The sequence below is a fragment of the Miscanthus floridulus genome, chromosome 2, assembly GCF_019320115.1.
Source record: "Miscanthus floridulus cultivar M001 chromosome 2, ASM1932011v1, whole genome shotgun sequence".
In the NCBI taxonomy this organism is placed as follows: domain Eukaryota; kingdom Viridiplantae; phylum Streptophyta; class Magnoliopsida; order Poales; family Poaceae; genus Miscanthus; species Miscanthus floridulus.
In genome coordinates, this window is record NC_089581.1 from 46,129,073 (window position 1) to 46,200,845 (window position 71,773).

Below are 71,773 nucleotides of genomic sequence, written 5' to 3' on the forward strand. Positions count from 1 at the left end.
TTGTAGATTTTTAAATAGGCTATTCACCCCCCTCTAGCCATATTAGGACCTTTCACAGGTGTAACTGCTCGTGTTTGTTTTCCATGTATGAAACGAGATGGGCTGAATCGAGATCATGTTTGTTTGCTTTTATAGATGTTTATGACTACACTGCATCAGCCAATCTAGTAACCTTACCACCCCACCTTCTTCTTCCTCACCTCTTTGGCATTTCATTAAGCACCTCACTGGCTTTCAGGTGCCATGGAGCAGCAGCACAATGCGCATCTCCTCCACCTCGACCTCCAGGCTCTGCGTGCTCCGCAGCACCCCCATGCCACCATCCGTTCGGCACATCTGCCTCCACTAACAATGACGACACATCCTTGAGCTTCGCCGCACGTCGCATCCCTCACCCGCTCATGGTGGCTTACGTAGCGGTGGCGCCTGCGCCCACGACCTATGTGGCTGCATCTGTGGCGATCGAGGGCTAGCCGAGCGGCTGTCGAGTGCTGCTGCCGCTCGGTTCTTGTTGGGGGAGAGGCACGTGCGGCGAGCGGTGGGTCACCGACTCCGAGCAACATGGCCTTGAAGGAGCTCCATCCGGAAGCAGCGTCGGGGGTTGCCCATGGCGAGGTGGAGAGATGGATCCACCATCGGCAAGCTGGTACATGATGGCGGTGCTGCTCATGGCGAGGTGGGGAGGACCGAAGGGGGTGACACGGGATTCTTCGGAGAGAGGCAAGATTATGAACTGGAGGTGACGGCAACGCCCACCTGTGGCTACAGCAAGCCTAGCCCTGGAGGAACAGAAGTTTTTTTGTTTCTCCAGGTTCAGCATCTTCGCTGTATTAACGTGCGTGCGGGGTGAGCTGGTGGGCTAGGTCATGCAAACAAACAACCAGAGTTGTAGCTGGCGGGGCTGACCGACCATTTGGGCTAGGGGAACAAAGGCGCCCTAAATAAGCCCACAGTAGTAGGGTAAAATTTATCAGGTTTTGGCTCTGGTACCCATTGCCATTCCTACATGCGAGTGTGGGAAAGTTGAAGAAGCTTCTCTTCATGGGCTTCCTCCAAGAGCCCACCTAGTTTATTTCCTAACACTGGAAAAAATAGAAAAAAGTCTATTTTATCTCCTTGATCTATCGTCAAAGTCTAGTTTTTCTCTCTATACTCCAAACCCAGGTAAACCACCCCCCTCAATTTTTAAAACTGTTTATTTTACCTCCCTGACTTGGTTATAGGTGGTTTTCAAAGACGGTTTTGTTTTTTTTCTTTTTTATTTACCTTGACAAAACTTTTGAAAAATCATAGTAAATCATAGAAATATCATAAAATAGAAAATTCAATTTTCTTGCACTCCACATGAGTAGATCTACACAGTGAATATATAATATGGTATGCTTTAGTATAAAGTTTTTACTATAGTTTTAGATCTATGCTTTTCTATAATTAATTCAAAGTTGCAGTTTCTATGGTCCAATTGTGGTGAATTTTTATGTTGGGCTAATTACTATATGATTTAAATCTAGTAAAAATTTTATGCTCATTGGATCATGTATAACTAAGTTATAGATTTATTTAGTTTTATGCTTGTTAAATAGTTAAAAGTGTATAAAAATAGAAACGAGTATGAAATTTTTATTACAGTTAAATCATACAATAATTAGACCACCATAAACATTTTACCACAATTGGATCATAAAAACTACAACTATGAATTAATTACAGAAAAGCATATATCTAAAACTATAACAAAAAAATTGTACTAAAACATACCATATTATATGTTTCCTGTGTAGATATACTCATGTGGAGTCCAACAAAAATGGATTTTCTATTTTATGATTTTCCTGTGATTTACTATAATTTTTTAAATATTCAGCCAAAATAAATAATAAATAAAAAAATAAAACCGTCTTTGAAAACCACCTATAACCGGGTCAGGGAGGTAAAATAAATAGTTTTATAAGTTAAAGGAGGTGGTTTATCCGGTTTTCGAATTTAGGGAGGAAAACTAAATTTCGAGCATATTTCAGAGGTAAAATGGACTTTTTTATAAAAAAAGTTAGTGGAGAAGGTAGGCGTTTGGTCGTGCGCGATGCCTAATCCTGGCCGCTGGGACATGGTGAGTGGCAACATATCATGTGCAAATCAACTAACTTATGTAAACTTGGAAACTATCAATCAGGACCACTGGATGCTGATCCAATGGATAGGGTGAGGGGGCTTAAGCATAATAAAAAGGTGGCGGGTGAGGGGCTTAAACGCAAAAAAATCCCACCTCTCACTCCATTCATTGGATCAGCATTTAATGGTCCTGATTGATAGTTTTTAAGTTTACACAGGTTAATTGGTTTGTACCTGATACGTTGCCGTTGTGAGTTGGGGCCTGCCCCTCGGCTGTCCTACCAACTGTGACTTACAAGGGCTACCCGCGCTGACTGAAGAAAGGCCGCTGCTACTACCGTCGTAATTAGAGTAGTCATGGTCCATCTCGAACTTAGCTTTTAAGTTAGAAAAAAATCCACGTTATCTCTTTCAACTTTCGCGAAAGTTCGCTTTTTCTTCAACTCTAAAACTAGGCAAAATACTTTCCTCAACTTTTAAAACCATTCATCTTACCTCACTGGCCCTATTATACGCAGTTTTAAAGTCAGTTTTGTCTTTTTCTTTTTTATTTATTTCGCCTAAATCTTTAAAAAATCATAGTAAATCCTAGAAAATTCATAAAATGGAAAATCCAATTTTTATGGTGGGCTAATTATGGTATAATTGAATTGTAGTAAAAAATTTATACTCATTGGATCATGTATATCTTAGTTATAGATTTATTTATATTTAACAAGCATAAACCTAAATAAAATATATAACTAAGTTATACAAGATCCAATGAGTATGAAATTTTTACTATAGTTTAATCATACAATAATTATCCCACCATAAAATTTTTACCATAATTGGACCATAGAAACTACAGCTATGAATTATTCTATTTAATTACAGAAAAGTATAGATCTAAAGCTATAATAAAAACTTTGTACTAAAGCATACTATCGGTATTTTCAAACCACCGATGAGTAAATTTGTATTTGCGCGTCTAGCTCGGATGATGTGCTCGGAGGACACAATGATTTATACTAGTTTAGGCGAAACATCTCTACATCTAGTTTGTTGCTGCTCGGGTTACCGGTATTTGGTTTGCAGTAGGGGTTACAAACAGGCGAGAGAGGGAGATGATCCCAAGTCTCTAGTGGAAGGAGTGAACAGGTGCTAAGAGCTCGCTTGTTACTCAGCCGTGTGCTCGTGTCATGCTTTTGTGTCCAGATCCCCTTTTTTATGGGGCGCCACGCTTCCCCTTTTATAGGCGAAGGGGAAGCGTGGGTTAAAGAGGAGAAAAATGAAAAGAACGAGAGAGAAGAAGGCTTCTAGAGTTGCCGAGTCCTTCTTCTTCTTCATGCGGGTCCCGTCGATCCTGTAGATGTCAATAGAGATAGCTCCATGTTGTGACCCTATTCGTCACTGGCGCTATGCGCTGGCGTTATCTGCCGGTCATGGTGTTCCACTCCGCCCCGGCGGACGTCGTGGTGAACTGACGCTGCTGTCAGCGTCCGTACGAGGATTAGGCAGAACAGCACTGGCACCCCCGACACTGTTCTTAATATGAATCCCCAGGTATGGCCCGTCATGGCTACAGGTTACATCGATATGTGCCAGCCTCTTATCTGGCGTCAGAGTTTTGACTCAGGCCCATACGCTTGGACCCGGAGTGGTTGGCGGCGATATGGGTCCCCGTCGGACGAGACGAAACCCGCGTCCTCGTGGTCAGGCGAGATGGAGCCCACGACCTTGGGCGAGACGGAAACCGTATCCCTGGGGTCGGGCGAGACGGAGCCCGCACCCAAGGGATCGGGCGCGACGAAGCCCGCGGCCTCGAGGTCGGGCAAGACGGAGCCCATGGCCTCAAGGTCGGGCGAGACGGAACCCGCGGGCTTGGGCGAGATGGAACCCACGTCCTTGGGGTCGGGCGAGATGGTGGAGCCCGCGGCCTCGAGGTCGGGCGAGATGGAGCCCGCGGCCTTAGGGTCGGGCGAGACCTTTTAATACGTCTCGAGCCATCCGGAGTAGTCAGCGTGGGCACTAACTTCCTTGCTTTGGGTATCCCTAATATCGATATCCGACACATACCATATTATATGTTCATTGGATTTTCTATTTTATGATTTTTCTGCGAGTTACTTTAATTTTTTAAAGATTCAGTCGAAATAAATAAAAAAGAAAAGGACAAAACCGACTTCAAAACCGCTTATAACCGGATCAGGGAGGTAAGATGAATAGCTTTAAAAGTTAAGGGAGTTGTTTTGCCCGGTTTTGGAGTTCAGGGAGGAAAAGCAGACTTTCGCGAAAGTTGAAGAGGTAACGTGGACTTTTTTCTTTAATTTAAACAGCCCAATAAACCATTTTAAACAGGGTCGAAGCCCAATGAAGCAGCTGGCCCAAAACCTGACCCGATTCTCTTCAAATTCTAAGGGGTGTTTGGTTCCCATGGACTAAAGCATTTTGAACTAAAATCTGTACTTTAGTTGGACTAAACAGCTAAACACTTGGACTAAAAGTAGACTAAAGTCCTTTAGTCCTTTAGTTCACAAAACTGGACTAAAATGGACTAAAAGGTGTTGGGGACACCCATGCCCAGCATTTATTGCCCTCTCTCTCCCGCCCGGCTCCCCGCCTTCGTCCCGCCCATCGGTCGTGCCCGCCGCCGCCCTACCACCCGGCTCCCTTCGCCGCCGCCCTCCCGCCCAGCCCTCGCTGCCCCACCCCTGCAACCCCCGCCGCCCTCCCGCCCGGCCGCGTGATGGAGGTGCTGGCCGCGGTGCTCCACCTCTCCACCGCCAAGGAGCCTCGCCCCACGGCCGTCGTCGCCAGCTTGTCGGCGCGTGTGCGGGGATGAGACTAGGATCTGGACCTCCACCTCCTCGAAGCGCTGGGCATCTCCTCAAAGCATAGCTACACGAGCTCGTTGGTGACCTTATGGAAGTCGGCCTTCTCCTTGAGGGCGGCGGTGACCATGTGCTGGACGTCATCGCGCTTGCTCTTGAGCTCACTCATCTCGTCGACCAACAGGTCGATGTAGTCAACGCAGGACATGGTGTAGCTGACGGTCCGCGTGACTTAGTCCTTGAGTGGCCGGAACACCGTGTCGATGATGGACGCCAGGAACTCCATCTCCGCTAGCCCAAAGCCGGGATCTTCACCAAGAAAGCGCTAATCTCTAGATCCGTGGACATTTTGGAAGGATTGGGATGAAGAGGAAGAAAGATGGGGAGGGGAACAGAGTGGTGCCAGAAACATGAACAGAGGTAGCAGCCTGATGGGGAGAAGGGTAGAAGGGTGTGTAAAAGGGTCTTTCTTCCACATCATTTAATGACTTTAGTCCATTTTAGTTTAAGAAACTAAACACCAATTTAATCCATATAAAATTCATAGACTAAAGTTGTGGCAGAACCGCCTAATCTAATGCCTCACAAGAGTGCTTGTCTTCCATCAGACACTAAGCACTCGAGGAAGAACACTAAATTACTCGGTTCCATCGGGCACACCCCAAGAGAGAACCCAAAAATCCATATTTTTGCCATCAGGATCACAAATGAGAGAATAAAGCTTACATTATTCGTAACCATTTCTTACATCATTTTTAATACAATATCAGAGTATAATATTTATTAATATAACAGCGGAATGAAATCATATTATCAGAGTTATAAACAATTTAATTGAACAGTGGGATAGAAACATGTGAACAGAGTTATAGCAGAAATAAACATCTATTACTGACATGATGCAGTATTGATATATATAGACTATGGCAACAGGTTATGAAACTTTCATTTATAAAAGTATTTGGTGAGAGTTATAAATAGCAACTACGATCGTAGCGTAAAGGAAATCCTCTCTGAGCCCACCAGGAGGAATCCACACACAAAGGTCAGCTTTGGCATCCACCTGTCACCTGCAACAGGGGGAATAAAACCCTAATTACTCAATTGTACTCAGCAAGACTTACCCGACAGGAGGAAAGAAAAGACTCCAAGGATATGCAAGGCTATCTGGCTTGTGGGTTTATTGCCTTTGCAGGAAGCATGACTAAGCGTGCGTCCTTATATTCGATTTTTATTAAAGCCGCATTGGTTCATTAACTAACCATTCTATGTAAGCACCTGTGCTACTTTCAAAGCAGGTGGTAAGCAATCAGATTTCATTTGTCCATCTTTCATCTTTCATCTTTCAGTTCTTACTACGATGCTAAACCGCAGACAAGCTGTACCGGATAGCCCGGCGATTCGCGAATCAATGCTCCCAGCTGGGTACAACGAAAACACACGCCCCGCTTGTACCCTAGGCACAAGCAGGACCAACCCATCACTCTCCTGTCCTGGGTGTCCAGGTCCCCGTCCAAACTGGGACTCCAAGCCCCCGCCCCTGAGTCTCGGACTTAGTGCGGTGCAAGGACCTCCTCCACCAAAAATAAACCCTAACAGTCGGTCCGGAAAGAGCTGGATCCGCGACAAGAGAGCAACAAGTCTTCCAAGCGCCCATACACAAGTATGTGCTCGGGATAATAAGTCTGTGACCTGCCTAGAGTCATATGCAACGATCGGTCCTTAATCGACCAGACAGGGAACAACGGTGTAACCAAGCTATGACCCGCCTCCGCGGTGACACAACTTCTTACACCCACCAATACCCAAACCATATCCCTGCCCAGTCACCATTTTTCATTTCCCCCATTTATATTTTCCAAGTGATAGTAATATATTTCCTATCTCTCGCGAGTGACAGGCAATCACTCGACTTCTACCGGAGTCCTGTAGCAAAGCATTCTACACGATCCTATCATACTAGTAAGACTCATAGAAATAAAGATATATATGCAAGTGGGTTTTATCCAACTCCTTAAAACTTAATGCACAAATATAATTTAAACTGCAGAAAAGTAGGGGTTATGCACCGGGGCTTACCTGGGTAAAATATAATCAGAAGTTAGCTTTCCATCATGGCGATATGATCTCCAAAAGCACCATTTCTCCAGCAACTCCCGATGACTCCGTGATCCATCGACGTCCCTATCATGATATGCAATGTAATGAAATACAAGGGTATGATCAACTGACTGCAATCGTGACTCGTATAAATACGCTCTACGTCTCTCAAGTGAACGAGCTAGTTCTAACGACGACCGTACTTAGCCTACATATCCATGTTGTCGCATAAGATGTTATTTCTCAACAATTCTTTTAGTTATATAAACCAACGGTGTTTCTTTATTTGCAATAAGACATTATTATTTATCTAGCAACTAATTATTCTAGAGTTACAAAATTTATGGTGAGTAACTAATATTGCTAGGGATCTACTGTAGAAATTTCAGATCCAACGCTATTACCAATTTACCACGGAAAATCCCTACAAGTTTATATTTTACAACATTAAGTGTCCCATTTGAATTATATAGATCCTAAAAACATCATCAAACTATGTGAACGAATTACACTACTAGGTAGGTTATGATTTTAGGGACTCAACAAAAACTGGTTTCACTATTTTTGGACGCTTACAAAATTTTATCTCGATTTTACAAGTTAACTAGAAACATATATTATCAAAATAGTAGAAACTAGAAGGTCGTCGGCCATGTTCTATCAGCCCAGCAGCGCAAGAGCAGCCCAGGCGCTGCAGTCCTCGGTAGGTCGGCCCAACGCGCGTACCGCAGCAAGCCATCCCAGCGCAGGCGGCCCAGTAAGCCTACACCAGCGGCGCCAGCGGCCCAGCAGCGACGGCCACCGGCCGGCCCAGGCGTGGGACAGCACACACGGCCCAGCAGCGCGAGCAGGCCCAAGGCGGGCGATCGGCCCACAGACCGGTCTGGCGATTTATGCGAAAACGACCCTGCTCTATTCGCTAATCAACCCGAGGTCCAAACCACTATTTATATGAGTCTCATAATTTACACCTAGACCCTCGAACAATCTCGTATTTGCATTCCTACGTCCTCACCTTCTCACCTTCACAAGAACAGAGCACTGCCGGAGATCCGGTCGGTTACCAAATCCGCCGTGAGACCGTCGACGGCGATGAGGAGGAGGCATCGCGGCATGACCGCTGCCGGGCGTATCCACAGGCGGGCACAACATGGCTGGAGGCAGAGCGTGGAGCTCCGGCCATGTGCGTCAGCGCTCGTGACCGGCGGCGCTGACTGAGGGCGTGCGCGCGCACGGGAAACCGGAAGAGGCAGCGATGGGCGTTGCAGCGGGACGACACGGGTCCCGGTGGGGCAGCAGGTACCGCGGCAGCTCCACGGCACCGGCAGTGGAGCACGGGCGCGCAGTGGGGCAGCGCCCAGGCTCCGGTCCAGCGCGGCGAAGGAGCGCGGGTGCGCTCGCTCGCGGGAACGGCCAGCACCGGCGGGGTGAGGCGGCTCGGACCAGCGCGGGCGGCGGGTCACCGTGGAGCAGCAGCGTGTGGAGGTGGCTTGGGGTTGCGGTGGTGTGGAGATGGAGTGGCGCGTCTAGGCGTGCGGAAAGGCAACGGTGCTAGCAGGGCGGCTGCGGCGATGGCCGAGCACGGCGCGGACAAGCCGATGAGGCGCTGAGGCGCAGCCGGGTGCTGTGCCGGGGTGCTGAGCGGGTCATGGGGGCAGCGTGGTGCGAACACCGGGCAGAGCTCGGCTGGCTCGGCCAAGAGCAACGGACCCAGCGCGGCAGGGCACGGTGGCCGCGGCCATGGCGACCACGCGCGTGCCACGGAGATGGGCCTGTGGCGCGGGCCAGAGCGGGCGCTGTGTGGGGTCAGCAGCGGAAAGGGAAGGGCAGCACGGCACGGGAGCGCGCGCGAGCAGCGCGAGAAGAGAAAGGGAGAAGGGGCGTGGACGCATGGAAGGGAGCCGAGTGCGGTGGGGAAAAAGGAGGAGCGGCGTTCACGGCCCGGAAGGCAAGGAGGTACCGCGGTAGAATGAGAGCATGGACGCGTCGGTGATTGCTGCGGCTGTGGCCCGAGACAGCGGAGCGGAGAAAAGGAGGAGGCGCGGTGAGTAAGCCAAAGCGACTGGGACGCTGTCGGCACAGAGACAGCCCAGACAAGCGAGCACAGAGACAGCAGTGGCAGGGAGACGCAATCAAGCCAGAGAAACAGACACGACAGTGGCAGGCAGGACGCCCTGGCCAAACGTGGCCGGCAGGGAGAAGTCAACGTCTACAGTTGCGGCTGCGGCGCATAGCAGAACAGTGACAAAGACCGAGGGACAGCAGAGGCAGGCGGCGCTACCACGACAAGGCATTAATCTTGACGTGACCAAGGAGGCAGGCGGGTGTTCGACAATGCAGTGCGTGTGTGCATATATATATATATATACACACACATATGTGTGTGCAGGGCCGTGCAATCGTACAGGGCCTCCGATTGTTTAGTGCCTCAAATTTACCGTCCATCAGTGAAATTGCTGTGGCACTACATCGGTAGGATGATAGACGTCTACACGATCTACATTGTGCTGTCACTCCGTCGTATTAATCTCCCAGTCTCCGCTAGGCTTGAAAATCTCAAGTCTGCATGTAAAAGATGCGGGCTGCCCGTCCGTAGTGCCCTAAACTGCCCGGTATTGTCTTATATAGTTTGAAAAAAAATGGTATTTTAACCCTAAGCGCAATATTTAAAATTTCAACATTCGAGAAACTCGTTTCGGTAATTTTTCTTAGACCTAAATTATAGTGCTAAACGAGATCGTAACACCAGAATGTTACAAAAATGGACTAAAACTTTAGTGTATGAACTAGAGAACCGGAGAGGGCCTAATTTCTAGCGTTGGAATTGGAGTTGGGCGGCGATATCTGGTTCAGAGTGGGCGTCGATTCGTGGAGGGGGCCCATTCGCGCAGTTGGCTCGGCTTGGCCGCTGCTGCCTGCTGCCCGTGCGCGCACCGGCCACCCCACCTCCATCTTCCCATGGTGGTGGTATCATCCCCTTCCTCTTCCTCCTCCCCTCGTGCAACCACCTACCCGCTCTCCCACCCTCCTCGCATAACCCCGCCGCCACTCCGTCCTTCGACGAGCGCCATGCCTGCTGCGCCGTACACTTCCGCGACCTCGCTGCTGCTGGGCAGCGGCAGGCTCCCGCGGTTCCAGTTCCAGTCCCTCCGCGCCCCCGCCAAGCCCCCCTTCCACCGCGCGGCCTCGTCCCCGTCCACACCGCTCTCCCGATGCCGCGCCAGCGCGAGCCCCCGCCCTCTGGCCCCCGTCTCCGCCTCCCCCCTCGCGCTGCCCGTGTCGATGACGGCTGCTCCCCCACCGCAGGTGGAGGATGATGGCTGGGTGGGAGGGGCGGCCGCAGCCGTGAGGAGAGTAGCTGTGACGGTGGCGTGCGGGGCACTCGCGGCGGCGTGGTGCCGCCGGGCGATGGCTGTGGGGGCGGCCGCGGCCGCGGGGGCGGGGGCCGGGGCGCCGGGGGCGGTGGAGGCTGCCGCGGGGATTGGAGGGATGGCGCTGCGCGGGGGCTGGCCCAGGGTGCTGCAGGTTCTGCAGCTGCTCAGGGAGCAGGGACTGGTTCTGGCCGTGCTGCTCGGCCTCTCTGCCTTCTTCTCCATGGCAGAAACTTCTATCACGACGCTTTGGCCTTGGAAGGTGCGTGCAGCAAGTCTCCGGAGACCCATTTTCTTACACTCCTGTTGTTGCCATAGTAATTGCTGTGCAGACACGAAATGAACCACGCTGCCAGTTTTGCAATCAGTTTGGTTCACTGAGCTACGAGGTAGGATATTGGGAGATTTTGGATACTTAGATGAGCAGATTGGTATTGGTGTAGTGTTGCTGCTAAGAGGGGATGCTGCAACCAATAGAGATGGGGTGAGTGTCTTATGGGTACCTTGTATCAACTACTATACCCATTCTAAATGGGTGATTATGCAATCCAGTTAGGATAATGAGTATTTGTAGGAACAAAGCAAACGGATACGCACTAGCTTAGGCTGTTGGGTTGGGTGGTGGCATGTGTGGGTCGAGGATGTGGTGGTTGTCAAGCGCATCCTGCTTCAGCAGTGATGTGATAATTTTGTCTCGCTTGGTGATGACGTAATCCACAGCACAAGTTTGTATTTGAGAAGCGATGTCACTGCTGGGAGTTGTGCTGAAAGACATGGGGAAAGCATTATTGCTCCTTCCTTTTTTTTTTAGGATAGAGGGCTGAGTAGCAGGCATCACTGATTGACAAGCTGACAACAGCGAGGGGCTTCAGATATAATGATCAGTGTGCACATGCGCTTTAGTGACATGCTGTGCTAGTGATCTGTAGGAGAAGTAGGCAGGGAATCTATGCAAGGAAAGTGTTTATTATTTTGAAACTGGAACTAATGACACTGGTATTGGATTATCGGTCTTACTGACTTTATATATAATCTCCCTTCACACCTAATCTCATCAACTGGATAGGTATTTCTGGTTCAGAATATTTATAGCTTTGAACAGGATCCCAACATTGGTGCTCTTGTAACTATCATTAAAGGAGTCCTGCCTCCTTGTTCATGTTTATCAACATTTAAATTCAATTCTAATTCTTCAAAGACTACAACAAGGTGATCAATGTAAATTGATGGCTGGATTCGGTTATTCACATGTTGAACTTGCATTTTATTTTTAGTAGAGGTTTATTTGCAAGCACAGGAATAATGAAGCCCTAGGTTTAGTGCATTTTTTCCTCCAGAATTGAGCCTAAGGATTCAAGTTCACGGACACTTATCATTGTGGGTTCAAGCATTTGCACACATATTAGCATATTGAAATGGCTAAAGTATTAGAGGTTGGTGCCAGAGTCTTTCCATAACAGCACACATGGGATTGAAGTTTGATTCATGGGAAAATTTTCAATTGAATCATGCTTAATGTTCAAAAACTAGCAAGAATCATAGAAATAGCAACATTGTATTGTGTAATAGGTTGCATACCTTTTCCCCCTTTGCATTTGTTTATTTTTCTAACATTGTTTGGAAATTGCCACATCAAGGCCTAATTTTCTAGTGATCTGCCTAGCGCCCAATAGCTAGCTAGCCTCTCTATTCAGGCATTGAGGCATCACCCCCTTCTACCCACCTAGGGCATTTTTAGATCAGTGTTTTGAAATCTTGGTTCATAGTGGTACCCTTTTCTTATAGTAACTGACTGTATGCTGAGAGCGAATATCTATATGCTGAGACTTTGCTGTTTTCTTTTTTTCCTTTGCATTAGGTTCGTGAACTAGCTGAGAAGGAACCTGAGAATGGTGTTTTCAAAATGCTCCGAAATGACGTCACTCGTTTCCTGACAACTATTCTCATTGGCACAACGTAATCCATGGCATTTCTAAGTTGTGCATCACTTATTGCAATTTTGGGTTACTAACCCTAAACCCTAATCTCGGGCATAATTTGTATGAAATAGTGTAGTCAACATTGGCGCAACAGCAATTGTTACTGAGGCAGCAACAGCAATGTTTGGTGAAGCAGGTGTTAGTGCAGCAACAGGTGTCATGACAGTATGTCTCCTGTCTCATACTGGCCTTCTGCTCTTGTGAAAGTGTTCTTGAATCTAACTATGGAGCACCATTTTTTAGGTCGCCATCTTACTTCTTACAGAAATCACTCCCAAAAGTGTTGCAGTCCATAATGCCACCGAGGTCGCTAGGTTTGTGGTAAGGTGAGAGATATCAAGTATAACTTAGTTTCAAACACGTTTATTTTGAGTACTGAACACTGCATTTGTTGCGATATATCAGACCGGTCGCATGGCTTTCGCTGATCCTCTATCCAGTTGGGCGGATTGTTACTTTTCTGTCTATGGGAATGCTAAAGATTCTAGGCCTGAAAGGGAGAAGGTAAGACTGTGAGAGTTTGCATAATACTCTAGTTCTTGATGAACTAAAAGATAAATTGCTTCGAAAATATTCCAACTCAATAAGCTCATGTTAGTCATAGATTATATCCCCCATTAGTTATGATATGCTTTCAAGAAGGATACACAAACAATAAATTAATTCGAGCTACAAGAACCACACAAAACCCTTTTTTTAAGAGCATATGGCTTGCTCTACGTAGTGGATATAACAAGGGAAGCACAAGGATTGAGTTTCTAGGTGTGCGTGGGTTCTGCTCCGGTGGGCAACTCTAGCTTCGTCTGTCTGTATCTTTTTCTTGATGAAATGGTATGCAGCTCTCTTGCGTCATTCGAGAAAGAAAATAACCAGGGAAGCACACTGATTGATTTTCTGCCAAATAAAATATTCACCTGTTTTCTTTTTAAAAAATGGATTAAACTTGTATAGTACTAGAATTCAAGTACAAATGAGATGGTACAACATGGACTAGATTAGATTACTTTTTTGTATGTGTTGAGTCTAGTTTATTGGGTGCTAGTTATACTTTCTAAAATTTCTATAATTAGTAAAATAGTGTAGTGACTACATTTTTAATCAATAGATGACCATATGACACTATTCCAAGAATTGCGTATCATCTGTTATTGTTCATGAAGGATCTAATTCTAGTTTGAATTTGCTAGAAACTTATTGATTGCTTTCTGTATAATTTAGTTTACAAATTGAATTTAGTATCTAATATTGTAATCCAATACACATTTGTATGTTATTTTTTACAAAATCCAGTACGCAAGTACATTGATTTGCTATGTCTGTTAGTTTACTACATTTGTATATGTTTAACCAATATACAATTGAGATTCCTGTGTAGATAAGATTTAGTTTTTCTTTTTCATATTTAAAGTCTTGACAAAATCTCAATACGTGACGATGGTCGGTTTACATTTCTGGAGATCCACTTCTGAATCTTGTGCATCATATACACTTCTTTCTTCAGTGAACCATATGTTACTGAAGATGAACTGAAGTTAATGTTACGAGGAGCAGAGTTGAGTGGTGCAATTGCAGAAGATGAACAGGTTAGACAATCTAGTATATGGAGATGCCCATATATTGTGCTGCACATTTCCTTCTTTATTCTTTATGTTTCTGTGTACCTCACAGCAAGATTTTGTTATCCTGTGCAATCTACGCAAGCCTTTACTTACAATTTTTATATCATATCGAAAGCTGAATACTTCCATAAATAAAGAGTGAACTAACGAAATTTCAGGAAAATAGTAACTAACATTTTTGCATGATTTTAACTGCTAATTTAATGTTTGTACAAGCGGTAGAGTCTTACCGTCTGTGACCGGAAGGTCCCGGGTTCAAGTCGCGGTCTCCTCGCATTGCACAGGCGAGGGTAAGGCTTGCCACTAACACCCTTCCCCAGACCCCGCGCAGAGCGGGAGCTCTCTGCACTGAGTACGCCCCAGACCACAGGCGAGAGTACGCCCTTTTTAATTGCTAATTTAATGTTTGTACACCATCTCATCACATATATCCAGAATTTGACAAGCAGTGTGGCCCCAAAGGTTTGAGTTAGATTATACTGTTGCAGACTAGGATTTTGCCTCTTGATAGTTTATTAGCACACTTTGGCTACTGTTATCCTTTAGGTATTTTGCAGAACCTTTCCATAGCAATCCCATTGATCTTTAGGAAGCGATCCCATTTGTTGCCCCTGCAGGCAACTTTCGAATTCATTATTCTCGATCACAGGTATTCATTCTGCATAGTTTTCCCTCAGAATCATCGTAAGAATTGGGTTGAGTGGATAGGTCAGACTGTAACATGGAAATACATAAGTACTGATAGATTGTTGAAACTATCTAAAACTACAGATTTATCATGTCAATTTGTCACAAATTACAGATTTTAGCTGATGAAATCAGTACTTTCGCAATGCATAGAAATACGAAATGTGTAGTTTTAGTTTTTCAAAAACAAGGACACACTAAATCTATAATTCTGTGATAAAACTTCTTAAATCTGTAGTTTTGTGATAGCATAGCCCACTCACACGTATACAAAAGAAAACGAAAAAGAAAGAAAAAGAACCATATAGTTATTTATGTGCCTAGATTCTAGGCCCTAGAACCTATAGCTGTGTTACACTATTATGAATTCCTAGTCCGTGCCTGCTTGTGCAGGACACTTTTCTACTTGATCAGCTAAAGTCAACACCTGAGTCTTTTAACAGGATATGATCGAGAATGTCCTGGAAATTAAAGATACACAGGTGAGGGAAGTAATGACGCCTTTGGTGGACGTAGTTGCAATTGATGCTATTGCAACACTTATTGATTTCAAAAAGTTGTGGGAAACTCATCAGTACTCTAGGTATTGTCAACTATTATTGTCGCGTGTATTTTCAAGTCTTATCGCTGACATCTGCTGCTGTTTATTATTTCCAGAGTTCCTGTATTTGAGGAGCGTATAGATAATATTGTTGGAATTGCATATGCAATGGACATGCTTGAATATGTTGAAGAGGTATGTCTCTTGTTTACCATTTAATGTAAAACTTAATCACAGTGAGTCTTATTTGCTCTACATGATGCTTCTCTAATGGGAAAGTAAAAGGCGTATTTTTCATTTGAAGGTTGAGAAGTTGAATGAAATCACTGTTAAGAAAATCGCACATATGCCTACATACTTTGTTCCAGGTAATTTTTAGTAACATTGTTGGATACAAGTATCATGATGAACTAAAAGAAGGCATCTGTCAGTAGTTATAGGGTTGGATGTTTTTCCACAACAATTAATCATTTCTGCCACATGTTTTCTCCCATCTATGCATCATGGATGTAATATATGATATGATCTGTTTCATCTGGCAGATTCAATGTCTGTTTGGAACCTATTAAGAGAGTTCCGGATCAGGCAGGTTCATATGGCAGTGGTCCTCAATGAATATGGTGGAACTATTGGTGTATGTCCGTATGAAACCCATTTTTTATACTTAATGATTCTAGTTATGCATTTCATCCAAGGCTAGTTGCTTGATTGAGACCATTTTGACTTATGGCACACAATGAGGTTCAACATTGTTTGCTCCAATCAATTTTTAGCTGTAACTTCCAAGCATGCTAGTTAGTTTGGCTAATCATTGATGAATGCTAGTCAGTACATGGTGACATTTTGATGGCCATTTATTGGCATCACTACTGGCTTTTGTTCCACAATGGTCATGTTTTTAGCACAAGCATGTGATGTGATGCTTCAAGTGATCTTGCTGCGCAGCTTACGTAACTGCAGCAATGGGGCACTTTTCATCTGTTGCAGTACCAGTCCCTGTTGTTCATGGTTTGTTTCCTTTTAAGACATACCCCATACATAGAGATTAGTTATGCTCCATGCAGCAGAGATTATTACTTTCCACGAGTTTAGAGATTGTTTCTTAGGAAGTAGTTATGCTCACAGTTTGTTCAACAGTTTCTGTTTTCAGAAGTAGTTGATGAGCAATGAATTGATTATGTTTGCTGCCGAAAGGATAATTCTTTAAGCTGTTTTTCTCATTACTGATGCTGTTGTGGACTCCTTTATAGGACACCACTATAGGCGCAGGATGAGGAGGGCCACGGCCAGCAGTGGCTAAGGCCTTTTCAGTTTTAGTAAGAGAATAATCAGGGAGGATTTTTAGGATCTAGACCATTGTTTGTTAGGAAGGAAATGCACCTGGACTATAAAGGATGCACTTAGGAATGTAATCAATCTTATCGAAGAAGAATAGAACCTCCCAGGCGGGTGGGGTTCCTCTTCGACGGTGGCTGCGCGCGGTTCTGCCGCTGCCGCCGGCGATCTTCCCACCGCGCCATTGCCCCGCTATCCTCTCCGTTCCAATCTCCAGTCCCAGCTCCTTCTCCGTTCTCCCCTGCATACTCCACGACGGCAACGCCGTATCAATTTGGTATCAGAGACCATCTCTGGTGCATCGACTTCCATGTCCGGCACCATTCTTGATCCTGCGGCCATGGACGCAAAGCTCGATCGCATCTTGGGCCAACTCACCACCATCAACAACCGTCTCAATTCCCACGACTCTCGTCTAGCGCGCGTGGAGACCGGCAAGACCAACGATGACAAGGGCGCCGGCGGGAACGACGACCACAGTGGTGATGACGAGGTGGAGGACGACGCGCACGACATCGAGCGCAACCGCGCCTGGGCCTCGTTTCGCGACCGCGCCCTTCGCGACCGGGACCGCTTCGCCGGCGGCGCATTCGATCGCGACTTCTCCAGCCGCGGCTACGACGATCGTGGCGGCCGCGGCCACGATGATCGCGGTGGGCGGGGTTACGACAACCGCGGTGAGCGCTGCTACGAAGACCGGGGCGGCCGCGGCTACACCGACCGCGGCTTCGACGACTACGACGCCCGCGACTTCCGCCGGGGCACCCGCGACTACGGACGAGCAGGCCGCGACCGTGACCAGGATCGCGACTACGACCGCGGTGGAGGCCGTTTCCACGATCGACGTCACCCAAAATTCCGTTTCCCACCTTCAATGGGGAGTCGGATCCGTTGACCTGGCTCAATAAATGCGACAATTTCTTCCGCGGCCATCGTGTTCCAGAAGATGAGAAGGTGTGGATGGCCTCCCTACACCTCGACGGTACCGCGGCGGAGTGGTACTACCAGATGGAGCGCGACTTCGGCATGGTTCCGTGGCCGTGTTTTGTGGACTTCGTCAACCTCCGCTTCGGGCCGCTGATCTGCACCAACTCGATCGCGGAGATCAAGGCATTGATCCGCACAGGCACCGTGGAGGACTATTCGCGGCGCTTCCTGGCCCTGCTTGCGCGCTGCGACGACCTCGCCACGCGGACGGTGATTGACCTCTACACGGGAGGTTTGGGTCAGCCACTGGCCCACGACGTCGAGATGCAGCACCCCGCCAATCTTCAGAAGGCCATGAGCCTTGCGCGGGCGTTTGAGCAGCGCCAAGCGGAGTCCTCTGTTGTCAACAGTTCGGCGGCGCCTAAGGGCTCTAGCCGTCGGGCAATTGCGTCGGCCACCACTGCTGCCCGTGGCGCCATGGTGCAGGATGGCAAGACGGAGGGGCTGCGGCCACGCTTTCGCCGCCTCACACCGGCGGAGATGCAGGAGAAACGCCAAAGTGGGCAGTGCTATTTCTGCCCGGAGCCGTACAACAAGGATCATAAGTGCGCCGCCAAGGGCGTCTTCCTCATGGACTTGGCGGACGGCGAGGACGACCCCCTCAGCGAGATCAACGACTTGGAGATATCCCTCTCCGCGCTGACTGGCCTCAACTCCGCTGATTCTATGCTGCTGCAGGTCACAGTGAGCGGCGTCCAACTGCGGGCGTTGGTGGACACGGGCTCCACCCACACGTTCATCCACTCCACGCTCGCGGAGCGCCTGGGTCTCACCGTCCGCCGCGCGCCGGCCTCAACGTCATGGTGGCCAACGGCGACCGAGTGCGCAGCCCGGGCGTCTGCCTCGCTACTCCGGTCACCATTGGTGGGGAGGCCTTCTCCATCGACTGTTTCGCACTTGACTTGGGCGGCTTCGATCTGGTCCTTGGCGTCCAGTGGCTTCGGACGCTGGGGCCCATCGTCTGGGACTTCGGCGCCCTGGCGATGTCTTTCTGGTACAACGGCCGCTCCCATCACTGGACCGGCGTGCACAACCGGGGCGTGGCCGCCCGCGTCATCGCCGACCCCCGTGCGGTGCTAGAGGAGCTGCTGCAGTCGTACCACGACATCTTCGAGGAGCCCCGTGGGCTGCCGCCACCACGCCGCCACGACCACAGGATCCACCTCCTGCCGAGCACCCCACCTGCGGCGGTGCGGCCGTACCGGTACCCGCAGCTCCTCAAGGACGAAATCGAGCGGCAGTGCGAGGACATGCTCGGCCAAGGGATCATCCGGGAGTCGACCTCACCACTTTCCTCCCCGGTGCTCCTCGTCCGCAAGCACGACGACAGTTGGCGCTTCTGTGTCGACTACCGCGCCCTCAACGACGCCACCGTGAAAGACAAGTTCCCGATCCCGGTGGTCAACGAGCTCCTGGACGAGCTGAAAGGTGCCCGCTTCTTCACCAAGATCGACTTACGCAGCGGGTACCACCAGGTGCGCATGCATCCGGACGACGTCGACAAGACTGCCTTCCGGACCCACCGCGGGCAATTCGAGTTCCTCGTCATGCCCTTTGGCCTCACCAATGCACCGGCGACATTTCAGGCGCTCATGAACGATGTGCTCAAACCATTCATCCGCCTCTTTGTTCTGGTTTTTTTTATGATATTCTAATCTACAGCCACTCGTGGGCTGAGCACTTACAACATGTCAAGGCTGTGCTGCAGCAGATGCGCGACCATCATCTCTTCGCCAAGCGCTCCAAATGTTCCTTCGGCGAGCCATCTGTGGCCTACCTCGGTCACATTATCACAGCCGAGGGGGTCACCATGGATCCTGACAAGGTCGCTGCGGTGGAGGCGTGGCCACAGCCCCGCTCGGTCCGGGCGCTGCGCGGATTCCTCGGCCTCACCGGTTATTACCGAAAGTTTATCGTCGGGTACGGTGGTGTCGCAGCGCCACTTACTGCTCTCCTCAAGCAGGAGGCCTTCACCTGGACAGCGGAGGCCGAAGCGGCTTTGCTCGCCCTCAAGACTGCGCTGATCACTGCGCCTCTCCAGCTTCCAGACTTCACCAAGCGGTTCGTGGTGGACTGCGATGCGTTTGGCGCGGGGTTTGGCGCTGTGCTGCACCAGGGTGACGGCGCCATTGCCTTCTTCAGCCGGCCAGTTGCTCCTCACCATGCCAAGCTGCCAGCTTATGAGTGCGAGCTCATTGGGCTGGTCAAGGCTGTCCGTCATTGGCGCCCTTACCTCTGGGGTCGGGCGTTCACCATCCGAACCGACCACTGGAGCCTCAAGTTCCTCCTCGACCAGCGCCTGACGACGATCCCTCAGCACACGTGGGTGTCCAAGCTGTTCGGCTATGACCTCACAGTTGAGTACCGCGCTGGGAAGCTCAACACCGTCGCGGACGTGCTGTCTCGCCGTGACGAGGTGGCGGCGGTCCTGGCTCTCTCCGGGCCCCTCTTCACCGACTTTGATACCCTGCGTGCTGAGCTGCAGGATGACGTAGCGGCCTGGAACCTTCGCCACCAGCTTGCTGCAGGAACAGCGCCGGACGGCTGGCAGCTCGTCGACGGCTTGCTGCTCTACAAGGGCCGTGTCTTAGTTCCAGAGACCTCCAGCTTGTGGCCGCAGCTGCTCCGAGATGCTCATGAGGCCGGCCATGAGGGTGTCCAGAAAACTCTCCATCGGCTGCGGGCTTCCTTCTACAACAGCCGTGCCCATCGGCTGGTCCGCGACTTCGTTCGGGGGTGCGCCGTCTGTCAGCGCAACAAGACGGACCATCTCCACCCGGCTGGTCTGCTACAGCCCCTGCCGGTGCCGACCCATGTCTGGAGCGACATTGCCATGGATTTCGTCAAAGGCTTTCCACGGGGCGCCGGGAAGTCGGTCATCTTGACCATCGTCGACCGCTTCTCCAAGATGGCTCATTTTGTGGCTTTGAGCCATCCCTACTCCGCGCAGTCCGTCGCTCGGCCCTTCTTCGACAACATCGTCCGGCTACACGGCTTTCCGTGCTCGATTGTCAGTGATCGCGACACGGTCTTCACCAGCCACTTCTGGGAGGAACTGTTCAAGCTGGCCGGTGTCAAGCTCCTACGGAGCTCGGCCTTTCATCCCCAGACGGACGGTCAATCGGAAGTCACCAACCGAATCATCGTCATGTACCTGCGGTGCCTAGCTGGTGATCACCCTCGTTCGTGGCTGCAGTGGCTGCCTTGGGCGGAGTACTGCTTCAACACTTCGTACCAATCAGCGCTTCGGGCCACGCCGTTTGAGGTGGTCTATGGCAGGGCACCACCGGCCCTTGTGTCCTACACTCCAGGCGCGGCCCGGGTGGCTGCTGTGGATCGTCAGCTCTGTGACCGTGACACCTTCCTGGCAGAGATTCGTGAACGCCTCACCTTGGCTCAGGACACCATGCGGGAGCACCAAAACAAGAAGCGCCGCCATGTGGAGTTCGCTGTTGGTGATTGGGTACTGCTTCGTCTCCATCAGAGGACAGCTGTGGGCATTACATCCGCCTCCCCTTCCAAGCTTGCACCACGCTATTTTGGGCCCTATCAGGTGGTTGCGCGGCTGGGTGCTGTGGCTTATCGTCTGCAGCTTCCTCCAAAGGCGCGCATACATGATGTCTTTCACGTCGCCTTGCTGAAGAAGTATGAAGGTGATCCGCCTGCTGCCATTATGCCATTACCAATCATTCTTTGTGGTCGTGTGGTGCCTACTCCTTCTCAGGTGGTTCGAGCTCGTCTCAACCGTGGCACCTGGGAACTGTTGGTGCAGTGGACAGGTTGTTCTCCTGCTGATGCCACTTGGGAGCCGATCGCTGATTTCAAGGAACGTTACCCGGAGTTTCAGCTCGCGGACGAGCTGTTTGTTGGGGAGGAGGGAAATGTTGTGGACTCCTTTATAGGACGCCACTATAGGCGCAGGATGATGAGGGCCACGGCCAGCAGTGGCTAAGGCCTTTTCAGTTTTAGTAAGAGAATAATCAGGGAGGATTTTTAGGATCTAGACCATTGTTTGTTAGGAAGGAAATGCACCTGGACTATAAAGGATGCACTTAGGAATGTAATCAATCTTATCGAAGAAGAATAGAACCTCCCAGGCGGGTGGGGTTCCTCTTCGACGGTGGCTGCGCGCGGTTCTGCCGCTGCCGCCGGCGATCTTCCCACCGCGCCATTGCCCCGCTATCCTCTCCGTTCCAATCTCCAGTCCCAGCTCCTTCTCCGTTCTCCCCTGCATACTCCACGACGGCAACGCCGTATCAGATGCTCATTGGTAAAAGTTACAAATGATTGGACAAAGCTACTACCCATGAGCTTCCTTTGTCTTACACATACCCCTGGCAAGTACAGCCTTCGAGCAATTACCCTTTCATGTAGCGATATCTATCCATTTCTTGCAGCAACTAAGTCCTGTTGTGTTCAGAAAATGTTTATCAGAACAGTTCGTAATTTCATATGTTTATCACTGCATGGGACATTGGGAATTACTCTCTGACTTTTGGCAAAAAAAAAATGCAGATTGTAACACTAGAAGATGTAGTGGAAGAAATAGTTGGTGAAATCTTTGACGAGAATGATTCCAAGGTGATTATTTCTGGAATTTTTTTATTTCATCGCAAGTGGGTGTTCAGTGCCATACATATGCATACGATTATTTTCCATTTCCTTTTCAAAATTATTTCTCCCTTTCTTTTGGCTTATTGAAGGGCGGGCCTGGTGCAAGCGGTAGAGTCTTACCGCCTGTGACCGGAAGGTCCCGGGTTCGAGTCGCGGTCTCCTTGCATTGCACAAGCGAGGGTAAGGCTTGCCACTGACACCCTTTCCCAGACCCCGCACAGAGCGGGAGCTCTCTGCACTGGGTACGCCTTTTTTTTTTCTTTTGGCTTATTATTCCCTTTTTGCCTTGTAACTATCGTTCTTATTACAGAACTGACTTTTCATATCTTGGTAATAAATAATGATTTGCTAGCCTGGTGCAGTGGTGAGAGCTGTCTCACTGAGTCACCAGGTCACGGGTTCGAAGCAGCCTCTCCACAGATTTTGCGGGGGGAAGGCTTGCCTCGGTTTTTCCCTTCCCCAGACCCCACTCATGTGGGAGCCTCCGGCACTGGGTCTGCCCCCTTTTTTTTAGCATTTGAACTTAGGAAATTTAGTGGGCCAAACATACTGAGCCATGCCAAAAAAGACAGGCAAATCATATGGTCATATTTTGCTGTTGGACATCTTTTAGGTGTCGTCTCTGCCACTTTTTATACGCGCAGGAGAAAGGGTAAAAGAAATAGGCCCCCTTTGGAACAAAGGAAAAATGGAGGAATTCTAGAGATCCTATAGAAAAATTTCCTGTGAACCTCTTTGGAACAAAGGGTTGGGTTCTTACAAATGCTATGAAATTCCTATGGAATGGCTTGTTTCGTAGGAATTTTGGAGGAATTTTACCAAGAGGTTGAACCTCATGGAAAGTTTCCTTTGTCACTCTCTCCCCGATTTCCTGTGTTTTTCCTGCGCTCCATCCCAACGTTCAGGACCCCTTTGGAACGCTGGATTTTTTTCCTGTTCCTGCTTTTTTCCTGTGAAAAATGAACCGATTCGTGTGAAATTCCTATATAATTCCTTGGGGCAGTTTGTTCCTACGTTTCTCTTATTCCTGCGTTTCTAGAAGAATTTTGCATTCCAATGAGGCCCTAAACCAGTTTCCTGTGGTACATAACAAGCCTAAGGTAAGTCATTTAGCAATTACCAATATATTTAGGTCAACTTTGCCACTGCAAAACCAGGGTGAAAACACTAATATAGTTATTTACACTAAAAATACAGATTATTGCATTCTTAGTATGCTGGATCCTTGTAGGAATGTATTCTTAAATTATATTTGTATTTTTTAAACAAATATCAATGCCAACAATCTTGTTTCAGGGTGTCTCAAATCAGAACAAAAACTGAAAAGAGACATTCAGTGAGGACTGTTTTATTTGTGAACTTCCAAAGAGTTTTGTGTTTGTTTATCAACTTGTGTGCTCTTGGTATTTATGTGATCGCATTTTCTTGGAATTTGGAATTATTGTGGGCATGGCCATAACACAAGCAGGGTTCATAAGCCAGAAGTGGAGAAGCCTAGAACCAGATCAGCTGGGAACTATCCAGTGTCCTGAATCTATAGTTAGACATATAGTATGGTGGAAATTAACAGGACTCTTGAAGATTATCTGGCTAACTCCAACTGAAGTTCCATTAGCTTGGTTTTGAAAACTGGAGAGATTAGATCTCCTGCCTCAGTGCTTCTCCAAGTTCTGGAAGCAGCTGCTTCACTCCTATTTTCTGTATCCTAGTCAAAACAAAGGATTTTTCCATGTAACAAGCTAGTTGCTATTTGTCATTTGCTTAGGCAGCCTCTCAATTCCTTCTGCTACTCTGTTTTTCACCCTTTCAGGAGGAAATTCAGAAGAAAACAGGCTATATAGTAAGGCGGGGAGATGGAACATTTGATGTTGACGCAAATACATCGATAGATCACCTATCTGAAGAGCTTGGTATCAAAATACCAGAGGTATTGTTTCTCATTTGATCTTAGCTTTCTCTACAGTTGATATGCATTCCCTTGGACATGTGTATATGTTGGAGTGGACACTGTATTAGGATCATCGAAATGTGAGTTCCATCATTTAGAGATGCCTGATTTGCAGAATCTATACAGATATGACGTTATTATATCTATTTTTTGGTGGAAACTGGACATTTAATATTTAGGTCAACAAAATATTCACAAATGTTCTGTTTGTGAGATATGCCCTTGGCAGTCATCATTATATGGTGCTGTGTATTTCTGTCATGTTTCTCGTAGATTGGCTGATATCTTGAGACACTTGGACAATATCTTTTGGCAGGGGCATCCGTATGAGACGGTGTCTGGTTTTGTCTGTGCATCTTTTGGCTATATTCCAGAAGAAGGTGGGAAAATGCTTGTGATTCTTGAAAAGGATTACAGAGAAGAAAACGGTGAATATCAGGAGGAAGGTTCTGATCGCCAAGATGATAGAGAAAAAACTCAAGCTTACGAACTTGAGGTAATTGCTACAACTCCTTGTGTACTCTGTTTGCTCAAGAGTTCTAGTACCAGGTCAATTATTATTATACGATTATCTTGTCATCACTAGAAATCTCCCTCTAAGAACTTACTAGTATAGATAACTATTATGAATTTTCCTTGTCATTACTTGAAAGCTGAAAGACACCACTAAAAGCTTCAATTTTTTTTGTTGATGCAATACCATGAAACCTTTTTTTGTTAAATAACTCTCATTAGAATCAATTTTCCATACAGGGCATTTGGTTCTTAGATCATTTTATAGGATATTTTGTACTATATAAATTTCGAGATGCTTTTGGTCTTATCATACTATAAGAAGTAAGAACCAACTAATAAAAACAACTATCCACGACCACCTCTACATGCTTGTTTGTGCATATAAAAAGACAACAATACTCAGAAGGTTGCTGCTAACATGTCCACACTCCACTTATGTGGTGCTAATACTACTCTCCATTTGTACTTGCTTTTTTTTATTTGAAGCTAGAAAAAGAAAGTATACAAAAACTAATAGATAAGAAAAGCTACTACTCAATTGTCAATTCAGAACTCATGTGGGTTATAAGGTTATTTCAGTGAAATTGTGTTGGTATTGGTACACAACCTTTATTAGTTGGTGCAACTCCCATTTTCCCGAAGTCTTCGTTACACTTTATTGAATTGCTGCAGCCCTAGAAATCCATAGTTTCTGTTTCACAATTCACCCAAAATTTCATTCTTTGTTGCAGAATTAAATAATCTTCTGTAGTTGTTTTTACTACCTTTACCTGGCCTCTCTTGCTCACAGATAGTGGAAGCTAATGCAAGGAAGGTGGGCAAAGTCCTATTTAAGCCAATAAGCAGTGAATGTGTTGGTGTTGACAACAAGGGTGTGAACCGCCTGATCTCCAAGAAGATCGTCAAACGGAAGAAGAAGGGCTCTGATGATTCCTCCGGTGATGAGTATCCAGATATAACAGAGAATGGCTGCCCTGCAGAGGTACTCTCGTACTCGGATGATAACAGTGCTTTGTTGGAAGATGCAAGCAGTTCTAGTGCCAAGAGGTGACAATAAAGGAACTCCAAGACCATCGTACTAGTGGTAATAATTACAGCACGCCGTCAACCCTCCTAATACCCCTTGTTACAACAGAAGAAGAGAAGAACATAGTAGTAGGCTACCAAAAAAACTGCGAGAGCAACACCAAGAGGTTAACAGCAGTTTAAGGCATTGCAACATTTTTCAGTAGCAGGAGTAGCAGTAGCAGTCTAGAGGTGCAGCGAGGTGTCGACGTCGACTTCACCAGAGACATGTTTGTAGTTGTAGGTCTTACTGGGCCACAGCTCCACCGCGATGGGGTTACTATCGCCGTGGAGCTGGAAGCTTTTGCATTCACAGACAGTGGTTGGCACGGCCGGGAATAAGGAGGCGGCGGCGACGGCGACAGCGGCAGTGGTGTCACGCAGCGGCCTGCACGGGTAGAGCAGCTCCGGGTGGAAGAACCACTTCACGGGCATCTCCCTCGGGGAGGTGGTGGCCGCAGGGCTGGGGGCGAGCACGTGGAGAAGCCTCTCCTCCCGCTTCTCCCTGATCCTCTCCAGCTCCCTGAACCTCTGCTGCAGCAGGGCGATGGAGGAGAACATCACCTGGCCTTCGCTGCTCTGCACCCCCATGATTACTGAGGAGAGGGGAGCGAGCTCAGCTCAGGAACAAACTCCTCCGAGTCTCAGTTACGTGTTCGTGTGTATCAGTGCCTGTCTACTTCGCTCGGTGTGTGGGGTTTTGCTGCTTGAAGGGTGGTCTTGGGCATGTGCGTATTTATAAGCCGCAAAGTTTTGTCACGGCGCAGGGCGTCGTCTTGTGGTCGTCTTGCAAGTTGCGCCAATTCTTTCATCTTCCATTATGTGATGCTATGCCTGTAGTATGTTTATGGGCTGATTGAAAAACAAGGAACACTGCTGGTATGAGAGAGAATCTGGGAGGAGGGAGGGGAATGTCACGTCGCCCGAGAAAGGAACTGGGAGGCGTGCAGGTGAGAGAATAGGGGCGTGGGAGAGTCCAAGGAAATGGGGCTGTGGACGCTTGCGCTTGTTCCGTTCCTGGGGGTGGGAATCGCCGTGCGCCGTTGTGCGGGGTGGCCATGATTGCGCCTCTGTTTGTCTCTGTCACCTTTTTCCTGCGCCCCCTCCTCTCTTTCCCTTGTGCTTTGCTGCTGCAGCAGGGCAGGGGAGAGGTCTGCATGCCATGCCCTGCTGCTCGCAGCTCACTACTACTCCCTCTCCATCCAAACGGGCAGCTGTATGCTGCGAGCTTTTCCTGGTCTATAATGGCGTCGTTAGAGCTGTATATGTGCACTGTGGACTGTGGACTGTGGACTATGTTGCATGTAGGGTTCATAGCAACTGTGCCATGCACGGCAGCGCTTTCAGGTGTGGAACTGTGCACTCCATGAGCCATTGTCTTCGTTTGGCTGTGTGAACGTGTTGGAGAGTCTGGGAGCAGAAAGCCTGCGTTGAACGTTAAGTACTTCTTTGGGTCTTTGACTGCTGCGTCGATCGATCTGAACGGGAACGCTGATTGCACGCCGTGTAGTACAGTGCATTCAAGTAATGCTGAGCCGGCGTACGTGCTGCTTTGAAGTTTGAACTTTTGGTTAATTCAGGAAAGTTGATCAATCTGTTCGTTTGGGCTTGTTTGGCTTATAAGCCGTACTTTTTCAACCAACGAACAGTATTTTTTTCTCACACCAAATCAGTCCAACAGTACTTTACAGCCATGGTTTATCAGCCAAACAGGTCCAAACGAACAGGGCGCTGATGTTCTTTGACGGCCAGGTAAACACAGCCAATGCACCGTCAAAGACCTCTGTCATCGGATACTTCGGACAGTAATTGAGATATTCGTTACAAATGCTTCACTACCAGAAGAGAAAACTAGTCTTCGTTGGTTGCCTGCATTTTGGGAAAATAAGAAAGGGCCTGTTTGAATCAGAGTCGGGTTATTATAATTGGATTATCGATGCTAATAATTATAGTTATATTTCTTATGGTGGAACCTATCCACACATGTTCAAGTACTTGAGATGCATATGCTTGTATTTTGTTAGATTTATTTTAGGATTTAACAACGGATAGAGCTCATAAGCGTTTTTCTCGTCTAGCCTGCCAACTGTCATGACGCTACACGATATTTAAGTACCGACCATTTTCTCAATTGGTCGAGGATTATATTCTCCTTTTGATATTTTTTTTCTTCAAGTGGCCTAGGATTTTGTAGTCTAATGTGAACAATATTGAGGGTGAAAACAAATTAACAAAGAATAGATAGCCAAAAATGCCTAACAAAAAGGAAAATTGTGGGTTACTAGGTAAATATGTCTCATGAATTACTTGAATTAGAATAAAACATGTTTGATTATTTGAGAAAAAATCTGTACAACATAGAAAACTATTTGCCATTAAAAAATCACTCTGAAAATCTAGTTGGCTAAGAAAATATATAGTGTGCTCCATGGCTCCTAAGAATTTTTAAATATGTTATATAAATGGATATAAAAGAAGTCAATAAATCATTATGCTGATATTGTCTTTGCTATTATCAATCATCCAAAAAAATGTCTTTAAGAATAATATTTCTACCATGTGAAACAAGAAGAAAAAGACAAATCTTTGTTTGTGGTTGTTTTTTCCCTGGAGCTATTGTAAATGTCATTGTTGAGTTGAGATTTTTTGGAGTTCCTTTTTCTTTTTTTGCGACGAATGAGTAATCTGAACGTTTGTTTGTGGCTGTTGATTCCCTGGAGCTGTTGTAAAAGTCATTGTTGAGTTGAGATTTTTTGCAGTTCCTTTTTGCGACGAATGAGTAATAATTTTATATATAGAGATGTTTGATGGTAATAGCAGTACTCTGCTTCTAAAATACTAAAAGGAATTTCCGTTACTATTTAGTTGTGGATCACTGGATTGTGGCCTGAAGAAGTATGTTTTGAAACTCGGGATTTCATGGAGGATTTGTAGGAATACCCTAATAAACATGCCAATCCTCTCATGTTTTCTTGATTATTTTCTAGCTAGCTAGTTTCATTTATCTTTTGTGTAGTAAAGAGTATCCTTGCTCCAAACATGTAGCGGTGAGTTGAGTTTACTAATTTATGTGTAGTTAACCTAGAACTAGAAGCTTGGTAACTGAGCCTTATCTAATCTGGTGAAAGGTCCTAATGGCTAGATGAGGAGTGAATAGCCTATTAAAAATTTTTACAACAACACTTAGCAAACCGGTTAGACAATTATGAGGCGAAGCAAGTGTTGCGCTAGCCTACTAAAAATACAAGTCGCCTACCACAATTCTAGTTTCTATAGTTTCTAACCACACAATGGCTATGTCACTATACTAAGTTAATGTGCTCTCAAAGGCTAACTAAAGAGCCACACTAACCAAACTAACAAGCTCTCACAACAAGCTACACTAAAGAGCTTGATAACCAGTTTGCGGTAATGTAAAGAAAGTGAGCACGATGGTTATACCGCCGAGTCGATGAGTGAACCAATCAATCACAAGAATGAATACCAATGAATATCAATCACCTCGAAATCAAATGATGACACAATGATTTTTTTTTCGAGGTTCACTCGCTTGCCGGCAAGCTAGTCCTCGTTGTGGCAATTCACTCACTTGGTTCACACGCTAATTGGCATCACACGACAAACCCTCAATAGGGTGCCGCACAACCAACACAAGATGAGGATCACACAAGCCACGAGCAATTCACTAGAGTATCTTTTGGCTCTCCGCCGGGAAAGGTCAAGAACCCCTCACAATCACCACGATCGGAGCCGGAGACAATCACCACCCTCCGCTCAACGATCCTCGCTGCTCCAAGCCGTCTAGGTGGCGGCAACCACCAAGAGTGACAAGAGAATCCCGCAGCGAAACACGAACACCAAGTGCCTCTAGATGCAAACACTCAAGCAATGCACTTGGATTCTCTCCCAATCTCACAAAGATGATGAATCTATGATGGAAATGAGTGGGAGGGCTTTGGCTAAGCTCACAAGGTTGCTATGTCAATGTAAATGGCCAAGAGAGTGAGTTAGAGCCGGCCATGGGGCTTAAATAGAAGCCCCCACGAAATAGAGTCATTGTGCCCCTTCACTGGGCACAACACGGGGTGACCGGACGCGCCGGTCAGATCGACCGGACACAGGACCCCAGCGTCCGGTCGCCCGATGCTTGCCACATGTTATCGGCTTCAAACGCTAATCGCCCTGATCTCAACGGTCATCAAGTATATTTAAGTAGTGATCGGACGCGCTGCTCAAAGGGACCGGACGCACCAACACCAGCGTCCGGTCGTTTCCAGTAAGGTACCAGAAGCGAAAAAATCACGACCGGACACATTCGGTCATGCCCGACCGGACACACCCAGCGTCCGGTCACTCAACATCATCATACGTCATATTGACCGGACTCAGGCCCTGAGCGTTCGGTCATGAGACCGAAACCGCACGCTCACTGCTACCACTGACCGGACGCGTCGGTCCAACCGAGACCAGTGTCCGGTCACTTACAGTGGCCTCCGTCTTTTCTGTGTAGAGCGTCGGTGGCACCGTCGGACTGTCCGTACTCTACGGGTGGACACTCCGCCGGTGAAGTTTCTTACCCTTGCTCAAATATGCCAACCATCAAGTGTATCACCTTGTGCACATGTGTGTTAGCATATTTTCACAAACATTTTTAAGGGTGTTAGCACTCCACTAGATCCTAAATGCAAATGCAATGAGTTAGAGCATCTAGTGGCACTTTGATAACCGTATTTCGATACGAGTTTCGCCCCTCTTAATAGTACGGCTATCGAACCTAAATGTGATCACACTCGCTAAGTGTCTTGATCACCGAAACAAAATGGCTCCTACCATTTATAACTTTGTCTTGAGCTTTTTGTTTTTCCCTTTCTTCTTTTCAAGTCCAAGCACTTGATCATCACCATAGCATCACCATCATCATGTCATGATCTTCATTTGCTTAACCACTTGAAATATGCTACCTATCTCATGATTACTTAATAAACTAGGTTAGTACTTAGGGTTTCATCAATTCACCAAAACCAAACTAAAGCTTTTATCTAGCCTAAATTAACTTATCATCCAAACTGATCAGTTGGAGTCTTGTGACGATCTCTAGTTTGTTGTGGAACGAGACTGCCGGATATATTATACATGGGATGCGACATATATATTATATATATACAGTGTTGAACTGCTTTAATTTATCCTGGATAGCCAAAAGTAGAGTAGCCCATAACATGCAACATCCAGCATGTTCGCTTGTTTGTTGCAGTTAGGACTTACCGGTTATAGTACAGTATTTTTCTCTCATAACAAACCAGTATCAGCTGGGCTTATTAGTCCAGAAACCGATCAGCGAACAGACTGATAGTATATGCATATGCATGTACTGCTCATAATTCCCTGCTACGATCCTGACCGTACGCACCTAATCTTTCCATGCCCCAATATTTTACCGCTGCTGTGGCTTCCATGCATTCCCGGGTGAAGCCTTCGCGCGTGTGTGTTTGCATGCATGGAGAGAGTGAGGGACGCATGGGATGGGTTCACAATGGACGTACAACTAGAGACTATTTGAGAGAGAGAGAGAGAGAGAGAGAGAGTATATAACATATATGACCATCTTGTGTGATCTCCTTGACATTCTAGATCGAGAGAGATGGAGAGTAGTATGGGAGATCGACTTGTGTGGCGCGGCAATAATTTAAGCAGATTGATGGGAGCGAGTGATTTTTAAAGGCAGATCATCGATTGATGTGAGCGAGAGCTTAGCAGAGAAAAGAATTAAGATAGGTGATTGGTGGTGATAGGCCGGGCAGCCGTGCAGCAGCTAGAACTAGAACTAGAAGGGAAGGCTGATGGCAGTAGTTTAGGGACGGGTCCATGCATGGTCTGGAGCTAGCATCTATCGACGTTCCTGCGTTGTCGCGGAGCCGGTGGACGCGAGTGGCATGCGTGGGTGCACAGCATGCATTGTTGCATGCGAGATGGTGGTAGCCGGCGTCTCTCCTCTCTTCTCCATCGGTCGGTCGGTCATGACCTCGCAGCATGCATTCATGCCTCTGCTCTCTGCTGGTGTCGTGTCGTCGATCGGGGGTTGTGTGTTGCATGCTCCCTAGCTAAAAGCGCCGCCCTTGTTGCCAAAGTGCATGCTGCCTACGACCGCCGGCCCGCCGCCCGTCTTCTTTTTCTCGACTTGCTTTTCACGGCGGGGGCCGGGCACGGGCACGGCACAGTCTCCGATCAGGAGCAGGGGCAAGCCAACACCTGCTAGCGGACGAGAAATCGAAAGGGAAAGAAAGAATTGATGGCTCCGTCTACATGCATGCATCTTTCTTTCTGTCTGTCTGTCTGTCATTTTAATTTTATTTGACTGCATGCTCTGCTCTGCTATATATGCAAATATATATATATATATATATATATATATATATATATATATATATATATATATATATATATATATTTGCTAGTATATATATGCTGATTCATTTTTCGCGGATCCTCCGAATTTAATTTCACACCGTACAGTCAGAGTTGCTCCAAGACACGTCAATTTTGATGCGTCAATTATTGTGCATGTGGTTCCTGGTTTTGATCGATGGCAAAAAGCCGTAATGGAAGCACGTCGCGTCTTGCTCTCTTGCATGCATGCATTATATTATATATAATATATATGCATAGAGTATACGTGTGTCCTAGCAGCTACACAATGCAATGCAAAGAAGAGAAATGACACACATACAGTAGCTAGTAAATAAAGTGTAAACCTAAAAGCCCATGCATTATTGCTTTTTAAAAAGTGAAAGGTTGATGGATGGTTTTGTTCATGGCTCGAGGAGGATGTGTCCTAGTTGTTGGTGGGGGCCGGGAGAGTACCTAGGAAAATTTGCTTACATTTTCCATGCAATGCCAATTGGATGGATAGATATCGATGGTCGGAACATGCATGCATGCATGGGTCCACCCACGCACGCCTACTATTGTGACGCGTCTCAGCTTTTTAATGTGCCTGCGTGTGGCACTGTGTGTGAGGTATATATGCATGCAGCTGCGTACGTAAGGACACTCCGCAAGCTGCTGCCCAACTCTTCCCGCCGCATTGTATGTACCTCGTGGCGCATTAGCAAGGTTAGAGAGAGAGAGACAGAGAGAGAGGTGGTAGCTAGCTCAATGTTGAATTGTTGACAGACGATGCGCGGCAATTTCTTTGACCATGCATTCATCAGTGTATGGAGCGTCTATGTGCTTGTCCTGTTTGTTTATAAATAAAGAACCCGATCTTGCTGTGAACTTACAAAGTGTTAACGACAATCAATCATGAAAAATGGGGTGTATATAGATACGGTTCACAATGCATGCCATGGAGCACTAGCTAATGAGCCAGAAATTATTAAAACTTCTGTTAAACCAAACTATGCATTTTTTATACTACTTCATCCGTTCCAAATTATAAGACGCTTTGATTTTTCTAGATACATTTCATTAATTTTACCATTATCTAAACATAGTACATATCTAAGTACATAGCAAAGGTAATGTATAAAAAAAAGACAAAACGTCTTATAATTTGGAATGGATGGAGGAGTACATCCTTAAGCGGCAAGTACGAGGAACTCCCGATGTATGGGTTAGGCTATCAACCATGAGTATTTTGGTGGTAGAGATGGCCTAATAGGCTAAGCCCAATAGGCAGCCTAGGCGCGCACATGGCCCTAAAAAAGCACTGCATTAGCAGAGTCTAACCCGACCTCTATATATAGTGCTAATAAAATGCAGGCCTGGTCCAATGCATAGGGATAGTTGTGCACGTGAACTTGTTCGTGTTGGTTTGAGTTGGGGACCCAGATCGCTCCCATGTTTGGTTGATCCCCTATGTTTGGATTGATCCCCCTTCCAGAGTTTGTACAATTCTAGGTGGCTCATGATTTAAGTGAACCGTAGCCCTGTAAAATGGGTGGTTTATTTAAAAAAAAAAAGGCCAAAACATGTCGTACATACTTTTTTTTTTGAAGGAACAGGAGGGGTTTGCAACCCCTACTGGAATTTATTAAAAACGTAACCAAGACAATTACAAAGGTTCAAAGCATAGGGAGAGAAAGCAACAAGAAAAGGGGAAAAGAGAAAGAAACAGCTCATGAGACAAAGAAAGATACAAAGAAGATGAGCAAAATTACACAAGTTGCTCTAGCCATGATTCAATTTAGGGGAAGTACTTCTTTGCACGCCACAGAAAGTAGGCCAAAGATTTTCTTGAAAATGCCCAGACGTCTATTACTGCTCTTTTCCTGACTGTCCAAATACTCCAGCTCATGATGATGATCACTTTCATGAAGAAGGGGACACTCAGCTGGTCCCTGAAGCTGTCAAAATTTTGGATAGGATCAATAGAGTCATCTATTAGAATCCCAACTCTATTCCAGCAAATCCTTGACAAAGGGGCAATACAGAAAGAGATGATCCCTTGTTTCTTCGTGATTTTCAGAACAAAGTACACAGTCAAAAGAAGGTAACTGCATAGTTTTCCTTCGCATCCCTAGTCACTTACCACGCTAAGAACACAAGGTTCTACTGACTGGCCGCTGCTACTAGCTGCCAGCAAATAGTTGAACAAATTAAAGAATGAAACATACAAAGGAGTAGTCTGAAAAATATAATGCAAATCAGATAATATACTGTTATACAATTGCCAAAATGCCGTGCACTACACGGACATTTTGCATTTTCTTTTTACCTTTTGTTATAATCTCCTGACACGAATGTGCCTGCAGCTAGGCAGTAAAGTTCGAAGACTGGTCCTCTTCTTTTCTTTTCTTTTCTTTTCTTTTCTTTTTAGGAAATGACTGGTCCTCTTCTTATGATTATCTATCGATGTTGGGCTGCCTTTCTGTAACTTTGCACATGTATATTAACATCTGGGCGAACACTGGTACCTAGTATAGCTACTAATGGGCCGAGTAATTATAACTCCGGCCGTTTTATTACTATCACAAACGGCCGTAAAACGCTACGGTAATTAGGCCAACACTGAAAAGATATTACCCCTATATATTTCGAGCTCAACTCAAGGGTTCCTTGTGGTGCAATGTAGCACTCGGGTCCAAGCCCACGCTAACACTAAGCACAAATACATGTATTTTTGCGTATTTATTTAATACATAAATTAACGACGCTATTCTTTCTTTCAGTAGATGTGGAGGACGTACCCATCTACCAATCTCAGACTCTGGCGTGTAGAGGCGAGTGAATGCATATTTTTTATGCAAAAAAAAAAGTGAAAACATGTTTGGAAGTTTGGTTTAGGGGCATTAGTTTTATAAAAGATCATATTTTTATTTAAAAAAGAAAAGAAATCATCAGACCCTTTTCACAGAAAAATATAGTAGACCTCCAGCAATCCATTTGTTAATAGAACTTCTTAATCCAACCTAATCTCAGTTCAGAACTCTAAAATGCACTGCAGCGGTCCTTGGAGTTTCATAGTCTGCTGGCATCTTTAGAATTTAGAAACCGCAATCCCCACTTAAACAAAGTGGCATCTGAATGCTTTCTGCAAAAATTCCACACCCGCATCCTAGCTTTCCACTGAAGGATACAAAGGACAAAATTTACAACCTTCTTTCTTCAACCAGCGAGGCCGTCAAACAATAACCTAGAAGGTATTAAAAAATCACATTGCCTTGAGAGCCTGGTGAGAGCAAATCCTCACCTTGCCCCGAGAGCCTGGTGAGAGCAAATCCTGAAGTAACAGTTCATGCCCAAAGTCACACAAATGCAGCACTGTTCTTCTCTTTCGGCCTTGTTTGGATGCGCATGTATTTATCTTAATCCACGTGTATTGAAGTAGATTGGAGTGGAATTAAACTAAATTCCATTCCATTCCACTCCAACACATGTGGATTGAAGTGAATACTCATACATCCAAACAAGACCTTCATGGTGTATACAGTTCCTCAAACCCAATGTCCTTTGATGATTGCTGTATAGGTCACCTGAAATGCAATGAGGAGATTAGTAGTGTCACTACCAATTCGCACGGCGAAGGCAGAAACAACTCATATAAATTAGATCATACAGTGGATTTTGGGTACAAAATACTGTTCTATATCTTAAGCGGGCTGAAAATCAGGGGACAACTGTGATACATCAAACATTGTAAACAACACATTAGAATGTACCCCCTTCTTTTACTCCGACTTGTAGGATGAATAGTGAATGCTAGAAGTGCATGCAAAGTGCATAAATAATATACACAGTCATTTCCCTAAACTATAAATGCTAGCTTTCAAAAGAGTAAAATCTATTGAACACAGACCTATCATTAATGCTGCCAAAGAAATTTAATAATATTATTAATAATATATACATATATCTTCAACAAGCATCAGAGATCCTGGTCATCTGGTGTTAGTGCTGCAAACCTTTTTCAATTCAAAAATATTATAAAAGAAAAGAAAAAAATTTCTACAACACACGTGCACACACAAATTCCCTGTATTTTAACCAACCCCATCCCAGCACTGAGGCATGAATCATCATCCTCTGCTCTTGCTGTCCACATTTATAACCTTCTTCATGTATATGGTCTATAAAACAGCAAGTCGCGTTTAATTTATAATATTGTTTGAGGGAAGAAACGTTTTAGCATACCAAAAAACATCTAGCATGTCTATCAACCTTGAATAGGATTCACAGAATTGACGTTCTATTAGAGAGGCTTAGGTATACCTTCATTTTGCTTTGTACAAAGCAAAAGTAAAATTCCATGCAAACAAATTTGGCAAGAATAAAACAACAATGCCACCATAGCACCTGAGGAATGCGCCAAATTTCTCACTCCTGCTGCCCAAAAATACGCTCTTCGTCATCTAAGCCCCAGTAATGACGCAGATAGCCCATGATGAATTGATTATTATGTTCAAAGGGAAAAAAACTATGTTTACCCTATATCATGCAGCCGGTCTATCAAGAATGAACCTAGCTTGCAGAGCTGCCATTACATGACAAAACTCAGGAAATAATTTCAGTTTGGTTTGTACAAAGCCAAAGACAAATATAGGTGCAAAATTTTGGTCCAGAGGAAACCAACAGCAGCGCCTTCATGGCACATGGGCACCAAGGCAACTGAAAATCAAATCATTGCACGTCTAATGATCATGAATCTCTAATTTGCGGAACTTCTATTCAAAGGCACATGACTAACTTCACTTTGGTTTTATATGAAGCCAAACAAAACAAATCTTGCTAACAAATTTGGCTCCAAAAAAAAGACAGCAGCATTTCAGTTTAGTATTATAGAAACAATTTCAAACACTAGCAAGTCAGAAACTAAAAATACAAGGAAAGCACAGTACAAAGTCCACCCAAATACAGTAGAAAGAACACACAAACATCTACTGTTAAGAACCAAAGGAAACAACTCAATACATTACCAACCTTTTTAGTCCACTATACATATCTACTTATCTAGCTAGATGGAATTTCAGAACTAGAACACTGCCCTTCATTAGATACTAACAAAGTAACGATAAAGATGTCCATACAAAAATGTGAAGAAGTTGCAAGAATGAATTATGAGGATGCCAAACCTTAGAAGATGTTCTTTACAGCACTAATCACCAGAACATGTCTTAGCTCTTTCTATTTTCCTTTGTCATGTCGCCAAGGAGCTCCCACTGGTGTTTTCCAGCGCAGCTAGAAGCATAAGCAGCAGCAAGACCTGGGACACTCATCTCGTGAGGGAGCACAAGTTTACCCAGAAGATTATCATTGCCCATCAATGCAATAGTACTGAAGCTTAAACTAGAAGTCATCAATCCCCTGTCCTTGAGAAATTTCATCAAGTAATACCGCGGCAACAACCGACGCTCCACACTATACAATAGCAACACTGGCCGATGCACAATGTCTGGCATCTGCAACCCAACATCACCCATTAGAAAATCCAAGTTTTTGTGAACCCTTTCCGGAGCTAAGTTCAGGATATTTGGCGCCTTCCTCACTGCTGACGCTATATCATCCCTCGACCACCCAAGCTTCTCAAACAGCTGTATATTACTGTCGAGCTTCTCACGGTTGAAGATCGCAAACCTCATGAACGCGAAGGGGAACGCCCACGAGCCCTGCTGGATTCCCAACTCGGCAACGCGTGCCAGAGTTTCCTGGAGGTGCTTAGTGCTCCTGACAAGTACCCGGGACAAGAAAGTGCTGGGAATATCGGAAATCTGCATCCCGCATCGCTGAAGGAGGGCCAGGTTGGGCTTGGCAACCTTGTCGAGGTTGACGCTGAGGAGACTGCCGTTCATCTTGACGAACCGCAGGAGCTCGTCGAAGGAGCCGAAGACCCCAAGCCAGAATTCAAAATTGCGGCCGAGCGAGCGGCTGCGGATCCGGGTCTGGGCGGCGAGTACTACCTGGCCGACCTGGTGGCTCGACAGGCCGAGGCTGCGGAGCTCGGCGACGCGGGGGGACAGGGTCTTCCCCACGTCGGCGCAGAGGAGTCTGGGATCTTTGGCGACGACGGTGGCGAGGTCGGTGCCGGAGATGTCGAGGCCGGCCAGGAAGGCGATGACGGCGTCGGGCTTCGAGGGAGACCTGAGGCCGGGGATACTTTTGGATGCCTTGAGGGCCTGCTCTCCGGAGAGGCCGCATCTGGCGACGAGGTAGTCCGCGACCGTGAAGGGGTTGCTCGCGGCGGCGGCGGAGCCGGAGAGGAGGCGATGGAGGGGGGCGATGCAGGAGGTGGAGCGGCGGGACGAGGAGAATAGATGTGGGAGAATGCAATTTCGGAGGCGGAGCATAGCGTCGGGCGCGGCCGGCGGCCGGCGGCGGGAGGGATTGCGGTGAGTGAGATTGCGCCTTCAGCCTTGCGGTCATAGATTCCGCTGCTTGAAACTTTTTTTTTCCACGTTATTCCGTCCACACCTGTTACTAACGGTGTCAAATGGAGTTAGGAAAAGTCAAAACTACCCTCTAGCTAGAGTACCTCGCTGAAAGTTTCGTTTTTCTCCCGTACTACTCCCTAGTCCTGTGGCTTGGACATTCGTCTGACAGTGTCAACTTGAGGCTTAATCAGCCGCTAATCTGAAGCGCAAATGACCCTAACCCCTTAATAAAAGTCGTAGAGCTTAGGGGGAATGACAACTTTGTTGCAGCGGCGTAGACCGAATCAAAGTAAAATATGCCGCAAATAAGATTCGAAGATGGCTACTCAGACGTCTAACTCAAAGGATTATCCGCATACAGCATAGAAGATCACCAAATAGCAGAAGGGTTTGGATACCCAGGCTCACTCACAAGTACAGTAAAGCATATTATGCTTTTACAAACCAAACAAGTTTTGCTTTATATTAGCAATTTTATAGCACCATAGGACCGATGCCCTCGGTACTGCTTTGCGAATCAGAATCAATCCTTTTTCTGAGGATCCTCTCACTGCAGATTAGCCTGCAAGAGGCCATATCTTATCTGCGCCGCTACATCCTTGACAGCTCCAGGACCATGGGGGATGAACACTAAAGAGGACTTGGAGGAGGCCCCAATCTCCTTCATGGTGTCAAAGTACTGGACTACTGGGTGACTAGGACCATGTCCATGATGTCCTTGGCTATGGTGCCTGGAACCTTCTTTAAGAAGGCGAGCACACTGTCCCTCAGCCCGTCCACAATGGCCTGACGCTGCCTTGTAATACCCACGCCAGCCAGCCAGCCAGGCACTTGGATTCCGCCTTCGGCTTTCTTGATCTGGAATATCTTCTCAGCCGCATCGCCAAACCAGCCCTGCTGTCGTGTCCACCGTGTCGTCCTCCACGCACGGCGCAAGCTCACCGAGCTGGGTGGAGTCAGGGGCCAACGAACGCCGTCGCTGGCCGCAGCCAGTGCACCACCGAGAGCTCGCTCCTCCAAGCCTCCTCCACCATAACTGTAACAACCCAAAAATCTATACACCAAAAATACCAACTACAAAATTTTTTCTTGAAAATCCCATGTGATGATGAGTGCCATGTATAGAAACCCAACCTAAGAGATGCATTAGGTTTAACCTAACCTCAGTCAACATATAAGCATGGCATGTCATTAGATATCTGTGTTTATTAATGTCCAACAAATATAATGTTGCATACATTGTTAAATTCAAAATGTGATTTGAATTTCCATTTGAGTTATGATTGCTAAACAACTCCAATAAAATAATAAACTATAAAGTTATTAAAACAAAATTCCCTAAACTCCAATGAACAAGTCGCCTCAATTGTGAAATCAAATTTCAAACCAAATTTGAATTCAAACAAATGGAAAAGAAATGAAAAATGGAAAAGGAAGAAGAGAAGAAGGCCTTCCAGCCAGCTGCTCGGCCCAACTTGCTCGGCCCGCGCCGACCAGCCAGCCTCAGCGCGCGCGCACGCAGCCCAGCAAGCAGGCCCAGGCTACCGTGGCCGCCCGCGCGCCCAGCCCCACCAGCTGCCGCTGCCACTTGGGCCCACGCGTTAGCCGCGCGCTGTTCACCCGCCCGCGCGCTTATCAGCTTCGCCCACAGCCGCTGCTAACGGACCCCGCCTGTCAGCGCTACTGTGCATCTTCTCCACACCCACGCCGAATCTCTCCTCCGACAGAACGCCGACAACGGCGGCAGGGCGGGCCAGGGGGTCATGCCCGGGGCATGGTCCTGTCTCCCCCTTGGCGCCGCGCCCACGCAACCCCTCCTGGCTGTAGGATGCAAACAAGCGCCGCGATTGCCCTTAATCCCTGTTCGCCGATCACCGAGCTCCATGGCCGAGCTCGGCTATAAAGGCCACGGTCCTCGGAGCCCTAGCGCTCGTCCCGTTGCCCGCCGCCACCTCGGTGGCCATCCACTATGCACCCAAACCTAGAGAGAGGGGGGAGAAGAAGAAGGGGGGGGGAGAACGCCGAAGCCGCCGTAGGGGAGGAGATCGCCGGAGCCGGGAGCGACGCCGTCGGCTACATCACCGACGCGGGTCAGCACGACACTGCACGGCTTCCGGAGCTACACGGCCTCGAATTGACACTGCACCGCCATCCTACCTCCCACAACACCCACGGTGAGCCCTCCCGATCCCTCTCTGCCATCGAACCTCACCGTCGGCCATGGCGCTCCACACTCGGGAGCGCGTAGGCCAGGGCCATCTTCGGCCTCTAGAAACACCCGCACCCATGCGCACACCCGCGACCATGCCATGACCGCCCTACCGGAGCCCCCATGGTGCACCCGCGCGTGCACGCCGCGCTCACGACGCCACCGTCGTACTGTGCACCACCGCTGGCACACACGGCCGCCTCGTCGGACTAGAACGCAGCCATAGAGGATCACCGTAATGCCTGGAGGTTAGCCGCGTAGACCGAGACCCCAGTAGCCGGCCACAGCGCCCCGACCACGAGCACCGAACCTCGGCCGGAGCTCCGCCGTGCACCGCCACTGCGGCCAGCCAACTGGAGCCGTCCAGCCACTTCGCTAGTTTCACCAGGGCACCCGCCATGGTAAGGCCGAGCTGTTTTCCACCTTAGTTGAACACTCGTGCCGTTGGAAGGGGCTCGCCGACGAAGCACCGCCACGGCGAGCCGCCGACCATCGTGGCCAAAACTGAAGGAAGCCCTGGCAATCACCTAGACCCCACCACCGTGTTTGCCAAGGCCTGGCCAAGCCTTTCCCCACCTCTATTGGACGCCAGCACCACTGGCAAGGCTCACCGGGCGCTCGCCGCCGGCGGGAGTACACCGGGAGAGGAAGCAGGGGAAACTCCCCTCGCCGGCCACATGCCCATGCACCCGGTGCACGTGGACCACAGAGAGAGAGGAGAGGGATGGACTTGGTCCACCATAGACCCTGCCTTAGGTCCATGGACCGTGAACTTGCGTCCACCGTGGACCACGCCTGTGGACCACAGCCCAGTAAGAGCCCACGACTACGACGTGGCAGAGCCACAGCACACCACGTGTCCGAGACGGCCCGACCCAGACCGGCCCAACCCGAAGCCCAACCGGCCCAGTTCGGACCTGACCCGTATTGACCTTTGACTGGTCAACGCTGACCGTTGACCTGGCCCCACCTATCAGTGACACAGACACCCTGGACCCACACGTCAGAAGGTGACGTCATGCTGGAGTCGTGATGACGTCACGTGGGACCCACATGTTAGAAGCCAGCATAGCCAAGGTGATGTCATGCTGACATCACGCTGACATCAGCAGATGACGTCAGCAGCCTTAGCCCCACACGTCAGTGACCCTGACCGTTGACCGAAGATGTTGACTGTTGACTCGCCGTTGACTTTGACCGGACCTACCTGTCAGTGACTCAATAGCCTCTGGCCCCACCTGTCGGTGAGCATGGCGTGATGACGTCATGCTGACGTCAGCTAAACCCCACCTGTTAGCTCGGAACCGTGATGCTGACGTCATGCTGACGTCAGCAAGCCACGAGGACCAACCCCAGCATGACATGTGTCAGCCCAGGAATAATTCAGCCTTTTTCCATTTTCAGAAAGAGATTTAATCTTTGGAAATTCATAACTAACTCATACGACCTCGGAAAAATACGAAACCAGGACCAAAATTCATCTAAAATCGAGCTCTACGCAATGGACCCATGTTTGAGTGCATTTGGCTCTTTTGAATTTTCATTGCTTCTTTGTGCTATTCTATAGACGTCGCTAACGCGACTATAATACGGACGTTTGCAGACTCGGAGGAGAACCGGACGGACGAGGATCGTGAGTACCGTGAGGAGTATGGAGACGACTACACTGAAGGTGCCACATCTCACCCAATCTCATAGCACCTATTACGCATGGCTACAGTAGAAATGCTAGTGCTTACTTTATCGTCGTATCACACTATGGTAGGACTTGCATGGTAGAATGCTTTCTTGATGGCCTTTACCTTGACGCAACCTTACCCCTACTCACCCTGCTGTTAGGCTAGTCACACGCTTGCCATTATATTTCATTGCATATTACTTCTACTACGCTTACACTACATTGATGCGTGGTGGAAACTGGTGATTAGGGAGAGTGCTGCGCGTGTGACTTGGGTGCGTGGAGGGTGAGGGTTGTGTCGACCAAGTTGGAGTATACGACGAGCCTGGGGCAAGTCTTGCCATGGGGTGCTACCTGGGCACCCCTGGAATGGATACCTGTGGTGGGTAAATGGTATACGAGGTGGCCTTGGGTGTGATCCTATGATGGGAGGAGCCCAGGGTGGAGGTGCTGTGGTGGCACGGTAAATGGAAACCCTGATGAAGACATTCCGGCTTGGTCATCCCTAAGGACTTACTAGTACTCAGATTCACCAGGAAGCCTTACGTACCACTCGCCCTATATGGTGCGGGACGGCCGGACTACTTGGTAGGATATTGCCACTACTGCTAGGTTGATAGCGGACAGTGTAAGGAGGTACGGGGTGCGGCAGATTTCCCCCACACCCTTCTGAGACTTCATGGAGACCTTGTGGACCTGGCTCATGACTCACAGTTTCAGCCACCCCAGACCGGACTTGGGGTGAACTAGGGCTGAATGGTAGAGTGGCATTATCCTAGGCTAGCAAGCGGCCAGAATCAGCCCAGTTGACGATGGTCAGCGAGGAAGGCGGATCTTATGGTTATGTAAAACCTTTGCAGAGTGTATGGTTGATCGATCGATACATATGCCGACTTATCGGCTATGGACCTTTCCTGGGTTTCGCTTAAACTAGATAGTGAGATGAGTCCTTCTCTTTCTTCTCTGGGAGTGAGTGTTCGGACATAGCCAGGGGCTACGAGCCATGAGACAGTGCCGAGAGGGAGTTGGCCTGTCGACTGAGCGATGGTACGAGTGTGGTATGGTGATGGTGTGGATATGGTGGTATATCGATCCCAGGATCGAAACCTGGCTCAGGAGTGGGAAAGAGGGTGAAATGTGTGTGAATGGTGTTAAAACTTGACCAACTATTATTATGAACTTGATATGCTAAATACATAGGAAACCCCAGCCTTATAGGTTCCTTTGAATATATCCGACTTGCATCCAATTACCACAAAGCAATGCTCATAGGGTTGGGAGTGGCCAGTACAAATCGTACTGATAAATTTTGGCATACAGGTTCTGCTGAGGAGTATAGCTCTGAGGAGTTTGACGATTGAGGGATTCGTGCCTACGCTCGAGTTTGGCGATCTTATCTTTAAGCTGTTCTGAATGAATGCTACTTTTGATTCTGCCAATGCGGCGATGTAATAATTTATATAATTCTGCACTATTTATACTCTGATAACATCGTTGTATGGATGTGATATTCGACTGGAATTTGGGAAATATGATCTACCACGGTCTTATTACACTCCAACTCTGTGGATTTCCCATCGCGGAAATCAAGGTTGTTTCAATAATTGGCTGCTCCCTCACCTTCCCCATCTCCCCGCGCGTGCGCCGCTCTCCGTTCCTGTTCGCCACCGACGCCGGAACACCTCAGGCCACCACTGGTATGCTCTCCACCATGCAACAGGCTCGCATGGCCAGGGAGGCCATGACCATCGCCGCGTGAGCTGCGGCCCCTCGCGGGTGTGGCCTATTGTCGCACCGCCGTAGCGGCCTCGCCCCCGCGACCGCTGGCCGCCACCGGCTAGGATTTGGCAAGCCGAGCCCGATCCCCTACCGCTGCATCTGTTGAAGAAGAAGGACACACCCACAATAGAAATAATGGCATGAGCGAGCAGGGTGTGGCTCAAGCAGGCGGCGGTGGCCCCAGCAGATGACAACCAGATCGAGCAGGGCCACGGCATGAGAAAGCAATGGTGGGGTAGCGGCGTGGCCCGATGAGAAGCAGTCGACGGAGGGTGGCGTGGGAGGAGGCGGTCAGGGTGGGCAAGCATGGGGCAGGGATGTGGCCCCGTGAGGGCAAAGGATGGCACGAGAGGTTGCTACGAGTGGTCAGATGGATCGGGTGAAGGAGAAGAGGAAGGAGAGTGTCGACAGAATACCATCGGTAGTCCTTTGAGGGGTATCCCATCAAGGTAGATTGATTGATAGAGATGTGTGTAATCGAGAACAAGAAGGCAACAGAGACACATGAGTTAGACAGGTTCAGGCCGATAGTATGATGTAATACCCTACTCCTGTGGTCTATTGGATTGTATTGGCTATCGTATGATATTGCGTGTGTTTGGAGGGGGTCCCTGCCCGCCTTATACAGTTTGGGGATAGGGTTACAAGTCGGTTAGATCTGAGAGATAACCGGAAAGTAATAATAGATTATAGAAATCATGGGATCATACGTATCCTAACAGATCTCGTAGTATCTTCAGGATATCTTCCCGATGTCTTACAGGAGGCGCCGAGCAGCGTCGGGCCCCGTAAGGCTTCGTCTTGTGGGCTAGGCCACCCCTAGGGGCGCAGCCCATGTGGTTTGCTATGGGTATCTAGGGTTGTACCCCCCATAGCTAGTCCCTAAGTGCCTTGCATCATTGTGCAACGCCGTCTTGAGCTTGTCCGAGCAGGTGCGAACAAAGCCGAGCAGTCAAACTCATGGTCCAACCACCATGATGAGTTGTTGAGCAGTTATGAGCCGTCGTTGAGCAGCGTGAACCGTCGCCGAGTAGCGTGAACCATCGTCGAGCAGCGCAAACTATCGCCAAGCAGCGTGAACTATCACCGAGCAGCGTAACTCAAGTACGGCTTGCCATAAGGGTGTAAGGAGCTCAAGTTCAAAACCAAAAATTTCCTCGTAGTGGACCAAGTGTGTCCACTTAGAGTTCGATCACAAGAAAGGGAGATAGTCTTCTTCAATTTTAGGAGGCGTGGAGTCTTCCAGAATAAAGCAAACACACTCACTATAAGGTGAAGTGTGCCCACTTAGTCCCCAAGCCTAACAGTAGGTGACGTAGTCATGTGGTGCCAGGGTCCAAACTAGAAGAAAAGTAGAAGACCAGCCGAGCAGGCAGCCAGTCCCCGGGCGTAGCCTCGAGATGAGAAAAAACACATTCACCGCAAGGTAAAGTGTGCTCACTTAGTCCCTGAGTCTAGCAGTAGGTGACATGGTCACATGGTGCTAGGGTCAGAAACAACAGTCAATAGAAGAGAGTCCCTAGTGCGTTGAGGAACCAAGTCATATTGCTGACACAGTCCCCGGGCCACAAGTGGAAATCTTAGAGAAAACAAACCCTGGAGAAAAAACCGGAGTAATGGCTGTACAGTAGCAGTTACTGAGCCTTATCAAAGAAGGCGGTGAATATTCAGCGAGTAGTAACAAATCGTGGTGATAAATGGGCGGTATGGGCTGTAGTTACGTGAAAGGCCAGGTAACGGCCCAATAAACCACGTCAGAGAATCCGGAGGGGCGCCAATTGCGGGAGTGGTTCCCCAAAAACCCTTGAATGCGAAAGGTGGGGGAAATGCTTTATAATTGCGCCACCGCACCCCGTGCTCCCACCTTTGCCACTTTGCCATTTCATCTTCCTCCTCAGCCCTCGGACTTGCCGATTCACATCCACACGCGCTTCCGCCACCAATCCCTAACCAGATCTGAGAGATGACTCCGAAGAAGGGAGCTGTGAAGCCGAAAAAGGTGGCCAACGTAGCCAGCTGTGATGAGGAATGGGTGCCATCGAGGATGGGGGAGGTAGAGATCAACAGGCTAGTGGAGGTGGGTGTTCTTTCTGATCAAGTCACCGCCAGATGGTGGCCAGCCAGCGGTGAGCCCTTCTCGATGCCTCATACTGACGAAGTAGTGGTGTGTGAGGATTATTTCTGGCGTGGGTTAGGATTTTCTGTTCATCCTTTCCTGAGGGATCTGTTGGAGTTCTGGGTGATTAGTCTGTGCAATCTCCACCCAAACACCATCTTGCACATCTCAATCTTTATCCACTTCTATGATGCATATCTGGGGGTTCTTCCGCACTTCAACCTCTTCAGACACCTGTTCTGGTTGAAGAAGAAAGGCGATGACGGTTCCAAGGTGGTCGGCGGCGTATATCTACAACTCTGGGATAGGATGGTGAGCGAGTACATCACTGTACTGCTGAATACTTCTTTGAAGGGGTGGAACGCCAGGTGGTTCTACATGAAGTAGAGCCACCCTGCAATCCACTACGATGTCGACCACATCCCGGAGAGCCAGAAGAGCTGGTCAGAGAAGCTGAACAGTGATGACATGGAGCAGGTGAGGGAGCTCCTCAACCTGATAAAAGGTGTGGAGATTAACGACGAATTGGTGGTGGCGAGCTTCATAGTGCATCGCGTCCAGCCCTACAAGGAGTGGGCCCACCTAGGCTTTAACTTCAAGGGTGACAACAACGGCACCCGGGAGGCCATGGGGAAGCTGATGAAGGATGACATGCTAGCGTGGGCCGCAGAGCTATTCGCTCCAAATGCCTCATTTAGCGTGTCAAGGCAGACGAGGGTCTTTAACTGTACAAATCCGCCTCCTTAGGTAACCATCCCGATTGTTTTGTTTATGATGCTTTTTATCCATGATTGAGGCCAAACAGTGAACTGATTCACTTATGCAAAGATCCATTCATAGGAAAGAGCGGTGTACTTCTTGGGCGTGCCGAGGGGTGATTGGCTGCACCGGCCACCAGCTTAGCCTGAAGAAGATGCAGCCAGCGCCTCATCAGAGTCCAGAGGCACAGACGCTGGTCAAACAGAGAGTACCCCCCGGTATTGGAGAAAGTCCGAGGGCAGAGGGCAGCGGTAGATGAGCCGGCCCGGAAGAAGAGGAAGACAGCGGGTGCTGTTCCCCGCAAACCGGGCAGCATCTCGCTTGGTGGTGACCAAACCACTCGGACACAAAGTACGGCGATGTCTGAGTGGTCGGATGACGATGGGGCTCCGGTAGCTCCTTCTCTGAGCATGGAGGTGCCTCCACGCAACACGCACACAGAGGAGCAATCAAAGAAAGGGGAGGGTGTCCCCGAGCAATAGGCGGGGGGAGTCCAGGAGCGATAGGCGGAGGAGAGGCCAATGGTGGAGACTGCGAGACCTTTGCCCTAGGGCACACAAGTCGACCCTAGGGCCGCACCTGGGGGCTCTAGAAGGCAATGCCGGTTCATAAAAGTGTATCGACAGGCCAACACATAAGTATCCTTGACTTGGAGTTATTTTGTTGTCGTATCCTTATCTTTTTTGGCAACTAACGAGCTGATCTAATGCAGTGCGAGGCTTACGGAGGATCTTACCCCGCTCGTCTAGACCGACGAGCAGTCGGGGGCTGGTCCTGGGGAGGAGGCAATGCTGGCGGCTCCCGTCCCAGAGTCCCTGGGTGCTTGGCAGTCGGCAGAGGAGTCAACCGTCGCTGCTGGTGGACTTGGTGGTGGTGAGAGGTTGGCGTCGATGGCGGATGGGTCAGCGACGATGCCTAGGGCAATGGCGGAAGCCTCTAGGTCTTTGGTAGCAGAGGCTAGAGTCACCGATGCCACGTCGGAGTCTAGAGTGGAGAAACATGTAGTGCCCGAGGAGTAGACGGCACTCCCTGAGGCATTGAAGGACATGGTCGGACATGCTGTCCGGCCATCGAGCCCCCTGGAGGTGCCTCCAGCTGCGGCGGAGGAGAACAAGGTGGAAGAGATCAAACATGAGGAATCTCAACCCCAAGCTGTCTGAATCCTCCACAAGCGTAGCGATGAGGTGGTGGTTGTTGAGGAGGAGGACACCACCAGGGAGCTCAGGAGACTAGAGTCTACCCTTTTTGGAGTGATGAAGCATATCAAGGTTAGTGCTGCGTCTGGAATGCTCGTCTTTGATGTTGGAGATCGGAGTTCTTCATAGCCATTGTGTGTTTGCAGGGGATAACTCGGACTGCCGAGCAATGGCGCTAGCTGATGAAGAGGATGGAGCCCCTCGCTAAGGAGAATGAAAAACTCAAGGAGGCAATGAAGCTTATGGAGAAGAACATCCAGAGGGCCCAGCGCGAACAAGACCTTACTGAGTCCAATGCGCAGGACCTAGAATACCAGAAGGGCATCCTATCCGAGTAGCTTGCGACCGTGTTTGAGCAGCTGGCCACTATGTCCAAGCAGCTAACGAGTACTTCCAAGCAACTAGAGCAGAAGTCCGAGGAGCTCAGAAGCATCTTTGAGCAGAAAGCAGGTATGGCATATCGGTGAATGTGCTTTGTATTGTTGAACAATCATATTGTTGCTGACGACTGTTGTGCTTGTAGAGCAAGATTCAGAGCTTGGCCAGCTGCGCCAAACCATCGGGCAACTCCAAGAGGAGAAGGCAAAGGAGTCAAAGCACGAAGAAGCTGATCGAGGAGCTGGAAGGTGAAGTACTTCATGATCGGAGTTATTGCTGGAGTAATTTCTTGGATTGATGGACCCTTGCAATGCCTATAGACTACCGTCAGAGGGTCAAGGCATAGTTTGATGTACTAGAGCAATAGGCCACTATCCAGAGGAGCAAGCTTGATGCCATAGTTGCCGGAGTCAAGCCAGTGCTCGACTGCGTTGACCTGGAGGTGGCTCCTCAGCTCGACGGTAGGCCGCCGCATCCGGACACCATCATCAAAAGGTGCAAGGTGGTGTGGGAGAACTTCAAAAGCTTCAACCATGCTACCATCGTTACCACCGTTACTCACGCCCTTGCGGTGGTCCAGTCCCATTACCCTAGCATTGACCTTCAAGTGATAGGGGCTAGATTTGCTGGAGGAATGGGCACGATGGAGCACCAACAGCTGGAAGATGAGGTGGAAGACATGATGAAGAAGTTGGCCGGCGACATCGACCTATTCGGTGAGATGGACGGCGATGGTGAAGCCTGATGATCTGCTCGGAGAGATGTTGTAATAACTGAATAGGGTAGTTAAAACGTGCAAGAGTGCAAACAATCATTTATATATATGTATAAATGTTGTAAAGTGACGTGTGCATATTTATGCAGTTTGCTAGTATTGTGGTGAAAAAATCATTGTAGTGTTAACCCCAACGCAATTATACGTAGTATAAGTAGCGTTCGAGCAGTTAGTTTGTTACTAAAACCCTTTGGCCTTGGCTAGCCCATAGTCCATAACATCGAGCGTGGAGCCCATGCACGTGTAGGAGGAACAGGCGTGACCAAGGAACCGCAACCGACTACCCATAACGCAGAGCGTGGAGCGCATAACACGTGTAGGGAGAGATCGGAGACTGGGTCTTCTCCATAGAGAACAGAGTAGAACGTGTGCTGCTCGGCGGTTGATGAAATAACTTGGAGATATATGTAGTATTAGTAGCGTCTGAGCAGTTAGTGCTTTACTGGGCTCTTGGCCTTGGCTAGCCCATAGTCCATAACATCAAGCGTGGAGCCCGTACACGTGTAGGAAGAATAGGCATAACCGAGGAACTACAACCAACCACCCATAACACAGAGCATGGAGCCCGTAGCACGTGTAGGGAGAGATCGGAGACTAGGTCTTCTCCATAAAGCACATAATGAAACATGTGCTTCTCGTCGATTGGCGAAACATTTCGGAGACATGGAGAAACACGACAGAGTGTTTATGGCGATCACATATTAGAGATATGGAGAAATGTGGCAGAGCATTTATGGCGATCACATATTGGAGTTCGTTAAGGAGTAGCTTAGAGCTGACGACCGTAAGTGGAGATTAAATTGTAATGGAGAAATAATGGAGACAAATTATGGCGACCAAAACTTTATTCATCATGGAGTGGAGAATACATATCTGGAGCGTTTCAAGGATAGAAACGTATAAGGTGCTCGATGTGCCATGAATTGGGGACATCGAGTCTGTCCAAGTCGCATAGCTAGTAAGACCCTGGTTGGTTAGCCTCTTTGACCACGTAGGGCCCTTCCTAGGGGGAGGAGAGCTTGTGCATCCCTTTGGTTTTCTACTTTCTGCGGAGAACGAGGTCGCCAATAGCAAATGAACGACCTTTGACATTGTGGTTGTAGTGTCTTCGCAAACCTTCTAGGTATTTGGCTATGTGGATATAGGTGATCAGGCGTTCTTCCTCGGCCCTATCGACGTCCTCTGTCCGAACAGCTACGGCTTGCTCTTCATCATAATTTTCCACCCTAGGTGCTCGGAAAGCAATGTCCGCTGGTAGTATGACTTCTGAGCCATAGACCAAGAAATATGGAGACACACCGGTACTGCGACTAGCTTGAGTGTGCAGTCCCCAAACCACAGCTGGTAGCTCTTTGAGCCATCTGCTCGGATGCTTTTCTTCTTTTTGATATAGCCTCTTTTTGAGGGCATCAAGGATCATGCCGTTCTCCCGTTTGACCTGGCCATTGGCTCTGGGATGGGCAACAGAAACGTATTTGATGGAGATGCACCGGTCTTCGCAGAAGTCCCAAAAATGATGTCTAGTAAACGTGGTTCTGAGGTCGGTGATAATGCTGTTCGGGAGACTGAATCTGTGGATGATATCCTCGAAGAGCTCGACTGCTTTCTTTGTAGTGGCCAAAATAAGCTGTTTGTATTCGATCCACTTGGAGAACTTGTTGATGGCGATGTACACATACCGAAAGCCACCTGGCGCCGGCTTGAAAAGCCCGATCATATCTAGTCCCCAGCATGCAAAAGGCCATGAAGCTAGGATGGTCTGCAGCTCTTGCGCCGGCACATGGATTTGCTTGGTGAAAAATTAGCATCCTTCACAACATCGGACAAGGTCTTCTGCATCGGTGATGGTCGTGGGCCAGTAAAAACCAGCTCAGAAAGCTTTACCGACCAGGTTTCTTGAAGCCACGTGGTTGTCGTAGGAACCAGAGTGAATTTAGAGAAGTAGCTTCACTCCCTCTTCTTGGGTGATGCATTTTTGCAGTATCCCTTCCTTAGCACTTTTCCTCATCAAGTTCCCATCCACCAGCACGTAATGCTTGCTTTGACGGATTAGACGTTCGGTTTCAATCTTGTCGGCGGATACGTCGATGCTGGTGAGGTACTTGATGAACTGTTCCCTCCAATCGGCAACCGGCGAGGGTACTGTGAGTACCAAATGCTCGGCAGGGGGGATTTCTTGAACTTCCTTCTCTTCCTTGTTGGATGGCGTAAATAGATCTTGAACGAAGACCCCAGGCAGAATCGCGGTGCGAGAAGAGCCTATCTTAGATAGGTGGTCGGCGAGTTGATTTTGATCTCGTACCACATGGTGGTACTCGATACCATAGAACTTCCCTTCGAGCTTCCTGATTTTGGCATAGTAGGCGTCCATCTTCTCACTGGAACAGGACCAGTCTTAGTTGAGCTGATTAATAACCAGCGTGGAATCTCCGTATACCTTGAGACGTTTGACGCAGAGCTCGATGGCTATACGGAGTCCATAGAGACATGCTTCATATTCGGCGGCGTTATTGGAGGCTGGAAAGTGAATTCGGAGAACATATCAGAGGTTTTCCTTGGTCGGAGTAATGAATAAGATGCCGGCACCAGCACCATTGATGTTGAGGGCACCATTGAAGTACATCATCTAGTGCTCGGGGCAAGTAGCGGGGATGGGCTCTTGGATCTTAGTCCACTTAGCGATGAAATCAGCGAGTGCCTATGACTTGATAGTAGGCCTACTTTTGAATTCAATGGAGTAAGTGCCGAGCTCAACAGCCCACTTGATGATACAGCCGTTGGCCTCTTTTTTTGTGGAGGATGTCCCCTAGAGGGAACTCGGTGACCACGGCGTTTTTGTAGTACTCGAAGTAATGGTGGAGCTTGCGCGACGTGATCAAAATGACATATAGCAGCTTTTGAACCCGAGGATAATGAGTTTTGGGCTCATTAAGGACCTCGCTGATGAAGTAAACCAGATGTTGCACCTTGTAGGCGTACCCAGCCTCCTCGCGTTCGACGACGATAGCTGTGGTAACGACGCTAGAAGTGGCGGCGATGTAGATTAGTAGAGTTTCGTCTAGCCGAGGCACCGTCATGATCAGAGGCTTTGTTAGAAACAACTTGAGCTGCTCAAAAGTTGTGTCTGCCTCATCCGACCAGGAGAAGCGCTCGAAGGCCTTGAGGAGCTTAAAGAAAGGTAGTCCCTTTTCGCTGAGGCGCGATATAAAGAGACTAAGAGCAGCCATGCAACCTATGAGCTTCTGTATATCCTTGACGCATGTTGGCCATTTCATGTTGGTGATGGCGGTGACCTTGTTAGGGCTGGGTTCGATGCCACGGGTGCTGACGATGTAGCCTAGGAGTATACCGGATGGAACTCCAAAGATGTACTTTGAAGGGTTCAGCTTCCATCGGTACCTTTTTAGGTTGGCGAACGTTTCCTCGAGGTCGGCGATAAGGTTATCGGTGGTCCTGGACTTGACGACCACATCATCGATGTATGCTTCAACATTGCGGCCGATCTGTTGATCGAGGCATATTTGGATGGCCCTTTGATAGGTTGCCCCAGCATTCTTGAGTTCGAATGACATGGTGGTATAGCAGTATGCAGCAAAAGGCATGATGAACGATGTGTTGATCTGGTTGTCTTCCTTGAGGGATATCTAGTGATAGCCAGAGTAGCAATCAAGGAAGGAGAGCAGTTCATAGCCGGTGGTTGTGGCAGAACCTCCTAAACTATAGGACCCACATGCATCTGTCACTATCCAATGACCTTTGACGACCATGCATATGTTCCTAGTAACTTAAGAAGACTGTCGGGTGTCCTCGGGGAACCCCGAATCATCCACGATTTTCGAGCAGGATCTCATTACAGAGTCATTGCAGTATTACAACATTTATTCAAATATCTACATTAGAGTAAAATAGCAGAAGTCTTACAATAACTTAGTTTACAAAACAGTAGTTTCAAATCTTACAAACTAAGTTCGATAATTATTACAAACCATAGTAGTAGTGGAGTGGCATTATTAACATAATATAAAACACACAATTAAACTGCCCTGCCCAAGGGCCACACATTTACTTGTCGTCATTGGATCGAACAACAGTCATGCAGCATGGTCCAAAATAGACCTGCTCATGAGGCTCACCTGCAACAAGGGTCAACGAACCCTAAGTACAAAAGTACTCAACAAGACTTAACCGAAATAAAACTAAAAAAGCTTAGGAATGCAGGCTCAACGATTCAAGGTATGGCTTTAGCAATAATCAAAGTTCTTTTGCGTAAAAGCTCTCTAACAAGATTCTTTATATCAACATTTTTATCATCAAAAAGATCATATACAAAGCTGACATGATCCGTATTGAGATCATGAAACTTTGTATCCAACACTTTCTCAAACCTTACTCAAGTTCTAGTTATTAAACTACGATGATGAACAGTGAGTTGAGTCTCCATAACCGAGGAGCAACGACGATTCAAACCGATTAAAAACCCAGCTGGGGATTCTAGACCACATGACATATGCAGGTCCCTAACCTACATATACCAACCTACCCTCAGGTCCTCTAAAACAAGAACGGGTCCGCGCCACCCCAGAATACAGTACTCCACCAATCCAGCCCATTGCCACATGGGTACACGCTATTCCCGCAATCTCTTCACTCCCAGTGCGTGAGTAGCCATTCTCGTAACAGAATCGCCAAGTTAAGGCTTACCGGAGTATGTGGTTAGTACTACAAAGTCTCACCTCATGCAGTTCAACAATAGACGGGCCTCAATCGACACAGGCGGAAAGAACCCGTTCACAAGACATCCATGTCTTGTGGCTCTCATACACCGAGTCCGCCCGGTCTAGATTTATTATTCCACATGCTCATATCTCATGATAACATAAATAACCAGTCATAACCAAAAATCCATTTATATCTCGCAGGTGACAGGTAATCACCCGACTTTTAGCGTTCTAAGCATGGCTAAGCATAATTAGGCATTCATGGATTAAAATGGGTGACAAGGCTGATATGGAAAAACAAGGTTGATAATGCACCAATTAGGTTTCCAATCAACTCCTAATCACTTAATGCAGTATATAAAAGCAAAAGCGATATAATTTGTAAAACACAAGGTATGTTTAAATGCATCCGGGGCTTGCCTTGATTAGCGGAAAAGTTAGGTTCTGGAGTAGTCTCACTGATATCAAATTCGACCTCAACAGACGGATTAACCTCCTCCTCAACTTGATTAACTACCACGTGCTCACTTTCATTCACTACACGTAGTAACAATGCCATGTTTAACATGATGCGAGTTACAAAACGTGATGCTTGATAATAGATGCAAAAGTTAAAAACTTGAATACAACTTTCCTTCGCGGTACAGTTACAAGTCAAAACTAGCTAAACCTTTTTCATAACACTTATTTCAATTGCCAAGGATCATTACCAACTAATGACCCAAGGTCATCACTCAATCCAAAAATTCAAACAAAACCTAAATCATTAAAGGTTACTATTTGCTTTTATGAATTAATTGTTTAATTCAAAATTATGAAATAAATCAACTTATTCCAATTGAGCTCAAAATTTTTTTAAAGGTTCATCACATGATAACTAAGTGGCAAAACAATTTTCATAATTTTTGGATAGTTATTTAAACCTAGAAAAATCATGGAAACTCATTTATTAATTAATTGAGCAATTTTTATTACATTCAAAAAGTACTGAAAATCAATAGTTCATATTTTTCTTAAATAGTATACATCATAGAGAGGTCACACAAAAATTTTCACAATTTTTGGAGCTCTAAATAATTCTACACAAAAATAACAAAAACTCATACTATTCATTCATCACTGAAAAATAGAAAATTCATTTTCAAACACCGAGTCACTGACAACGCGACCCCACCTGTCATCCCCGACCTCCTATGCTGACCACGGCGACTACACGCGCTGACCGGTGATTTCTTGCCGACGACGAGATCACCGGCGACGGCCAAGGTACCACCACGTCCCCTACATCCCTACGCGTCGATTGGTGGCACAAGCGAGACCTAAAACGGCCTAGACCGAGCATGACACCAGCCATGGCGGCCACGAAACAAGACCGGTAGCACTTAAAACACCGGTGAAACAAGACCGGTAGCACTTAAACAAACTACACAGGAAGGTTCAGCAGCTCACCCCGAACACGATTGAGCAAAGAGCAGGGCCGTAAGAGCAACGGTGAGGTGGGTCGACGTGCACAGCAGCCACGGCGGAGCAACGGTCGTCGATGGCGGTGTTCCAGCGACTATGGTGGACAAAATGGTCAATCAACTAGGCACAAAGCACCACGACATCATGGCGAAGCTGAAACAAGACTTTGCAAGGTCAGAGGCTCACCGTAGAGCTACGGCCACGGTGAAGCGCATGCGACGGCGACGCTGCCGGCCGCAAGGAAGAAAAGCGATGAACGGCGGTTCCAGGCGAAGTCAAGCTACAAGGTCCAGTTTGCTGGGTGCGCAAGGAACAAGCGGAGCTATGGCAAGCTTAACCGAGGATGGGAACGCGCGACGGCGACGGCACAGCTCAACGGAGCAGCGGCGGCGGTGATGGGAAAAATAGAGGAGGAGAAAAAGGAGAACGGCGACGACGCCTGGGCTATAAACACGACCAGGAAGCAAAGAGAAGCCACACAGGGGCCTTCTCCACGCCAGCACGAAGCCAACGACGGCCACGAGCGCGCCTGGAAGCAGAAAGAAGATCGCCGGCGGTGAGGTGGCTTCCGCGGCTACTGTTCCCCAAAATTATAAAATTGCCACTCGATTTGAATTCCAAATTACTCCCAAATTTATGTGGCAACTCAAAAATCTCCAAAAATAAAAGTTGTTCCAAATTCAAAGTTCTACAACTTTTCTTTTATAACCAAACCCAAATTTGGTCTACATTTTGAAATGCAAGTTTAAATTCAAAAAGGGGCATTTTAAGAATTTACGCCTTTTCAAATTACTTCAAATTTTATAAAACAACTTTGAAAACTCCAAAAACCAACTTTGTACAACTCGACAAGCTCTACACTTTTGTTTTTAGGCTCAACCCCAAAATGTGCTTAGATTTTGAATTTGGTTTTCAGGGTAGAATTAAATACTGAAAATCGGGGTTTTCGGAAGTTCAATTCAATACAAAGAATTTTAACTCAATTCAAGCCATACAAGTCAACACATATAACATAAAGGTAAACTTGTTTTAGTGTATGCATATCAAAATTTTCACTAACACATGAATGATGTGCTATGCATATGAGGACATGGCATGTTTTAGTATTTAAACACCCGAGGGGTTACAATCCTTCCCCCTAAAAGAAATCTCATCCTGAGATTTAAAGTCCAAGGGTAAGTAATAGAAAAGGAAATGTGTTAGTCCAAAAACACCCAAAACCTATTCATAAAACAGCTAAGGTCTCTTTACAAAACACGATTTGTAACGACTAAGCACAACTAACGTTATTCTATATTGATGCAAGAAACTCTGAAAACTTTTCTAGCAAGTAATCTTTGGATTCCCAAGTAGCTTCTTCTTCGGAATGTTGATTCCATTGTATCTTGTAGAACTTGATTGTTCTCCTTCGTGTGACACGATCTTTCTGATTCAGAACTCGGATAGGATATTCAGAATAGGTCAAATCAGGTTCAAGTTCCACTCCTTCAACCTCAACACTCTATTCAGGCACTCAAAGACACTTCTTTAATTGAGAAACATGGAACACATCGTGCATAGCTAAAAGATGTTCTGGTAACTTCAAGCGATATGCCACCTTTCCACACATTTCCAAAATTTGAAATGGTTCAATATAACGAGGTGCTAACTTGCCTTTAACACCGAAATGGGTAACTCCCTTCATTGGTGATACCTTCAGATATACAAAATCTCCCTTGTTAAACACCAATGGTCTACGTCATTTATCCGCATAATTCTTTTGTCGGGACTGAGCTATCTTCAAATTACTTTGTATCTGCCTAACCTTCTCTTCTGTTTCTTTCACAAGGTCAACTCCAAAGAACCATCTTTCCTCAGGTTTAGACCAATTCAACGATGTTCTGCATCTATGATCATAGAGTACTTCAAACGGAGCCATTCTAATGCTCTCTTGATAACTATTGTTGTATAAGAACTCAGCCAAAGGCAAACATTCATCCCACTTATTAGAATAGTTAAGGACACAACATCTTAACATATCTTCAAGTACTTAATTGACCCTTTCAGTCTGACCATCAGTCTATGGATGATAAGCTGTACTATACAAAAGTTTGGTACCCAACGAAGCATGCAATTGTTTCCAAAAGTTGGAGACAAACTGTGTACCCCTATCTGACACTATGGTCTTTGGTACTCCATGTAGGCTCACAATTCGTGCTAAATACATCTTGGCATGTTGGATAGTGGGGTATGTACTCATGACTAGAAGAAAATGTGCTGACTTAGTTAGTCGATCTACAATAACCCATATTGAATCAAAGCCTTTAGATGTCTTGGGTAGACCAACAATAAAGTCCATACTAATATCCTCCCACTTCCAAGCTAGAATAGGCAATGGCTGTAACTCCCCAGCAGACCTCAAATGTATAGCTTTCACTTTTTAACAAGTATCACACTTGGCTATATACCGGGCAATCTCTATCTTCATTTTGGTCCACCAAAATCTCTGTTTCAAGTCATAGTACATCTTATTACTTCCCGGATGAATAGATAACCTAGTAGCATGTGCCTCTTCAAGAATTGACTGTCGCAACTTAGGAACCTTTAGTACCACAAGACGATTCTTGAACCATAGCACACCTTCATCATCTATTTTGAAGCATTCTGCTTTTCCATTCCGTACTCTTTCTTTGATATGGGCTATACCCTTGTTTTCTTTCTACGCGGCAATAATCTGGTCTCGAATAGTTGATCCAACAATTATATTGGTCAAACTATCTTGTTGAATTATCTCTATACTCAACTTTTTCATCTCTTGACATAAAGTCAAATCTATTGTTTTTACTGTCAGACAATTGCAATGACTCTTATGACTGAGGGCATCTACAACCACATTTGCCTTACCAGGATGGTAATGTACTTCCAAGTTATAATCTTTAATCAATTCTAACCATCTTCTTTATCGCATGTTCAATTCTGATTGAGTAAAGATATATTTTAAACTCTTGTGATCTGTATACATATGGCAAGTATTACCAAGTAGGTAATGCCGCCAAATCTTCAAAGCATGGACAACTGCTGCTAACTCCAAATCATGAGTTGGATAATGTTCTTCATGTTGCTTAAGTTGTCTAGAAGCATAGGCAATGACTCAGCCTTCTTGCATCAATACACATCCAATGCCAATACCAGAAGCATCACAATAAACGTCAAACGACTTCTCAATATCTGGTTGTGCTAATACTGGTGCAGTGGTTAACAATCTCTTCAAAGTCTGGAAGGCTTCTTCACAATCAGATGACCAAACAAACTTGGCTTGGTTCTTCAACAACCCAGTGATGGACTTGGATACTCTAGAGAAATCTGGAATAAAACAACGGTAATAACCTGCCATTCCAAGAAAACTCCAAACCTGATGAACTATGGTTGGTGGTTTCCAGTCTAGTACATCCTTAACTTTGCTTGGATCCATAGCAACTCCTTCAGCTGACAAAACATGTCCTAAAAACTATACTTCCTTTAGCCAAAAGTCACACTTACTGAACTTGGCATAAAGCTGATGTTCTCTCAAGCGGGTCAGAACAATTCTAAGGTGTTCTGCATGTTCTTTCTTGTTCTTAGAATATACTAAGATGTCATCAATGAAGACCACTACAAACTTGTCTAGCTCAGGCATGAATACTAAATTCATCAGATACATGAAATGGGCTGGGGCATTCATCAAACCAAAAGACATTACTAGGTATTCATATAATCCATATCTTGTGGTAAATGTCGTTTTGGGAATATCTTCAGGCTTAATCTTGATTTGGTGATAACCTGACCTCAAATCAATCTTGGAGAAAACTTTGGCTCCAGCCAGTTGATCAAAAAGTAAATCTATCCAAGGTAAGGGATACTTATTCTTAATGGTTACTTCATTCAATGGATGATAGTCGACACACAATCTCAAGGTCTCATCTTTCTTTTTCACAAAAATTGCAGGACATCCCCAAGGTGATGAACTAGGTTGGATAAACCCCTTATCAATCAACTCTTGCAACTTAGTCTTCAACTCAGCTAATTCCATGGGGGCATCCTATAAGCTCCTCGAGAGATCGGAGCTGTTCCAGGTTTTAACTCTATGTTAAACTGAACATCCCTATCTGGTGGTAGACCGGGTAAATCTTTAGGAAAAACATCCGAGAATTCACAGACTACCAGGATATCTCTAATTTCCTTGACGGAAGTAGCATAAACTTTTTCCACTGATCTCCTTAAGGTTGGAAGTTGGATAAGAAGCTAAGAATTACTATCAGGCAAACTCACCCTTATTGTCCTATTCAAAGCATCTATAACAGCCTTATGCTGATACATCTAATTCATTCCCAAGATCACATCTATATCCTGATCCTTGAGAATAATCATGGTAGTGGGAAAAATATGCCCACCCAGGTTTATGGGTACCTGGTATACCATTTCCTTAGTATACAGACGTCCCTCGGGCGACTGTATAAAGAAATTTTCCTTTGTTTCCCCAATTGGAATTTCATGCTTTATGACAAAGGTTCTATTGATGAATGAATAAGATGCACCAGAATCAAAAAGCATAACTATAGGATGATCGGTGATAGGAAACATACCCAGCATCATGGGCTCCCCTTCTAGAATCTCCTTGGCCTAAATATAGAAAACCCGCCCCATCTTCTTTTCATCTTTGTCCTTCTGAGCATTCTGATTATTGTTCTTATTCTGAACTTGACCCTGTTGTTGATTGCCAGGAGCCTTCTGAGAATTTGGATTATACTATTTAGGATACGGACATTCCCTGGAGAAATGACCGAACCTTCCACAATTGTAACATGGATAACTATGACCCTGGGGCATTGGAGCACAGACACCAGGAGCATTTGTCTGTTGTGGATTCTGGTAAGTTGTGGCAGGACGGACATTTGATTGTTGCTCGGCTTGGAACTACGGCAGATGATAAGGAGGATGATAATGATTGACTGGATGATAGATTATCTTTTGCCTCTTTTGATTTCCACCAAAAGAACCAGATGGCACACTCTTTTTCTTCTTGATCTCCTTATGCTGCCGATATTTTTCCTCTGAAGCAATAGCAATGTTCACTACCTCATGATAAGTGACATTGGTACAGGTAATCATTATTGTCTGTAGTTTGGTATTCAGACCACGCATAAACCATTTCTTTTTCTTAGCATCTGTGTTGACATGTTCAGATGCATACTATGACAGGTGATTGAATCTATCCACATATTGCATAACTATTTGATCCCCTTGCTTCAAAGCAAGGAACTCATCCAGCTTCATAGCCATAACTCCCTCTGGGATATAATGGGCATGGAAAGCAGTGCGGAACTTGGCCCAAATTAACTGAACATTGGCTGGTTGCATAGCCACAAGGTTTGCCCACCAAGCACCTGCTGCACCTCTAAGTTGTTGAGCAGCAAAAATAGGCTTCTGAAACTCAATGCATGGAAGGAGGTCAAACTTCTGCTCCATGGTACGAAGCCAATCATCAGCTTCTAGTGGTTCGTCAGCCTTGGTAAACACTAGTGGTCGTGTATTAGTGAAATCAACATATGTAGCTTCTTGCCTATGATGATTGCGACCACGGTTCCCTTGCATCATATTCTGATTACTTTGAGCTAACTCCCGAAGCAATCGAGCATTATCGACGGTCACATTGACTAGCGCTGCAATAGCATCAGCCAAATTTGGCGGAACTGGTGGTGGATTAGGAATACCATCCTCGTCTTGTGAAGAACCAGGAATAGTCAAACCCTGAGTACGACGCATCTGTTCATGACAAACCAAACTGTACTCACAAGTCTTTATTGAACTATTAAAAGAGCTGACTACAAACACATTACACTGGTTACACTTATTTAAGCACAAGCCCGCACCTAAACAAGACTACTTAACTTAACTAGATCTCACTATTTTACAACTCTACTCTTCTCCTCGACCACATCAAACCTCGTGATCGGTATCCATTCTAGAAACATTTCCGCCTTCATTATCACTTTCATCGACCATCACTAATTCTTCTAGATCTTCTTCTTCCTCCTCTTCAAGTTCATCATTATCGGCAATGATGACACTAGGGTCCATTTCATCTGCTTGAGGTTCATGATTTGGATCCAGGAGATTGCTCAACCTATGGACTTCTTCATGTAGATTGGTAGAATATTCTTCTAAATCTTCTACATAAAATTCTAGCTCATGCGCTCTAGCTCTAGCTACATCTTCCCTATGCCAAGCCTCATTTCTCCCTTCCACCTAGGGATGAAAACAGATCAGATACGGACGGATATCACTGATATTACATTTGTTTTTATATTTCTGTCCGGATTTGGATTTGAATATGGATAGTGTCAGCCATGTCGGATATGATATGATTTAATATCGACATCATAAATATGCGATTTGAGTATTCGGATACGGATATGGTGTCGGATGTTGAATACCCAGACTTAGATATGGACATATCTGAACCCCTCTAAACGGATTTGATCTCGAATACGGTCAGAAAATATCCATACCATTTTCACCCCTGCTTCCACCATACGAACTAACATACGCTCGCAGTTCTTATGAGCGGTGGTGAGACACCTCAATTTATTCTGTAGCTCGCCCACATGGATGACATCCACAGCCCTATCTCTAGTAGCCTGTGCTAACTCTGCTGTAAGCCTCTGTATCTCTGCCTAGGGATCAGGCCTAGAGCTGCTACTACTAGCACCATCATTCCTAGGGGCAAGCTGGTGACGAGGAACTCCTTTGGGCCCAACGGACTTACAGGGTGTTACCTTGGTACGAGCCATACTATAGGAAGCAAGATTAATCCAAATAAGACAATCTGATACAAGTCTCAATAGCAGCCAGGATGGATTACACTATTTAACCTAGACTCACTACTTAACTCTAGACTAAGAGGGAAAGTAAGTAACAAGTGGATTAATCATGATGCATGAATCGTCCATACGAACATAAACATCAAATCTTATAAGGTACAAAACCAATAGTTGTTATTATATAGGGCATAATAAGATTACTACTCCACCACACAAAGCCTTTTTAATCAAATAAGGAATGGAGAGAATGAAATAAGATAAGTCGGAAGCAATTTGGACCAAATTAACAAGTTATATATATTTGTCCCAAATCATTTTGAAGTTTTTGTAAAGCAATACAACAAAGACTTTGTAACGATCACTCTGATACCACTATGTGGCAGAACCTCCTAAATTATAGGGCCCACATGCATCTGTCACTGTCCAACGACCTTTGACGACCATGCATATGTTCCCGGTAACTTAAGAAAACTGTCGGGTGTCCTCGGGGAACCCTGAATCATCCATGATTTCCGAGCAGGATCCTATTACAGAGTCATTACAGTATTACAACATTTATTTAAATATCTACATCAGAGTAAAATAGCGGAAGACTTACAATAACTTAGTTTACAAAACAATAGTTTCAAATCTTAGAAACTAAGTTCGATAATTATTACAAACCATAGTAGTAGTGGAGTGGCATTATTAACATAATACAAAACACACAATTAAATTGCCCTGCCCAAGGGCCACACATTTACTTGTCGTCATCGGATTGAACAACAGTCATGCAGCATGGTCCAAAACAGACCTGCTCATGAGGCTCACCTGCAACAAGGGTCAACGAACCCTAAGTACAAAAGTACTCAACAAGACTTAACCGAAATAAAACTAAAAAGGCTCAGGAATACAGGCTCAGGGATTCAAGGTATGGCTTTAGCAATAATCAAAGTTCTTTTGCATAAAAACTCTCTAACAAGATTCTTTATATCAACATTTTTATCATAAAAAAGATCATATACAAAGCTGACATGATCCGTATTGAGATCATGAAACTTCGTATCCAACACTTTCTCAAACCTTACTCAAGTTCTAGTTATTAAACTACAATAATGAACAATGAGTTGAGTCTCCATAACCGAGGAGCAATGACGATTCGAACCGATTAAAAACCCAGCTGGGGATTCCAGACCACACAACATATGCAGGTCCCTGACCTACATATACCAACCTACCCTCAGGTCCTCTAAAACAAGAATGGGTCCACACCACCCGAGAATATAGTACTCCACCAATCCAGCCCATTGCCACATGGGTACACGCTATTCCCGCCATCTCTCCACTCCTAGTGCGTGAGTAGCCATTCTCGTAACAGAATCACCAAGTTAAGGCTTACCGGAGTATGTGGTTAGTACTATAAAGTCTCACCTCATGCAGTTCAACAACGGACGGGCCTCAATCGACATAGGCAGAAAGAACCCGCTCACAAGACATCCATGTCTTGTGGCTCTCATACACCGAGTCCGCCTAGTCTAGATTTATTATTCCACATGCTCATATCTCATGATAACATAAATAACCAATCGTAACCAAAAATCCATTTATATCTCGTAGGTGACAGGTAATCACCTGACTTTTATCGTTCTAAGCATGGCTAAGCATAATTAGGCATTCACGGATTAAAACGGGTAACAAGGTTGATATGGAAAAACAAGGTTGATAATGCACCAATTAGGTTTCCACTCAACTCCTAATCACTTAATGCAGTATATAAAAGCAAAAGCGATATAATTTGTAAAACACAAGGTAGGTTTAAATGCATCCGAGGCTTGCCTTGATTGGCGGAAAAGTTAGGTTCCGGAGTAGTCCCACTGATATCAAATCCGACCTCAACAGACGGATTAACCTCCTCCTCAACTTGATTAACTACCACGTGCTCACTTTCGTTCACTACACGTAGTAACAATGCCATGTTTAACATGATGCAAGATACAAAACGTGATGCTTGATAATGGATGCAAAAGTTAAAAACTTGAATAGAACTTTCCTTCGCGGTATAGTTACAAGTCAAAACTAAATAAACCTTTTTCATAACACTTATTTCAATTGCCAAGGATCATTACCAACTAATGACCCAAGGTCATCACTCAATCCAAAAATTCAAACAAAACCTAAATCATTAAAGGTTACTATTTGCTTTTATGAATTAATTGTTTAATTCAAAATTATGAAATAAATCAACTTGTTCCAATTGAGCTCAAAATTTTTTAAAGGTTCATAACATGATAACTAAGGCTCCGTTTGGTAGGCCTTCACTTCACTAGTGAAGCCATTTTTTTGGCTTCAGCTCCACAAACAGTTCCACCGGTGGAGCTGAAGCGGTTTTGGTAAACCGTTTGGCAAAATGGCTTCCCTGTGAGAGCATGTTTTTAGGGGCCTGGAGGAGGAGCCGGGAGAAGCCACTTTTTTGGCTCCATCCCACCCCAAATCACTGTGAGAGCATGTTTTTAGGGGCTTCACAAGTGAAGCTATTTTACTTTACCCCGTTTGGTAGAAAACGGCTCCAAACGACTCCTGAAGCCGGTGGAGAAGCCCTGCCAAACGGGGCCTAAGTGGCAAAACAATTTTCATAATTTTTGGATAGTTATTTAAACCTAGAACTATCATGGAAACTCATTTATTAATTAATTGAGCAATTTTTATCACATTCAAAAAGTACTGAAAATCAATAGTTCATATTTTTCTTAAATAGTATACATCACAGAGAGGTCACACAAAATTTTTCATAATTTTTAGAGCTCTAAATAATTCTACACAAAAATAACAAAAACTCATACTATTCATTCATCACTGAAAAATAGAAAATTCATTTTCAAACACCGAGTCACTGACAACGCGACCCCACCTGTCATCCCCGACCTCCCGCGCTAACCACGACGACTACACGCGCTGACCGGTAATTTCTCGCCGATGGCGAGATCACCGGCGATGGCCAAGGTACCACCACGTCCCCTACATCCCTACGCGTCGATTGGTGGCACAAGCGAGACCTAAAACAGCCTAGACCGAGCATGACACCAGCCATGGCGGCCACGACGACGCGGCTGCGCAACACCAGTGAAACAAGACTGGTAGCACTTAAACAAACTGCACAAAAAGGTTCAGCAGCTCACCCCGAACACGATTGAGCAAAGAGCAGGGCTGTAAGAGCAACGGAGAGGTGGGTCGACGTGCACAGCAGCCACGGCGGAGCAACGGTCGTCGATGGCGGTGTTCCGACGACTACGGTGGACAAAATGGTCAATCAACGGGCACAAAGCACCATGGCATCATGGCAAACCTGAAACAAGACTTCACAAGGTCAGAGGCTCACCGTAGAGCTACGGCCACGGTGAAGCTCATGCGACGGCGACGCTGCCGGCCGCAAGGAAGAAAAGCGATGAACGGCGGTTCCCAGCAAAGTCAAGCTATAAGGGCTGGTTTGCTGGGTGTGCAAGGAACAAGCAGAGCTATGGCAAGCTTAGCCGAGGATGGGAACGCGCGACGGCGACGGCATAGCTAAACAGAGTAGCGGCGGCGGTGATAGGAAAAACAGAGGAGGAGAAAAAGGAGAACGGCGACGACGCCTAGGCTATAAACGCGACTAGGAAGCAAAGAGAAGCCACGTAGGGGCCTTCTCCACGCTAGCGCGAAGCCAACGACAGCCACAAGCGTGCCTAGAAGCAGAAAGAAGATCACCGGCGGTGAGGTGGCTTCCGCGGCTACTGTTCCCCAAAATTACAAAATTGCCACTCTATTTGAATTCCAAATTACTCCCAAATTTATGTGGCAACTCAAAAATCTCCAAAAATAAAAGTTGTTCCAAATTCAAAGTTCTACAACTTTTCTTTTATAACCGAACCCAAATTCGGTTTACATTTCGAAATGCAAGTTTAAATTCAAAAAGGGGCATTTCAAGAATTTACGCCGTTTCAAATTACTTCAAATTTTATAAAACAACTTTGAAAACTCCAAAAACCAACTTTGTACAACTCGACAAGCTCTACACTTTTGTTTTTAGGCTCAACCCCAAAATGTGCTTAGATTTTGAATTTGGTTTTCAGGGTAGAATTAAATACTAAAAATCAGGGTTTTCGGAACTTCAATTCAATACAAAGAATTTTAACTCAATTCAAGCCATACAAGTCAACACATATAACATAAAGGTAAACTTGTTTTAGTGTATGCATATCAAAATTTTCACTAACACGTGAATGATGTGCTATGCATATGAGGACATGGCATGTTTTAGTATTTAAACACCCGAGGGGTTACAGTGGTGGAGTCTACAACCTTGTCTATCCGAGGCAGACTGAAGGGGTCTTTAGAGCAGTGTTTGTTAAGATCAGTGTAATCAACGCACATTCTCTATTCTTTATTCTTTTTTTGAACGAGAATAGGGTTTGCTAACCACTCAGGATGATATACTTCTTTTATGAATTCGGTAGCTAGGAGCCATTTTATTTCTACCCTAATAGCCTCCTTCTTGTCTGGTGCGAATCGTCGGAGTTTCTGCTTGATCTGTTTAGCAGTCGGTGAGACATTCAAGGAGTGGTCGATCTTCTCCCATGGTACCCCCAACATGTCTATAGGTTTCCATGCAAACACGTCGGCGTTGACACGTAGGAAGGAGACGAGTGCACTTTCCTATTTGGGGTCGAGGTGAGCCCCAATCTTCATGGTCTTGGAGGGGTTGTCGAGGCCGAGGCCGACCTCCTTGGTTTCCTTGGACTTGGCGGAGGTGTGAGGAGGATCCAGCGATGGGATCTCTTGGTCATCGGCGGGCACTGTCTTGGCATCGGTGACCACGCTAGCCATCTAGATGGAGAGGTCGGTGGTTTCGGCGAGGGCGAGACTTTCTATCTCGCAGGCGTAGGCGATGGAGAGGTTCGCCTGCAGGGCCAGGACTCCTACAGGCGAAGGCATCTTCAGCACCAGATAAGCATAGTGCGGTATGGCCATGAACTTGGCCAAGGCTGGCCGACCAAGTATGGCATGGTAGGCGGTGTTGAAGTCGGCGACGTAGAAGTTGATGTGCTCGACACGGTAGTTGCTGACCGTGCCGAACTATACTAGGAGGGTGATCTCTCCAAGCAGTTTGGATGCCCTGCCAGGTACCACACCCCAGAAGGAGGAGTCAGAGGGTGTTAGGTCTCCCATCCCGAGGCATAGCTCCTTTAGGGCTTTAGCAAAGAGGAGGTTCAGAGTGCTCCTGCCGTCGATGAGCACTTTTCTGAAAAGCACTTTCTGGACGGTTGCATCGAGGATGAGGGGGAAACGCCCTGTATAAAGGATATCTGTCCACTGATCGGCCCTACTGAAGGTGATGGGAACCTCAGACCAGGGGTGATAGCTAGGGTTAGTGGTGGTGTCGGGTTTGTAAACCTAGGGTCCCTCATGGACCGGCTTCCCAGCAAAGGCTCAGCCCAGCAGACAACATTGTGAACAACGCACAACTCTTCGGCCGGCCCAAACACCTAAAACAATAGGCTAGAAGGACAAATCCAATCTTTGACCGGAAGGCCTGGCCGAGGAGGAACGACGCCCGCTTCTGACTCTGGCTCGCCTCTCCAACTAGAAGGCCTCACAAAGGAGGAACATCGCTCGCTTCCGTAACCAGCCCACCTCTGGATGGCCTCTCTGACCGGAAGGCATGGCCAAAACACCACTTCTGACTTTGACCCACTTCTCTAACCAGGAATGCACCAAACCCCTGCTTACAGCTCCTCTCTGACTGGCGCAATCAGAGCCGACCAGGACCAACCAACCAGGGACACCTGCTCGGTAAGGACCAGGAAAGATGGAGAAAGTAAGGCAGGGCACTCAAGTCAAACTGTAATACCAAGGACCGTACCCTGTACACCTGCAGGACAGTACCATGTGACCTCCCTGGCATGATAGGACCCAAGTAGTGTTGTAGGCGCCAACATTTTCCACTATAGTGTTGTGGGCGCCATCAACTCCCATACCAGACAAATACGGTAAGGCTCCCCCACATGCCTCTGGGCATCAATAGTGTTGTGGGAGCCGGCATTTACCATACTAGGCGAACATGGTAAAACCCCCTACGTACCTCTGGGCATCAACAGTATGCCAGGCACCGATGTTTGCCATACCAGAAGAAGACGACGCAACCTCCCACATGCATCTGACATTAAATAGTATTGTGGGTGCCTACCATCATCTTGTACCCACCGGCATGGGCAGCAAGACTTAGCAGCATGCGTACTCTCTCCCTCTCACTTGTAAGGCCATCCCCTTCATCTATAAAAGAGGATGCGCTCTCTTCCAACAAGGAGATCAATCAGTTCACTAACATTGATTCACCCTCTGTAACTTTAGACACTCTAAAGTTATACCGAGCACACGCTCGAACACTTAGCACATAGTGGGGCTCCCGTCACTCTCGGCCCTTCAGACCAGAGTCTGACCGGACCTCTTGTACCCCCCATCTTTCTCCCTTCTGTTTGTAACCCCACAGCAAACTTTGAGCACCTAGGCTCTAGAATAAAGTCACCGACCGACTCAAACTGGACGTAGGGCACATTGCCTGAACTAGTATAAACCATGTGTCATTGAGTGCTAGGCCACCTCCGATCACAACGTACAGCAAAACTACAAATATTTATGTGTTGGTCACTTTCTGCACCGATAGTTGGCGCCGTCCGTGGGGAAGATGTTGTACGTTCAACACTTTTTGGTCATCGGATGACCCACTTTTCCGTCACCTTCGCCATGGCGGGCTCAAGCGATACGACTCATTTCGGCTTACTGAAGTTTCCCGCACTCCCACCTGTGGGGATGTGGGTTCCACCTATCTTTGAGCCATCCCAGGCCTTCCTCTTCGGAAGCCTAGACTTCATCGCCGACCGGCTCAGCGTACTGCACCTCCACGAGGAGGCACTTGTTCTGGCGCCCGTCGAAGAGGCGTCCTCCATCGGCTCTGGGACGCACGACGACTTCAACAACAAGGTGCATGCGCTTCATTTCGAGCAAACTCCCTGCACAAACCCCGCTGTGAGTAATGTGCATACTATTATTTACTATCTCTCGCTGATTATCTAGAGGGACCGTATTGTTCACACCGCAAACACCGTACGACCGGTTCCCTTGTGACCTCGCACCCCCTGCGGATGCGTGCGCTCGGGGGCTCCGACAAACGCTGGTGCCGCCCCCTCTCACATCCGAATTCATGGGAATGGCGTGCTATGCTCCCACCACTTTCCACGAACTCCTGGATGACAAGGTCGAGAGCGACGGCTCTAGCATCAGTGGCATGGCACCTAGCCATCGTTTGTCCTGGGAGTGCGCTATGGCGGATGCTCCGAGACAGCCATCGGTGGTTGTGGAGTCTGTGCAGACTCACACCCCTCTGGACCCACATTTGGGGGCCCTTGCGCTCACACAAGGGCATGTTGAGGAGCTACAACAATGGTGGCAAAACCAGCCACTGCCTGCACCGACGCGCTCGGTGCAGCACGTTGCACCCCATGCGCGTGACCCGGCGAGCGGCGCTCAGGGTCACGCCCGCTAGGTCTAGCATGACATCATGAACAAGGGGAACAACCACCCACAGTTCGCTCAGGCTAGCCAGAACATAACCGCTGTGGCAATGCTTCTGCGCGGTATTCCCGAGCCCATCGACCCCCAAGAGCGGGCGGTCTACCAGAACCTTCAGGCGCTGGTAGAAGCCACCATCGTTCAATAGGCGGAAAGTTTCGCATCGCGACTCCGACTCAAGCCCTCTCTCCCCACTGGGGGAGTGGGGACACACTAGACGGATCACTCCATCTGCTCATCGCTACAGTCACCAAGTGTGGCTTGGGAGGCCGTAGCTACACCGCGGTCCGACCTAGCGCCTGCCCCACATTGACCGCCGGCATGCGAATGGCTCAGTCCGCACCAAGACGCTCATAGCATCATCAGCAACCGGCATCAGGCCCGGCATGATGATGATGTCCACTAGGTGGTGATGAGGGCAGGCGACACAGGTCTCGGCCGAACCATCGAGGGGAGCGAAGAAACACGCCCCTAGCATAGTCACCGGCCAGACAACCAGAGTCCTAGCTCGGATGGCCTGGGACCACGGGCCTTCAGCCAGCGTATCCGGAGAGCACTGTTCCCATAGTGCTTCCGACCACCCTCCAACATCGCCAAGTACACCGGGGAGACGAACCCCAGTATTTGGCTCGAAGATTTACGGCTCGCCTACCGAGCCGGAGGGGTGGATGATGACCATTTCATCATTCAATATCTCTCCATCTGCATGGGGGAACAAGTTCGGGCATGGCTTGAATTCCTCCCACATGACAGCATTCGCGACTGGGCGGACCTCAAGAGGGTCTTTGTTGGAAATTTCCAAGGGACGTATGTCTACCCTGGTAACGCCTGGAACCTCAAGAGCTGCCAGTAGGAGCCTAGCGAGTCCCTACAAAATTACATCCACAGGTTCTCCCAATGATGCAACTCCCTCCCTGATGTCATTGATGTGAATGTCATTAGCGCATTCCTCTTCGGGATGACCTGCGAGTCCCTAATCCACAAGCTTGGCTGTCTGAAGCCCCGTACCTCCCACGACCTACTCGACATCGCCACTAACCACGCCTGTGGCAAGGAGGCGGTCGGAGCGATCTTCAATAGAGGCCGAACCAAAGGCAAGGCCAAGCACGTGGACCAAGACGAGGGTCCCTCCACATAGAGGGGTAAGAAGAACAAAAAGGATCGGCGCCGACCAGACAACACCGTGTTGGTCGCCGTAGCTGATCGTGCAGGAAAGCAGCCCCAGCAGGGCCTGCCTGACCACTTCAACAAGCTCATGGATAGCCCATGCACCAACCACGCCTACCCCGTCAAACACCTCTATAAGGACTACGAGCTGCTCAAGCATTTCCTGCGATAGGCCAATGGGCCAAAAGAAGGAGATGGCCAAGAGGCGGCAGCCAAGAAAGGAGGTACGGTAGGCAAGGATGGGGACAGCTTCCCTAACCCTGAGGAATGCATCATGATCTTTGACAGATCCGACGCCATCTGCTCCAAGTGCCATCACAAGGTACGCTATAGGGAGGTATGCGCCGCCGAGACGGCCGTCCCCTCCTTCCTTAGCTAGTTGGAATCTCTGATCACCTTCGATCAGAGGGACCATCCCTTCCATGTTGTGAGACCGAGATGCTACCCGCTCATCACCGACACCATCGTCAACAAGAAGCACCTCACCAAGGTGCTGATGGATGGAGGCAGTGGCCTCAACATCCTCTACATCGACACCCTCGACGCCATGCACATCCCCTGGTC

At 47.2% G+C, this 71,773-nt stretch overlaps 3 protein-coding genes across 3 annotated transcripts; 1 reads left to right on the top strand and 2 right to left on the bottom strand.

Moving 5' to 3' along the window:
- Positions 1-9,898: 9,898 nt before the first annotated feature.
- Positions 9,899-25,670, top strand: LOC136523166 (DUF21 domain-containing protein At1g55930, chloroplastic-like). The gene is made up of 14 exons (XM_066516944.1): positions 9,899-10,655; positions 12,252-12,349; positions 12,444-12,537; positions 12,616-12,698; positions 12,778-12,876; positions 13,874-13,955; positions 15,122-15,261; positions 15,336-15,414; positions 15,524-15,587; positions 15,762-15,853; positions 22,057-22,122; positions 23,966-24,082; positions 24,420-24,599; positions 25,410-25,670. The coding sequence occupies exons 1-14, from the start codon at positions 9,981-9,983 to the stop codon at positions 25,668-25,670; spliced, it is 2,130 nt and encodes a 709-aa protein (XP_066373041.1). The 5' UTR covers positions 9,899-9,980.
- Positions 25,671-25,865: 195 nt separating this feature from the next.
- LOC136523175 (uncharacterized) lies at positions 25,866-27,135 on the bottom strand. The gene has a single exon (XM_066516951.1). It carries the CDS (start codon positions 26,273-26,275, stop codon positions 25,871-25,873), a length of 405 nt encoding a protein of 134 aa, XP_066373048.1. The 5' UTR covers positions 26,276-27,135; the 3' UTR covers positions 25,866-25,870.
- Positions 27,136-35,054: 7,919 nt separating this feature from the next.
- On the bottom strand, positions 35,055-38,553 carry LOC136538669 (transcription termination factor MTERF8, chloroplastic-like). Its single transcript, XM_066530631.1, has 2 exons — positions 37,255-38,553; positions 35,055-35,658 (listed from the first exon to the last, which is right to left on the bottom strand). Exon 1 carries the CDS (start codon positions 38,464-38,466, stop codon positions 37,297-37,299), a length of 1,170 nt encoding a protein of 389 aa, XP_066386728.1. The 5' UTR covers positions 38,467-38,553; the 3' UTR covers positions 35,055-35,658; positions 37,255-37,296.
- Between the last annotated feature and the right edge of the window lie 33,220 nt (positions 38,554-71,773).

Coding starts and splice junctions, on each gene's coding strand:
- LOC136523166 (XM_066516944.1), top strand. CDS start 9,981: ATGGTGGTGGTATCATCCCCTTCCTCTTCCTCCTCCCCTCGTGCAACC. Junction 12,538..12,615: donor CAGCAACAGGTGTCATGACA/GTATGTCTCCTG, acceptor ACCATTTTTTAG/GTCGCCATCTTACTTCTTAC. Junction 12,877..13,873: donor CTAGGCCTGAAAGGGAGAAG/GTAAGACTGTGA, acceptor TTCTTTCTTCAG/TGAACCATATGTTACTGAAG.
- LOC136523175 (XM_066516951.1), bottom strand. CDS start 26,275: ATGGGGGTGCAGAGCAGCGAAGGCCAGGTGATGTTCTCCTCCATCGCC.
- LOC136538669 (XM_066530631.1), bottom strand. CDS start 38,466: ATGCTCCGCCTCCGAAATTGCATTCTCCCACATCTATTCTCCTCGTCC.